Raw genomic sequence first — 67,966 nt, 5'->3', positions numbered from 1 at the left:
AATAATAATAAAAAACAAAATTTAAAAAAATAATAATAAGAGATGAGTGAAAGGAGTAAAGGAGACTATCATTTGTATAATATCAAAAGTTATGCACAGACCTCTAACAGATGTGCGGAGTGTTATTTAAAAGGGAAAATATAATTGAAAGTATAATTATGTATTATTAATCTATATATTAATATGATGTGATCGATTAAAAAGTAAATTTGATTAAAAATAATATTAATTTAAATTTTAAATATAAATAAATAAATATTAATATATAGATTAATGTTATGTAACAAAAATCAAGAAATAAAGATGTGCGGACAGTGAAAGAGCAGAGACGTGGACTAGACCTTAATTTTGCTTGGACGGGATTGAACCACGCAACCTGAAAGTTATGTCTGACAGTCTGTCCAAAACTCATTAGTCCTTTCTGTGAACCCGGCAACAAACAGGCATGTCCAATGGTCCATCCCTCACGTGAACACACCCAACGTCCTCGTGCTCTCCACGTGAACAAACATTGATTAAGGTCTAGTCCTTTTACTGGCCCACCCACCCTTTCCAAAAACAGCGTGTTTGATGTTTCCCCAATTTCACTTTATTTAACTTCTGTCCCGTCTCTCTCCATCTGTTGGACTCGTCGATATTCGATGATGGGACACGGCCCATTAATATGCCGAAGAGAGATGCTACACTTACTGAAAAAAATCTTTCGATTGGGTATCGAAAAGGTTATGGCTCCGCTTGATTATTAAGGTACGTAGGATGGGATGAGAAATTTTAAATAATAATAAATAAAATATTATTATAATATAATTTTTAAATATTAATTTTGAATTGAAATTTAAAAAATTAAATTATTTATTATATTTTATATTAAAATTTAAAAAATGTATAATAATAAAATAAGATAAAATTTTTAATTTTGATTAACCAAATAAAGTCTTAAATTCTCGTTTATATATTGGGTAGTAATAGGTATTTATTACTTATTTACTATTTATGTATATTTTAATTTTTTTTATTTTTTATTTCTTTTAAAGATTTTTTTAACATCTTTAATTATTAAGAAAAAATTAAAAAAAATATAACTTTACTACTATCTACTTTCTTAATTATTAAGTAAAATAAAAAATTATAAAAAAAATAAACAAAAAAAGAGTAATAAATAAGTAGTAATGGAACAATAATGCTATCATTTTCCTTATATAAATTATAAAGGCTAAGTTCTTGCTTTTATAATTTAGGTGAAATGATATAAAAAAATTTACTAAAAAATAAATAAAATATTATTATAATATAATTTTTTAATATTAATTTTATTTAAAAATTTAAAAAATAAATTATTTATTATATTTTATATAAAATTTTTAAAAATTAAAATGATGAAATGAAATGAAATAAGAGAATTTAAGTTTAAGTAAATAAACGAGGTCCAAGTCATTTTTCTATTTTTTTCTTTATTTTATTTACACATTTTTTAATCATTTTAAATATTTTTTAAAAAATAATAAAATTATTAAAATCATTAAAAAATATTTTTTTAATCATTACGTAAAAACGAAAAATAAAAACACAATTTGGTAAAAGTTTTCTATAGAAATCTTTGGTTGGAATAGTATTTCTCTTTGCCGAAAGAGTAGAGGAAGTGGTCCGAGAATCCATTTAAAAAGATTAAAAAAATTATTTTTATATTCTTAAAAATTATTAAAAAAATATTTCTCTAATCACTAGGTAAAACAAAAATAAAAGAAAAAAAAAACAAAAGGATTCAAAACACCTTGTATTTAGTTTTAACTCATAAATTTTGTTTTTTCTAATTATACTGTTAAAAAGTAAGACTTTTTATATAAATTTTAAATTCATATTTTTTACTTTAAAATTATTGTTCATTTTATAACATTCGTATTTTATTATAAAACAAAATTTTTATAATTAATGTGCATCTTAAACTATTGTTAGGTTTCCATGTGCTATATTAATATTCTTTAAGACTTGATCATGAAAATCGTACTACTCTTCCAATGAGACACTATTTATTGACTTTTAAAGGATTGCTTATTTTTAAAAATAATATATTCAATAATTAACGGAAAAATATCAGATTAACGCAATGATGTACTGCACAATACTCTTATCACTATTCCTTCACCTATTCGAGTTAATGATGTAGACGTTGAAACAAATCCACAATAATGATAGATAAGATGCTAGTCGGTAAAGAGTCAGACTGTCAGAGACATCAGATTGCTAGCTATAACTGTACTTTGATTTACCGAGACACACCTGCAGGTACTTATTTAACTTTGAAATATTCTTCGCCGAAGCCACTATTTGGGTGAAGCCACGGCACACATTACGTGTAGACCGGGTTCACTAAAGTTTACCTGAACCAGTTCAGAGCAGTCTCTCGTATCTCAGTGCCAAAAAAGCCCTCAGTCATTTTTCTACAATGGCGGAAGCCCTCGGTCATTTTTTTGATCTGCCGAAGTTTTTCTTTTTTATCCAGCCAAGTTTAGACAACCATCTTTGAAAAACTCACACTTCTATGCATGATCTGTAACATCTTCGTCTCCAGTTACATTTAGAGGCTTCCGCAGGTTTCTTTTCCATTTGACGTTCTTTCTTCTTTACTAGGCTTGGTTTAGCCACAATAAGTCTTTATTCGTTAGTTCAACCCCAAAAGTTTGTATTTTGCTTTTAAACTCTACTGGGCTTTTCCTTTTCTTGAGCTTCACCTTTTTTTTTTTTCGCAACCATGAATTTTGAAATTGGGTTTCAGTTGCTTGTGTTATTGTTTTCAATTTTTTCCATATTGATCTAGACAATAGTGTGCCAGTTTAGTTTATTAAGGTATTTTGGGTTTCTGGGTCATTGAACGATTGAAATTTCGATGAAATTTGGTTTAGCTTTTGGGTTTTTGATCTGGGTTTTGAGTGTGAGTATTGAAGTCTCGAGAATTGTTTCTGTATTTCTTTTATCTAATTTTAAAGGGAATCAACTTAATTGCAACCAAATCACTTTTATTCAAATATAAATTATTTTCCTTTTTATAAATCATTATTGTGATCCATTTGTACTGTGCTGCTTGCTATATTGTGTTTATGATTCCTGTGTCTGGATCGAATGGAACAACCTGTCATGTTCATTTTTCAGCTTCTGTGATAGCTGCTATGTACCCATTGCAGTTTTGTGGGAGGTCCCACTAGAATACTCGTCGTATGAAAATTGTATAAAGTTTAACGGAAGAAGCCACGTAGTGAGTGCAATGTGTGCACCACTACAGTGGCTTCTCCGTAGCAGAACTCTTTAACTTTTCTCATAAAAAATGAGGAATGAGTTTTTTTCTCAGAATTGAGTTTGAATATTATATTTACGAGTGCAATTACAATCCACACCTCTAACTACTACTTTTTTTTAGCTAAAAATAAAAAATAAACTATCACTTTTTTCAATTTACACGGTGTAGGGGATTTTTCTCGAGCCAAAGGTCCAGAAAAGCTTAAACATGGAAAGTTCGGCTTGATTGGGCGATCTTTAGACCCATTAAAGGCTCTTGGCTCATTAGAGGTCGGCCTATAATCATAATCATAAGAGAAGACTTCTCAAACACGAGGAAGGAAAAGATACATCACTTTGATATTTTCTTACGATACTTAATCTCAAATAATACTGTACATGCAAGTGGATAGAAAACGTAGAAAACTCTTAATCTCCTAATAAGTAAAGGAGGAACTTGATGGTGTGCAATTGGTACCTGCATGATAAAAAAAATAAAGAGTCATGTTATATTTATTGTGCCACTCTAAAAATTACACTGCATTAAAAGAATTTAACTAAATGAATTGTTGATAAGACATATCCTCCTAAATCCCTCACACAAGGTATAAGTGATTAATTTCTAGAAACTTAATATTAAAGTCAATCTTCAAGTACGAAGAATTCTCTCTATACTCTCTTCTCAATCGCACAAACTACTAAGAAGATAATAACAGCATCGGAAATTCTTTGACTTCCACCATATCAAGGATCTCGTATTTTCTTTATGTGTGTGTAGGCTCAAAATCAAAGACTTGAGTTGCTGGAACTTGGCCAAAGGTGTACCAAACATAATGTTAACCCATGGTAAACGGTAAAGATTGTCAATGTGCATCATTTGAGCAATTTTGCACGGTCGATTGAGCTATTATTGTTATGATTGTGTCGCCTGCCCGATATTTCATTAATTTTAATAGTACTTGTCTTAGTCAAGATGTAAATGATCAAAATTTGATAGGTTAAGACGCAGATTGACTATCACATGCAATAGTTTACGTGTAAAAAAGATGGTTGGAGTTCGAACGTATATAATGGATTTTGCCCTTCACTATAACGAAATGATTATTAGCATTTATAACAAATTTTTTGCGATAAAAATAGATTTATTTTAAAAGAAAATAATCATTTTATTAGTAAATAAACATCCTTTTCAATTTGAATGACATGATTAGGGGTGTAAGCCAATCGGTCTGGATTGACTAGGCCAGTCGGTTTTGATCCTAAAAAGTATGAACCGAATGGTATTCAGTCTGGTTCCGGAGTTTATAAGTTTTAGATCAGACCGAACTCCTATATATATATTAAAAATATTTTTAATAATTTAATATATTATTTTTATATAGTAATTATATAAGTTAATGATGTAATTTTCATATAATTTATTATCATCGATCATATAAATTTTTTTTTGATGATTTACTTATATAATCTATATTAATAATTCACTTAATTTTAATTTAATAATTTAAATAAATTTTATTATTAACTTATTTAGAAAAAAATATGAGAAAAATAAAAAAAATAATTGCACGGACCAACGGTACCTGATCGGAATGATAAGGGACTAGACCAAATCAATCCCTATGGATGTTTGGTCCAGTCCAAGGGTGATAGACTGAAATTTTTTTGAAAATTATAAACTGCCATAAATTAAGAAAGTCACTAATTATTAACATATTGAAAGTATGTAATCATATGTTGGGGTGTAAATCATATTAGTAGAATGCATAAGGAGTACGCAAAAATAACTATATGTAGTAGAACTCATACACCATACACATGTACTAATCAACGTATAACTTGACATTTTTACCCATCTATATCTTAATATTTAAATGTGTATGTGTTTAAATAGAATGATAAAAATGATAAATTATATATTAATTATGTGAAAGTGTGTAGCATAAAACTTCCTTATATCATTTTTCTATATCATTATATTATATGGATGCTAAAAAAATATTGAATCCACCTTAAAATTTAAAAAGGTCCAAGGGATAGAGTTCAAGGTCCCTCACAAATATCCCTAGTCAGAGGGAGGATAAATATCCACCATGGGGATTCTAATCCTGATTGATAAATTAGAGGGAATATATCCATGCATTTGGGGATTTTGTTGGAATGGATTGCAATTCAATATATTGTTTCTTTTGAGGTGGATCATCATCATGTTAGGTTTGTCGAGGAATATGTGGATCATATTATTGGCAACATGTAGGAGCAATTTTATCCTGCAATTCATTGTTCACAAATGGGAAAAAAAAATAATCCTAAGGTAGCAGATGCATGCATGTGATCAGAATGATTATAGAATAGACTCACTTGGTATATAGTTCTTAATTTTATGGGTATGGATGTGTCCTATTTGAGTCGTAACTCATGCTTAAGGTATTTAATTATGAGTTATAGACTCATTTGGTATAGCCCATGCATGTGAAGCTCGAACATCTTGACCATCATTAACAATATCATGTGCATTGATCATAGGAATTGAAGACACTAAAATGTGAATGGGAAATACGTATAAGGCTATATATATATATATATATATATGTATAGCCTATGGGGTGGTGCTATTGTGCCCGAGATCAAGAGTGATTGAAAGGGTTGATCGATAGTTGCTTTGTGTTTTTTCTTTGAACACAATAAAATAAAACACAAAACAACTATCCGTTAATCCTCTCGGCCGGTCGCTCTTGATCTCGGCATCTTAACATTTTATGGAATCGATTCTCAAGGTATCATCCTTTGAAAAATGACAAATATACAACGACCAGCCTCTTTAGATCTCTGACCATTTGGGTCATGCACCATACAGTGACCGTACAGGATGATGTCTCTTTAGATCTGTGGTAAAGCCTCTAGGAGTCCGAAAAGATGCCCTTTTTTTTTTTTTTTTTTTTTTTTTTATCTGTATCGAAGGTGGACCAGCTGCCTTTCTGTGTGTCATTTAGCCGGTGAGAACCAAATTAACGCGAGTAAATATAGATAATTCAAATGACTTGGAAATGTGATGGTACTGATTGTATGGTCGAGTAGATGGCATCGATATATCGGCATGCATCATCTAGCTTTTTAAACTGGCTCCTGAGGCGATGTCCCGTGCATCTCGGACAATCACAATCGTCACCCTCAAGTTGGACTAGATAATCCCATTGTCGCGAGGATTGTTCTGGTTCAATGGTTTTAGCTTGGAGTTTGTCCCGGATGGTTTCTCTCTTACTTCAACTCTTTGTAAGTCTTAATTAAGCTCTGTTTTGCTAGCTTTCTTCATGAGGGTAGGTAGCTGTGGTATATGTGGTCTCTATGCTTGCAAATTGTTTCTGTATAATTAGAGCTCTGCTTGGAGCAGAGCTGTGTTGCAAGGGTTATGCCCAATTTTGTATTGGGTTCTTTCAAATAAATTTTCCTTGCACAAAAATTTAAAAATATATATGTATTTGAAATTCAACGTACTGTGTTAAATAGAACATCACTTAAGACTAGCTAGCACTTGAATAACACTCGAAAAGACATTTGATGATTTTTTCAAAATGGCAATTATCCAAAAAAAAAAAAAAAATGAACGGAATTTAGAGATTGAGAGACAAGGATAGCAAAATATGCCGCATTGCCGCCAACATTCTAAGCATGATTAATTGTCGATCTTCATGCTTTAGTTGCCTAGTTATAGTCTAAAATTCTTACACGAATATTTGGATCCATACTTTTAACTGGCCTGTAAGATTTGGATCTTCAAGCTTTAGTTTCCTAGCCTAATTTGTACATCACTGTTACCATCACCTTCCTGCACTAGCTAGGCGGTGCAAATTACTTGTAAGTTCCCATCTTTCAGTATATACTTCAGGTCTGCATGCCATTAATATTTCTGGACTTCTTAAATCACGCAAACAGACGGAGCCATTTGCTCAAGGGCTGCACCATGGGCATGGAAGGTCACGGTTATATAGCCCCTCGAGGGATAAATATTGCATCTGAAGGCAATAGGGTTAATACTACTGACCAAGTTCGCGCGTGACTGCTCTCCTCTAAAGAAAGTTTGGATCAACATGGCACCCTTAAATGACCTGCATATAACTATATAAGGGTGCAGGATTCCGATCGATGCGACACTTGACCCTGGAGACAATACATGCCTAGGGAAGGAAGGAATTAACCTAGCTATTACTTGGCACCTACGTACTTTATATACATGAAAATAACTTCACACAGGTGTCTCTATTGTTCTTCAAATAATGGAAACCAATCATAGTGGGCCATGTGGGATACACATCTTCACATTTGTAAGATGCGCTGCAAATGGAAAAAAAGGATCATTGCTTTGTCGAAACCCACCTCCTTCTCCATCCTCTCTCTCTGAGCCCACTACTACTAACTAAAAACTTGTTTGATTTGTATTTTAAGAAAGCAAATGTGAGCTGAACAAGCAGCGCTTCGTTTTTAAAGGAATTCTCTCATTCCCACTCTATCGAAGCCACCAAAACACATTCCATCAAATCTCTCTCTCTCTCTCTCTCTCTCTCCCAATGAAAAATTCCCATAATTTTTTTTTTATTTGACAACAAACATGAACGGCGATTGTATTGCATATGGATAATCCACTATCAAGAGTTTCTGTTCTGGGGAATGAGAAACTTCGGTCACAAGGTCTTCTTTTTTTCCTGTAAGCGATACTTGAATCATGAATTTTCATCTGCACCTATGAAAAAAATGAAAACTATAAGTTTATGTGACAATGCTTCAAATTTATATAAGATTGTGTGGTTGATTAAAATTTTTACTTTTGTGCAAATCGTGTGGCTGGGTTTCTATACAGGGGCAAAGATGAATCTATAAGGATAAAGTTGCAGGTATTGAGGACCTCAATTGGTAAAGTTGCAGGTCTTCAGGCCGAGAGAGAGAGAGGGAGAGAGAGAGGTTAGGGGTTTATGTAAAGGGGAAGAGATAATTCTGTGAGGATAAAGTTAGAGGTCGATCTTGAGATCCTCGATCGATAAAGTTGCAGGTCTTCAAGCCAAGAGAGGGTAGGAGAGAGAGAGAGGTTAGGAATTTCGATTTCTTGAGAGAGAATGAGAGCAGAGATGGGGTCGGGGGGGTCTCGATTCAGGATCTCCTATTGCGTGTCTTGTGTTGGTTTTGCATGTACCCCTTACGTGGCGAGTCCCCATTGATCTCTGATATTTAGGCTTTGTAGGAGATAACTGTTCGAAGCATTTATGTATATATAATGATGCTCCACATACGAGAGTTCCTCAGGTACTCTCAATACTTCTCACTACTATTCATTACTTTATTATTACTTTTCACCTACTTTTATTACTATTCCTTACTTTTTACCTACTTTTTATTACTATTCATTACTTTATTATTACTTTTCACCTACTTTTTATTACTATTCACAACTTTCCTCAACACTTCTCAGCACCCAAACCCACATTTTATGAGCACAAACTACTTCTTGAATAAAATGAGACACTCAGCAACTCGTTATTCATACTAGCACGGGTACATAGCTAATATTGAAATGAAACGGTAAACTAGCTAGCAACACTTATATCATCACAAACAAGCAGTAAAAGAATAAAAAGACAATAAATGAAGAAAAACAATTCGATCTGTAGTCATTCATTGATGAAAGCCTTGAGGTGAGACATCATGTCATGGATTCGAGTTTGAGATAGCTGAGAGTTATGCAGAATTTGAAATGAATGCCCTACACCTTTGTACATCACTGTTTCCACCCTTTTCCCTGCGCTAATCAAGGCAGAGCAAAATTCCAAGTTCCTATCTTTCAGTATATCCATCTCTGATATGCATACCATTATGGTTGGTAGTCTTAAATCACGCAACTTGGCTGTGCCATTCGCCAGAGGGTTGCACCAAAGATGGTCACGTTTAGCTCCGAAAGGCAGAGATAAACGCCAATATGCATGAGAGACCGATGGGGTCAACGCCGAATTAGGTGGTTGATTGGTATACCTTTCGGACCAAGTTAATGCCTCTCCTCCAAAGAAAGGTTGGATCAAGATGATACCCTTGAGAGACAATGGCCTTATAATGGTGGATTCGGATGGGCCACGCGACCCTAGCCGTGTGGCGACATTGTAAGCAATATTGGCCCCTGAACTGTCACCGGCTAGGTACATATTAGAAAGATTGCAATGCTTCAGCCACCATTTGTCCTCGCTAGAACCATTTAGTAGAGCTTGCTGTTTCACCCACATAAGAGTGTTGAAGCCATCCTCATATGCAGCAGGCAGACGATTCTCGGGGGCTAAACGATAATTCACAGAGATAATGACACAATTTGCTTTAGAAGCAAGGTTGGACAGAAACTCATTGTAACAGCTCCAGGCAGCAGAGCCAATACAAAATCCACCTCCATGGAAGTAAACAAGCAATGGGAGCTTGCCAGGACAGCTCGGGACATATATGCGTGCCCACAAACTAGTGCACTTATCGACGACAACATCGTTTGCTGTCACTCCACGCTCTAATCCCATGGTGCACAGGACAATAGGGACAATTGGAGGCCTTTCGACGTGTCCATCTTTGAAGACTTTAATGAGACCTTCAATCTCTTCAATGACTCCATGCTGTTGATCATGGTTCCTGCCAACTTGGAGGTTAGACCTTGGATCAAGGGAAATGGAGGCCATTCTTTTAGTTGTCATAAGATGAGTGGAAGAGAATGGTCTTTGTGGTGTGAGCTGTGTCACTGCGTTCAAGGGTAATTATAAAAACTTCGAAGATTAGGCCAAGGAAGCTTCCCCATCTTTTTATCTGGTAAGTGGGCCATATATCGAGCTCGCAATAATATGCTAAAATGTGGATTCTCATGAGGTAAAGGCCACATTTCATTATACATCCTTCAGTTAAACACCCGTTGAAATTCATAATTGTAACATAATTCATCATGTGTACTGCATCCAACTTTAATTAGATATATATATACCAGCCACATATATTAGTAACTAGAACAATATCCCAATGTAAACTCAGCAGCAGTATTTGATCAACCACATGAGGACGGCTTATTTTCTAATCTTATCCCTAAAGGTGAACATAAAAGAGAGAACGAAGCATCTTTTTTTCAACTATATATGGTTAATTTAGAGTAAGAATTCCCCATGAAATGATGTAGATCAATGCAATTGTTAATAGACTGCTGCTAATTCCTTCTAAATATTCTTTTTCCTGTTTCTTCTAGAAGAGTCACTTATATAAGCTAAATGAGATCATACCAAGATCAACTTACTAGAATTTTGTTATGCCAAACAAATAATTCTAGGATAAATCTGGTATATATGGACGATTCGTACGTGGGGCTTGAGTGGATTACTGATTAAAAAAATTGAATGTTCTTCTCGTTTTAAGTACTTGCAAATGGGCAGTCAACTTTATTCTCCATATATCCCACTTTCTTCTCAATCCATGCTTTTTGACTAGTACTTATTTTCTAATTATTCCTCTTCCCCTTTATTTCCCGCGGGCACGCAAGCTAGGGACGTGGGTGGGGGGACGGGTTTTTATCAGTTTCCGTGGCATAATCTCTAGGAAATCAAGCTAAATTTCTCTCTCTTCTCTTAAGAAAGGAAACTGAAAGTTGAACCATATATATGAGGAGATACACGTAGAAGACGAAAAGCCAAGTTAAGATACGTACACATGAAAACGTACGTATAGTATATATATGTACTACGATTACATGATCAATATAATGCTGCGAAATATGAAGTTATGTATATATATAATATGAGTAATGCTATACACCACACTCTCATCCTATTTTCATCTTACTATATAAGATGTGGCACATTTATCACTATTGGATAATAAAAAAATATACAATAAATTATTATTCAATAGTAATAAATATGGTACATTTTAATTAATGGGATAAAAATGAGATGGTAATATGATGTATAAAATTTTACATATAATATATATTTATATATATATGTATCTGGCATGTATTTATTTGTGTGTGTGTGTATGTTTTACTAATAAATGACCCAGAAGTTAGAACCGGCGCCTTCAAGATTGGAAAATAAATTCTGAATTCCAAAGTCACCGTACTCTCATTTACATTTAAAGTGCTAATTTTTCATTCATTTTTTGCAAAAATTCACCGGGAAGCTTGCTACTGATATAAACAGAAGGGATATCATATTTTTACGAGTAATATTATACACCACACTACCATCTCATTTACATCCTATTATATATGATGTAGTGCATTTATCAACATTTGATAATAAAAAATAATGCAATAAATAATCATTTAATGGTAGTAAATATGTCACATCTTACTTAGTAGGATGTAAGTGGGATGAGAGTACTCTGATAATAGAACTTTCCTATTTTTACCATTTTCCTCACGTGGAAGATATGCCAAACTTGGTATTCCTACTTCTAAGCAATCTGTACACAGTAACTTCAGACATAAATTGATGGTACTTTAGCCACATATTGTCAAGTGATCATTAAACGGCCGTACGTGTATCTCCATGAAGATGAGATGTGTATATTTACATGTAGTTGCCGATATAATAATGTATTTCGGTGCCTTGCTTATTTGCTCAGTACTGAACAATGCACTTGACTACCGATACAATTAACTCAGGTAGCAACCCTGGACTACTAGGCGAACAATTTGATGAGTTAGCTTCATTGCCTATAACATAAACATGCATTGCTCTTAAAGTATACTACGTAGCTAGGTCCCAGGCATGTAGAAGATTTTATACCATAGATCTAATCTGACATGCAGGATTGCTTAAAACTCCAAGGTGTTGATCTCCCAGTCATCCAAGTACCTCAAACAATTCAGATTCTAGAGATCTCTCAGTGGGAACTATGACGTACGGTGAGAATTTATATTCTTTAATTTCAGCCTCAAACCCCACCAGAAATCAGTACTCATCCAAGCCCCATGGGTTTGCACATGATGATGTTGCATTCTTTATTCTTTATAATATTCCTTCCTTTCTTCCCCTCCTTTTTGGACCACCTCTATCCATACACTGAGGGAGAGAGTAACCCAAGAAAAAGATAGATCTAGTGGACGCACTGGATGATGAAATCTTAGATGATGAACTCGATCTAATTAGGGTAAATGAAGGGTGCAGAAGGGCACTTTTTCCTATTGATCAAAAGGTCGGTAACCATTGTAAACATGGCCAAATGCAGCTAATTAAGTTTGTTAAAGTGGCATGCAGCGTAGATGCAGAATTAATTTACTTGAACGTCATCTTTTGGTTCTATATCTCCAGAAAGCAGGAATATATCATTAGACGCGTGCAGCAAAGTTAGTCAAAGATGCGAGGTTGGAACATTAATAAGTGGCCGGAGTTCATATAGCAGCTAGTTTGCAGCTTCCGGATCTCCATAAAGCAGAGATATAACTTATTAGCAATATTTCTCTCTCTTTCTTCTAGAACCCCAATCGTCGCGGTTGTTCCTAAATTGTTACCTTGCCGCGGTCAACACTTGTCTAGCAATTGGTGATACGTCTGCCAGTACACCGACTTCCAGTTTAATTAAGGTGTTTGAACTTAATTTCTTGGACTCAATTCATAAATTTCTATAAGATATAACATCATTAAAAAGTGTATTAATATGCTAGACCACTTTTCCTATTTTAATTACTATCTTGTTACAGCTATAACTAGCCACCATACAATCATGGCAATAGTAATGTGAAATAATGGTATATATAACAAGTATTAATACCTATTTGAGACCACATATCAATATCAATATAAATGTCAATTAGGGTTGATAATTTTTTATGTGACCTGCAAAATATTTGACAATGAATTAGAGTCGAAGAATGTGATCTGTTTAACAGCTAGATGAATGAGTTAGGATTGACTCAGATATATATATATATATATATATAAAGCATCGGTCTACTCCATTGGTCTAGTTCATTGGTAATTGGAATAACATCTTCCATACATACATATATATATATATATATATATTATCCCAATTTACAGGAAAACATGAATTTATAATCCTATTATGATCACCAAAACCAATTGACTAATACCAACTCAGTCTCAAGCTAGATTTGACCTAGAGAGTATTATAAAGTACAAAGGACTCTCCTAAAAAATGACTCTTTTAGGGGAATATAAAATACAAAAAGTCTATTCGCACTTAGGAGGGGTAACCCCCGCGTACACGGGCCTCTACTTGGACAAATGACATGATGCGTTTCGTATACATGCTCTCGCTCCCATCCCTTCGTCACAGACACAAAGCGCGCAGCATCGTAAATTCGAATCTGCTTCCCCACAAGCACTCCTCTTTAGACAACCCACAAAGAGCTTCATTTCGGCTTTGTTTGAAGGGTGAATCAGCTTCCCACAGGCCACGAAAACATATTATGCTTCTTTTCTTATCAACTTCATCTTCTCATTTACTTCTTTTCAACTTTGTCTTCGCATTCGTCCAACCAAGTCGTGCCTCTCCCTACCGAATGATTTGCTTTTCCTGCAAAAGGAGTTGGAGATTGAAGTCTGGGAAATGGGCTTTTGCTGATGAAATATTGTAGGTGAGGCTGGGTGTGTTTGGGAGTAATTAAATTGGGCTGGGTTGGTTGTAATTGTTAGTATCCGAAAACATTTATATGGAAAGATGGTACTTCTTACTGCCACAAACTTTTTTTTGCTTAGTTTACTAATCAGATTTTCTCAATTGCTATGAGTTAGGAATCCAGAGTGGAGGTCTCCGCAAGCGGCTCTAATACCTCATCTCCATCTTCCAATGCACAGTTTGGAGATTAAAATTTGGTACACTATGAATAAATATTTCCTGCATGGGTGCAATTGTCATAGTAGATATCTAAATGGTAGCCATCTATTGTGGCATAACTTTTTAATGTCTAAGGTATGTGTGTGAGTGTGTATGATACACTTGTATTTTAAGAGAAAACACTTGGACTCACATTAACGCTTTGGGATTAGGTTGATCTCTGTTCATGTCAAAATGCAATGTAGAAAAAAAAAATGTAGCAGGATTTATTTTCATGCAATGATAAAATTGTTATCAGATGAGAATGATGATTAAAATGAATTATAATAGAAGTTGCAGAAGATCAGAAAGTTTAACTGATTCCAAATGGCAATAACTTTGAATAGTACCATTTACCCTGCTTATCCCCAGTTTATTGTTACAAGATGCTATGAACTGCTTTAACAGACTAATAAACTTGAATGGAGAATATGAGGATCGAGCTTTAAACCCATATCTCTTTCATGCTATGAGGATCTTTCTAGTGTTCACTTTCCATCAGAGGGCCCTACAAAAACTACTTTATAATGCTCCTCCCACAGCCTCTTTGTTGTATTCTCATCATGTTCATTTAATTGAGAAATCCTACAAACATTGCTGAGAAACCGTGTTGAAGCAATTTTACAAACAATACTCCACCGATTTCAGAGTTAAGAAGCAAACAATAACAAGTATCATTTTCGCACTTGGGAGCAAGTGTCTAGATAGGAAAGCTAGAATATTTGATGGCCAATAACAAGCCTTTGTCAATAAAGTGTATAAAATCAATCAACTGCCAACAGAAACATCTTATTCAGAACAGTAGCAAAGAGATAGAAAATAATGCAAAGAAATGTGAAAATCTAAACGAATTACCCACGACAATGACCACCAACGCAGCTTCGGCTACCTATAATGACGTCCACCGGCTTAGATTCGCTAGCTTTCTTCGGTTGGATTTGGATCGTGTTTTTTGAGCGACGGCACTCTCAAGCAGAAGCTTCTGTCCTGATTTTGCTTTCGTGGGTTTCATTTCAGCCTTTCCCTCTCATTTCGTGTTTTTTAATTTTTTTAATAATATATCGGTAGCCGATTCCCCCGTGTACCCAACCTCGTGTACTTGTAAAAGATGTACTTGTAAAAGAACTGTATATTCTCATTTGAGATCATATATCATTATCAATAGGGTTGATAATTTTTTATGTGACCTTCAAATCCAACATTAATAGATTAGAGTCAAAGAATCTAATCCGTTTAACTAGATGGATGAGTTACGATTAACTCATAATATATATATATATTTATATATTATCCAAATTTACACAAAAACATGATGAATTTCTAAATTTTGATCCTATTGACCAAAACCAATTTGCTATAGCATCATTTGTTTTCACAAATAAGATGAAATGAATTGATATAAAAGTTGAAATTGAATAAAATAATGTTAAAATATATGTTTTTAATATTATTTTTGTTTTGAAATTTAAAAAAATTGAATTATTTATTTTATTTTTTATATAAGAATTTAAAATTTTATAATAATTAAATAAGATAAATGAGAATGATTATGAAAACAAACGAATTGTCCTAATTTTGACTAAGAGAGTATTATAATGTATAAAGGACTATTTTAAAATGAAAAGTTCTTGCATGAGAGTTTGCACACCAAATTGCGCACCGATACTAACATGTAAGGCATCCATTTAATGAAATGGTGTAAATTAAAGATGTAAATAATTTTTATGAAATAGAAGACCTTTTCTTCTCTCCATTTTATTTTTTTATTTTTTTCAATTAAAAAAGTTACTTATACGCAATTTGGTGTAAAAATACTTATACCTAGCAATGCCCAATTCTTGGGTTGTTTCAGAGATGGGCCTAAAGGAGTCTGATCCTGGTGTAAGAATCCTCGTCTCAAGCCCAAATGATTTTTAGCTCCGTTTCGTATGTTTGCTTGCTGGCGTCCGTCTAGATTTCGATTTCGTATTTTGGAGGGCCTTCGAGAACAGCACCAAAACCCTCAACTCCTGCTTCTCTCCTCCTCCTCAGTCCCCTAGGCAAACTCAGTTCCTTCTCTTCGCAAACATTAGGAATACACCTCAAGCAGCCGAAAATGTCGCTGAGAGTGCTGAATCCAAACGCGGAGGTTCTAAACAAATCGGCGGCACTGCACATGAACATCAATGCCGCCAAAGGTTTGCAAGACGTCCTCAAGACCAACCTCGGCCCCAAGGGCACCATCAAGATGTACATCTTTTCTTCCTTTATAATGCTCTCTCTCTCTCTCTCTCTCTCTCTCTCTATATATATATATATATATTGGTTACTTTTACCGATCAAATATATATTCCCCGATTTTTCTCTCTGATTTTCTCATATTTTCTTTTCCAGGCTTGTTGGTGGGGCAGGCGACATCAAGCTCACTAAAGACGGCAACACTCTCTTGAAGGAAATGGTCAGTTCTCTCTTTTTCTCCTCCTATCTTTCTCGTAAGCCCTAGATCTTTAGGATTCTTTAGTTCACGGTACAATCTGTGCAGCACGTGGTAGAACCACTAAACTGTAGCGTTTATTGAATTTTTTAAAAATATATCTGAGTATTTATTTGAGTGCCATTTGCTTCATATACTGCCTCTACGTGCATAGAAAATATAATATATGTTAATTCCGAACTATTTTGAATTTCGATTCTGTAAAATCGAATTATCTAGGGTTAAGAACTATTTTTGGATCAAGAAGAATGTGGTGAACAGAGGATAGATGTGGTGAAGAAGGATATGCTTGTGTTATTATTACTATTTATTCTTTTTAAAGTAGTAGGATGTGATAAATAGGGAAAGACAGTATGATTTTAGATTGGGTATAAAGACGCAAGAGAATAAACGTGGCAGACTTTGATTAGTTGATGAGGACCTGTAGAGCTTGGCACAATTTAATGATTAAAGTTTGTTTTATTTTTTTTTTTATTGAGGACATTGGACTAATATAGAAAAATAATTACTTATTGAATGTTAGTGATCGCAGATTAATACTTCCTCCTGAACATTCAGATGCTCATGTTTAAAATTTATGCAGAAGTTCTGGGCAATGTATTAAACACTCTTATGTATTTTTCTAAAAAGTGCTTTCTTGTTTGATGTTTCATCAATGGTCACAGCAAATTCAAAGCCCTACAGCAATTATGATTGCTAGAACAGCTGTTGCCCAAGATGATATCAGTGGAGATGGCACAACTTCTACCGTGCTTTTTATTGGCGAGCTTATGAAACAATCAGAACGTTACATTGATGAAGGTGAGGATGCTAATCAAAGTAAAATTGTGAACTCAGTTGCAACAAATCATAGAAAATCCAAAACATAATTTATGGTTCTCTTTCACCTTGGGCTGTAATTGGGCCAAATTCAAGCGAGTAATGCCTTGTCAAACTTGATTTGATTATATTTAACTCGAGCTTGAGCTCAACTTGAGCTTTTCTGGGTTGCTTGAGCTCGATCCAAGTAGGATTCATGTTCAAACTTAGCTTGATTATGTTGTAACTATTCTTTGAAAGTAGGATGAATAATATAAACTAATAGTGTGTTTTTTAAAGGCTAACTGAAATTGCTATTTTGTTGAAGGATGGGATATCTACTTCAGCTCCCAATATTTACTCGACAGTTATTAAATAAATTGACAGCCTTGTTATGCTAGAAGCATCTTCAATTTGTATCACATTCCATATAGGTAGTCGGGATTTTACTAGCCCAAGTAAAATGAGTTAGTGTTGCCAGGTTTTCCCAAAAGAATTTTTCCTGTGAAGAAAGATGAGGAAAATTTTTTTATGTTTATGAGTTTTCTCGTTAAAGCAAGGCTGGAAAGAGGTTTTTTTTTTTTTTTTTTTTTTTGATTAAGTAATAAGAGGTTTTACTAAGGCAAGTAAATAGGCATTGCCCAAGTACACATGGGTTTACAAGCAAGATATTTTATTTTTTCTTGTCACTCCTTTATTATATACATTGTTGAGACATGCTTGTTCTAGGAATGCATCCCCGTGTATTGGTTGACGGTTTTGAGATTGCTAAAAGAGCAACCCTTCAATTTCTTGAGAAATTCAAGAATTCAGTTGTTATGGGCGATGAGCCTGACAAAGAGATTCTGAAAATGGTAGCAAGGACAACACTCAGAACTAAGGTAATTTGTTTTTTTTTTTTTTATAAGTAGAACTAAGGTAACTTGCAATGTCTCGTTTATTTTCTTTTTCCGTGTAAAAAAGATGAGGTATGCTTAGGATCTTGTATATACTTGAGCATGCATAGGCTATGTTATTTTATATGTCATGTATAATTGGGCTCTTGCCTATTCTTACGATAAATAAAATTTTGTTTACCTTTAAAAAAACAATGAAGTGGCATGGGTTTTACCTTAGCTTTGATTTCTTTCAGCTAAAATTTAAATGAAATAAATCGTTTGATCATTTTCACTGTTCATAAAATAGTATTTTGATCAAATGGCACCTCCTCCCCTCTTTATTTTTCCTAAAAAGAGGTGGAGGACAAAGCCATGGGTATTGTGCCACTCAAAACTATTGAGTTTGTATTAACCTACCTTTTTACAGGATTTTGACCATTTTTTCTGTCTACAGTTGTATGAAGCACTTGCAGACCAATTGACTGATATAGTTGTCAATGCGGTGAGTTTGAAGATGTTGAAATTTATTAATGTTGGAATGAGAGACTGATAATTATACTACATAACCTCTTCGTTTACTGGATCATGCAGTTAGCATTTTGTGCAAGACCTTTGCATTTCGGTGTGTAGTTAACTATTTGTATGTGACAGGTGCTTTGCATTCGCAAGCCTGAGGAAGCCATCGATCTGTTTATGGTGGAGATCATGCACATGCGTCATAAATTTGACGTTGACACGCGCTTGGTATGTTTATAAATTATAGTTGTTGGTCTGCTTTCTGGTCCCCTTCCAAGCAATATAAAATAGTTATGGACTTTTGTATTATATACTTACCGAAAAAGTTGTAACTCAAGGCATATGCAAGATCCTTGATTGCTTGGAATTCTTGCTTGTGTGATTGTTTTCAGCATCAATTGGGGGTTACCTGCTACCTTAGAAAAACCTTCATTTGTTTGTGACATTCTGTTTTATTTTTAGAGTCGGTGGGTTGGTAATTTTTTCTTTATATTTACATTTTTTAATGCACATTTATCTTTGGATTCACTTTTTATGGTCAAGAGTGTTGGTCACAATTGAAGAATGCGTTTTTAAGCATTCTACCTGGACTATCATTTGTGTTTGATGGGCAAGAATGTTGTTAGCATTTCTTTTAATAAATATAGGAGCTTAGGGAAGTATGTGATGGTGCATCTATTATGTTTGGTGGCTGAAGTCTTTTCTCACATTATTAGGAAGACACTTGGCAGTCGCAAGGCTTCCATTGATCTTTTACCATATAATCTATGAACGGTTTACCTATATAAAAAAAAAAATTACCAATGGTATCTTTATATGGTGTAAGCTTAACAATAGCTTCGTTTATATTATTCATGAGTTACATTTCAATATCATACAGGTTCTGGTCTCAAATCATGTTCTTTTGTAGGTTGAGGGTCTTGTCCTTGATCATGGCTCCAGACATCCTGATATGAAGCGACGAGCTGAGAATTGTTACATTTTGACATCTAATGTCTCTTTGGAGTATGATAAAAGGTGAGTATGGAGACGTATATTCAATTAAGGAAGGAAATCAGACTACATATGTTGAGGTTTTGGAGGATTTGGTTTTTTTATTTCAATGTTGTTAGTTTTTAGATTACTTATAAATGTTAATATGTAGGTGGGTATAGATTATCCAGAAGATAAAATAAGTTTAGGTAATTAACAAGTAGAAATAACTATGTCATGTCATCTTTCCTCCTTAGAAATAATATAATGTATATTACTCTCTAAAGAAAATATAATTGATAGATGCATATATTATTTTTCTTTTTGTTCTTGTTGATCAACAATTTGGTCGGGGTTATAGGGGTGTGTGTGTGTGTGTGTGTGTTTTTTTTTTTTCCTGCACAAGTAATAAGTTAACATCATTTGATATTATCAATATTTGTGTGTGGACACCCCCTTGTGTATCATGTGGTGTATTTGGTCGGAAAGAAATGCGCGCTGCTTTGAAGACAAGGAACGCACTATGACGGAGCAGAAGAACTTTTTTCTCCACACTTTACTGCTTTGGTTTTCCACTATTGTACTAAACGGGGACAATGTTCATGATTTCTTATCTTTAATTCATCGCTCATAGAATGTACTTGGGTGTCTTATGTATACTTCATGTGTACGTGGGCCATGCCTATGTTATTCTGATCAATAATATTTATCTTTTACATATAAAAAAAAAATATGAGTGGACACGTTGAAATAATAGTTTCCTCTCAGTGAAATAAATGCAGGCTTTTTCTACTCAAATGCAGAGCAGAGAGAGGCAATGGTTGCAGCCGAAAGGCGTCAGGTTGATGAAAGAGTTCAAAAAATCATTGACCTGAAAAATAAGGTTGTCACTTCAGGATGCTTTCAAATTTTTTTTTTTTTTTTTTTTTGGTGATAAGAATGCCTTTGAGGATATAAATGTGGGTACGTTGCATTTGCGGTTTATAACTTTTGTTTATGCAGGTTTGTGCTGGTAATGACTATAACTTTGTTGTCATTAATCAGAAGGGAATTGATCCCCCATCACTTGACCTTCTTGCAAGAGCAGGGGTAAGTCTTGACATGTTTATATTATTTTTCAGCATGTATTGATTGGTCTCTGTTATTGTCTAAATGTAGCCTATGCTTTAGTCATTATTACTTTTTGTTACCAAATGTAATCCTCAACGAGTGTTGGTGAAAAAAGGGGGAGACTTATTTTGAATTTGTTAAATGCACTGATTTTCTAGATAATTGCACTCCGAAGAGCGAAGAGGAGAAATATGGAACGGTTGGTTTTGGCCTGTGGAGGTGAGGCTGTAAATTCTGTAGATGATTTGACTCCTGACTGCCTTGGTTGGGCTGGACTGGTCTATGAACATATCCTTGGGGAGGAGAAGTATACCTTCGTTGAAAATGTGAAGAACCCTCTTTCGTGTACGATCTTAATAAAAGGTACTTGAACTATTTTTGTAACCACTTGACCTAGTGGCTGTAGTGACATGATTTTTTCTTAGCCTTTGCTATTCAGTTGTGATTTGATCCTCATCGCCTTCTATAATGGTCAGGGCCTAACGACCATACTATTGCCCAAATAAAGGATGCTGTTCGTGATGGCTTGAGGGCAGTGAAAAATACTATTGAAGACGAAGCTGTTGTCTTGGTGAGTCGCCTCTATAGAAGTTTCTTAGAATTTGCATGAAGAGTTGAACTTTCTATCATTTTTACGAATCTCCTGGATGGTGTTTACGTTAATGTCCATGATAAAAATAAATATCATTCTAGGTTATTTGTATCATGGACATTCCAGGATTGCATTTTATTAATTTCCTGGATAGTTATACCTGGGCTTTTGCCTATTCTTATGTTGAATGAAATTTTGTATACCGATAGAAAAAAAAAAAGGTTCCTGGATAGTTTTTATCTTAATGTCCATGCTAACTGCACAAAATGTTTATCTTAATTGCTTGTTAGGCACTGATTGACCTGTTAGTGTTAGGATTGGTCATTTTTTGCATATTCTTAACTTCTAAGGCTAACCTTTACGCCATCCTTACATTTTTGCTTGTCAAAAAATGTGTTTATATATTTGGCCGGTTTATATTTTAAGATGATTTAAGGTGTGTTTTTTGTCTTTTATTCAGGGTGCTGGAGCTTTTGAAGTCGCAGCCAGCCAATACCTTGTAAACAAAATAAAGAAGACTGTTCAAGGGGTAACAAAATGTCTCCAAAATGTTTTAAATCATAGAATTTCTTTCAAAACCTGTGGTTTACCTATGAAAAAAAATTTACTTCTAATCATATTTGGTTTTACAAACTTGGATCAGCGTGCCCAACTCGGCGTTCAAGCTTTTGCTGATGCTCTTCTTGTGGTTCCCAAGACACTTGCTGAGAACTCTGGGCTTGACACTCAAGATGTGATCATTGCTCTTACGGTATACCCACTTTGAAATTTATTATTTACGTTCTTTTTGTTCCCTTTATTAAAGAAGGGGAAAAGTGAAGAATAAGCATATTTGAGCATTGTAATGCCATCTGCATGTTCAGGGAGAGCACGAACATGGAAATATCGTGGGATTAAACCAGCACACGGGGGAGCCCATCGACCCCAAAATGGAGGGTATTTTTGATAACTACTCTGTGAAGCGCCAGATCATAAACTCAGGGTATGTGGGAATTATTATTGGGATTTTGCTGCTATAATTTTTAATTATTCTCTTTCGTCACCTCTTTTGTAATTATTAATTTTTAGTTAGTATGTTTTGGGCAGTAAATTTTTTGGGCAAATGGCCTTTACATTCAGTAATTTGACGAATTTCAATTTTTTTTTGGGGAAAAAGACAGTGCCTGAAGCCTTTAGGGATATGAACGAGTTTCTTGTTCATAGTTTGACCTAATGAGCTATATACCTTGAGAAGAACGGTAGCATTTTTCTCCATCAAAATCATTATCCACATATCAATGAAAGCATATTGGAAAATCTTTTTTTCCCCGAATTCTTTTTAAAATTTCAAGCTGTCAATCCGCCTTTGCCCATTGTTTTCTGCTGACATGAATAAATGTGATGCTGCTCTTCTGCTTGCAGGCCTGTAATCGCATCCCAGTTGCTACTGGTGGATGAAGTAATTCGTGCTGGACGTAATATGCGAAAGCCAAACTAGCTCGAGATATGCTTTGAGAATTTTGGAATTTGCTTGATGTAAAGGGAGGCTTTGATTTTTTTGAGGATCTTTATTAGCGAGTCTCAGTTTGCATCTGATGTGGGATTTTTTATTCGAGTGTGTACTTGGTGCCGTAATTATCACTTCGGAAAGTTTGGCTGTTGTAATGGATGCCTGTCACGAGTGATGCATTACGGGCATTTCTATCATCTATGACTTTTCATTATCTAGAATGGCACCACTTTCATTTGAACTCTTGATGCTTATATCGGTATACATGCTTGTTTGTGCCATCCATTAAAAAATATCGTCTGTTATTGTAAGATCTGAAAGGTTTATCAGAGAGATTGAGATTGAAGTCGACGGAAAGGCATTCAACATGAAAATCGACTTATTTCATTTATCGCTTATTACCATTTTATCTGTACATTAAGAATCACTGTGTAAATCAGTACTTAAAAATTTCACGATTTTATGGTTCAAGAGATGAAGTGAGCTTCTTTAAAAAGATGGTATTTTCGGTAGACTATATACTCCATAAAAGCAATCTGTGTTCGAGAGAAATGATCAAGGGTTCTAAAATGGAAAGAGCACTGTGGCTAGAGAGGGAAACAATCTAAGCGCTTTCATAAATGTGTATTTCGGGCATCAATGAGAGAAGTCTTAAGGTATTTGCTACCTTTTCCAATCTGTAGAAAGTCTTATAAGCAGCACCGTTTCCTAGTTGTAACTCGTAACTCGTAACTCGTAACTAAACATGAAGTTTTAATACCTCGTCCTTTCCGGCCAAGCGGCTTCAGCACAAAATTAAAACAAGCAACTAGTAAATATGTGAAACAAACCCCAGTTGCAGCAAAATATGCATCACCGCATTTGATAAAAATGGTGTAAAAAGTAATACCATTAAAAAGGCGTTATTGAAAAGAATGAGCTTAGAGTACTCCTGCAGATCCCTTGGCCTCCTGTTGGAGCGTGTATTCTCTCTTCATTTCTTCTAAAACGGCATCATTGGTGCTGCAAAATCTAAAGCTGTAAGATATTTGAAAATTTATGGTCATAAAGATCAAAGTACTTCGGACTTTTTCTTTCAAATCTCTATCCTTCAAATATTCTGAATCTTAATTCAATTCTTGCTATATACAAGAATTATCCAAACAACAACAAATGATTTCTGCATGAGCATACAGCAGCTTTCAGGTGTGAACTAAAAGCAAAGAAAAGCTGACTGGCATTTTAAATCTGAAGAATCTTTAGAATGGAACTTGTAAAAGTAACTATAACAGAGTGATACGCTTCCATGGGTCTACAACCAGTAGCTTTTGTCACTAAAAATAATTCTTTGATAAGATAAAATTTTATTGAAACAGTATACAGGCGTAAATCCAAGTACACAAGAAGTATATGAAAAACAGCATCTAGTTACAAGTTAAAGAGGTTTTGTCACTAAAAAACTGACGGCTTGAAAGCTCAACTAGGACGATTAGAACGTGAATGGAAGCCATAAATTAATCTACAGGTAGCATTGAATTTAGAATAAAGTGTCTATGAATATTAGAATATGAGCTTCTGGATTAGGTTTTGATTCATGCTAACAAATGCATTCAAGAGCCAGTTGCAACTAGTTGGCATTCACGTACCTGGCCAACTTCAAAAGCTAAATGGATGGGCAACAACACCACATCATAACAATCGTCATTTAACAAATATCAAAACTGAATTTTACTCATCAGACCTTTATTTATACTGACGTTTATGAAGAATTGGCCAGATGGAGAAAAAATAAAAAGATTAGAGAATATTGATTTTGAACTCATTAACTTTGACTGCGCATAGGAACCATCCTTATAAATGCACAAGCATATGTGGTGGTGGCTTGTCTGAACTTCCAAAAAAATGATTACAAATTGCAGCTTAAAAAGTGCAAAGTGGACCCTTTTTTTGGGCAAAACCGCTTTGCACCGGTCCGGCTGTTCCCGATGGATTACTAGCCTCTAATAATAATTTACCAAGTGAGCAATTCCACACAATTCACGTTAGGGTCATCACAGTCGAACGCCCTAGTCGAAATCCTCCTTGCAAAATAGATCTCTTCTTCAGATGCCTTAACCCAGTAGAATCTGTCGCGCCCACCATCTCCGTCACCTGAATGACAAATCTTCTTTACAAAGTAAGCATTAGATAGATGATAGATACCGTCCTTCTTGATACATACCATCATATTCCTTTCCTGATTTGAAACTCCAATCTCTCTGTCTCTCAACCCTCCCTCCACCTCCAGACCTGCAATCAACTTCTTTCCCCAAAACGCTACACCTTTTCTTCTCCCTCTCTCTCAAAATTTGGATCCAAACCATCACAGATCAAAATCAGTGTTTGCTTTTGTAGCCCTTTTATCTAGGTTGAGCGATTTGACCTGAATATGATCATAACTGTGTAAAAGTTTGTGTTCGGTTTCGTTAGATTATTGGGGAATTTTGATGGATAACAATAATTGGAGGCCCGCCCCAAATCAAGGCTCCTTAGGAGGAGCAGTAGGTAGCAGGAGAACCCACCATGGACACCGGCAATTTTGTTATTCGTCTTACCAAATTAAATAAAGAAAAAAAAAATGACAAAGGTTGGTAATCAGGTGTCATTAACGAGGATATAAATCATCATGTAGAACAAAGAATGCTATATTCGGTGTAATTTCTTTTCCTTGTTGGAGATGAGAGGGGGAGCAAGGGGCTGCAAGTTTGCAAAGGAGATGAGGGTCTGCAACAAGCTCTGGAAGGTGCTGCAAGTTATCTTTTTTTTTTTTTTTTTTTTTTATAAGTAAATAAATTATATTATCAAAGAATAGGCAACAGCCAGATACAATGTTTAGTTACCATAGCTAGGTATGAGCCATGGATATAAGAAAATCATGTAACTCTAAACCACTGAAATCGACCGCTATGGTCCAAGTACAAAAAGTTCTAAAAAGTAAAGCTTTCAATTCCTCCATCGATCTTTCTTTGTCCTCGAACGTTCCGTCCAACTGGCCAAAACCCCTACCACCATCTCCAACATAACCCAAGCCAAGTCCACTCTGCCAAGAGCCTCATTCCATAACCCTCTCGCTACCTCACAGTGTATTAGGAGATGGTTCACCGATTCACCCCCTTCCTACACATGCAACACCAATCTGCGATGATCATCCTACGCTTCCTCAAATTATCAGTTGTGAGAATCTTACCCAATGATGTTATCCACACAAAGAATGCTGCTTTGGGTGGCACCTTATGTCTCCATAGCTTTCAACATGGAAATTGGATAGGTGTCTCTTATGTAAGAGACTTATAAAAAGAGCGCACCGAAAAAGTGCCTTTAACTATAGGTATCCACCATAAATTATCCTGAGTTACCCAGTTCAGTAGAATACAAAAGACTGTAAAAGGCTTCAATACTGCTCATCCATCAGTCTTGTGCCGCCTACTGAAGTTGATGTTCCATTGGATTTGCCGCCTAATCTTTCCAATACATCTGCTACTGAAGTATCAATATCTCTTGCAACTTTGAATAAAGGAAAAAATTCCTTTAGAGCAACATGATCACATCAAGTGTCATACCAAAACTTAATACGAGTTCCTCTTCCTAAACGAAATCGGGTATAGCGAGTGAAGACCTCCCACTCTTTTCTTATATGTTTCCATAAACCCACTCCATACACTCCTCTCACTTCTTTTGTACACCAACCCCCCCATAGATCCCCATATTTGCTCTCGATTACCGTCTTCCACAGGGCTTCAGGTTCCTTATGGTACCTCCATAACCATTTACCTAGTAACGCCCGATTGAAAGTTCTCATATTTCTAATGCCCAAGCCCCCATACGAGATAGGCTACATACCTTTTCCCACTTAACAAGGTGAAATTTTTGTTCCTTGCCCAGTCCACCCCACAAGAAATCTCTTTGAAGTTTCTCCAATCGAAGTGCAACCTTTGCTGGAATAGGAAACGATGACAAAAAATAGGTGGGTAGATTAGAAAAAGTACTCATGATTAGTGTAATCCAACCACTTTTTGACAAGTATGATCTCTTCCATCCGGTTAGCCAGCGTTCCACTTTCTCAATAATTGAGTCCCATAATGGAGCCACTCTCAAGGCCGCCCCCAGCGGAAGTCCCAAATAGGTCACATTTGTGTTCCAATAGACCACTTATGTGCTACTAACTTATTGGTAGGCTGTTTTTAGGTAGAGCACAGACAAACCGGTTATAAGATTATCTCTTTTTTCGGGGTTCCCCGTCTATATTGTTTTCCTCTAAATAATTTCACCCAGCCACACACCAACCTATTGTTAGATCGCTTTCAAAACGGAAACACCAGTGTTAAAGTTTCCTGAGCATAAACAACCACTATGGTTATATTTCTTTTTCATCTAAAAGCTTTTGAGGAGGTTATGAAGTTGGAAAGTTCCAGTGTCATGTGCCAACAACCAAAATCACTTTTCTAGCATCCCACTATGTATGTAACACCCAGACCCACAATGTTTTTATTATTATTATTAGATATGTTTTGAGGTAGTAATTTGATTTTGAATAGGATTCATCTTGATAACTATAAGTCCCTTTTTATTCTCTATTTGATTTTCCTAATCAGAAAACTATTTATTCAAACAGTTCAAAATCTCTTATCCTTTCAGTTTTCCTTTCCTCATGGGAGTAGTTCTCCAAAGTTTAGTTGAATTCAAACTCTCAACTCTAGACCTTATCCAATTTATCCTCAAGACTCACGGCATCTCCCTCTCCCTCATCTATAAAAATCCCACGGGACCTTCAGTTTTAAACATAAGAAAATCCAATTGACACAAAGAGAAACTTACTTGCACAGCCCCCTCATTTTTCCAGCCACCGCCAACCATTTTCAGTCACGAGCTACGACGTGAGATTATGAAAGCAGCGCTAAGAGGTAATTAGTATGATCATATAATTGCATGTGTACTGTAAATTCTCTAATGGTATATGAAGATATGATATTTGTCTACGCTACGTTACGAGCTAAGTTAAGGTTAGATTTCTTTTATGATTTTTAATAAATTATGACATTATGCTTGTATGAATGAATTTGTTGTTTGATGGAGTGAATGACTCTAAATCAAATGGAAGTCATGAAATGTTCATGTAGTAATTTTAAGTCTAGTTTGCCATGTAATAAAATAGCCAGTTTATGTAGGCCATGTTCATGTAGTACCCAGATCATGTATGCCATGTTCATGTAGTGATTAAATCTTACATGCTATGTAATATCATGAGGTATTTAGATCAAGTATGTTAGGTAAAGTTCATATAGAACTCAGATCATGTATGCCATGGAATATTTATGTTTAGATCATATTATGCCATGTACAAAGATATGCCATGCTATGTATAAGAATATGTCATGTCATGATATGCCATTTGCAAGTATATGTCATGCTAGAAAAGTTCATGATATTAAATAAGATCTCTTGCATTAAGAAATATAAGATGTTTAAGGGTGACACGGACCTAAGCGTGTTCACCACAAACTATGTTAAGATGGTGCCACGGACCTAAGCATGGTTCACCATACGTTAAGTGAAACATGGACCTAAGCGTGTTTCACTTCAAGTTACGTTAAAGATGACACGGACCTAAATGTGTTCATCACAAGTTATGTTAAGGATGACACGGACCTAAGCATGTTTATCGCAAAATATGTTAAGGATGACACGGATTTAAGTGTGTTCATCACACGTTATGTTAAGGGTGACACGGACCTAAGCTTGTTTACCACAAGTTATGTTATACGTTACCATGGACTCAAGCGTGGTTTACCTTATGTAAAGTGAAACATGGACTCAAGCGTGTTTCACTCCATGTCATGACAAGTTATAGGGTGTCACGGACCCAAGCATGGTTCACTATATAATAAGTGAAAGACAAGATAAATAAGTAAATTATGCATTTACATTTATATGTTCGCCATGATCATGTATGTTTCCGCTCATGTTGATGATGAATAGACATGCTATGAGAATCTGTGAATGATAAATGTTTGTTTGAAGAGTCTTTCAAAAATTAAGTCTTGTTAAGTTATATTTTACGGTATGATATACTATTTACTGAGTATTCGACTCATTTTTATTTGTTTCTTTGTTTGTTTGTTCTCTTCTATGTTTAAATGTCACGGATGATGGTTGTAAGGGCGTAAAGCTGGAAGACCAAGAGTAGACTTAGTGCAAGGACTTAGTTCTTTTATGTTTTTATGATAAAAAGTCACGGGTAGGGTTAGTTTATGTTTTTATGTTACATTTTCAGTTTTAAGTTTTCAACTAAACAGTTATGTTCAGTTTAATTAATGTTTTCAATAAATGCAGTGTTCCAGGATATGAATCTCTTTACCGGGTAATATGTTATGTACGTTAGTAACATCTCTATCCTACCGAAACGGGGTGTTACAATGTACTCTTTTGATAAAATGGTATCTAGAAACACACTGGAATTTAGGCAATGGCAAGATAACCATACGTGTCACAAATGTAAGCCGTGTATAGCAGAATGGCCACAGAACAGGTCCAAAGGTAACTTTCGTGGTTATGAAATTCAACAAGGCATGCCAGCATTCACTGTCACATCTGGAGTCTCTCTTTTTTTTTCTTTTTCTTTTTTTAATCAAATGAGCAATCCACTGACCGAAGACAGCAATAATCACAAAACCTGAACTGGTCATGGTTCACACTTTACACACCCCTCACGATGTCATTAACTCAAGAGCGCCAACTCTAAGTGTTCACTTGCAGGTCTATAACGGGGCCCTAAGTTCACTATATTAAAACAAGTGAATCGAGGGAGAAAGACGTTTAAGTACATATTAATATATTTTATCAGTCCATTTTCGTTTTTCTTCTAACCAAAGGATAATAGCATAAATACCAAAAACTTGAAAGCAATGAAGTGAAATGGCGATACAAATAGCTTGTTTATGATATCCGAAATCTCACTCACTAATGATGGAGGCAGTCATTCAATTCTTTAGCTTGTTTCCGACACTGCCAAACAACAGATATCGTTCTTCCCACAGCGCATTGAGCATACTTCGAAGTGTATTGATCACACTCCTTAAGCGCCTTCGTCTTCATTTTGCTTCTTAAAGCTGATATGTTAGGTATAACAGACACTTATTAGCTCGTTAACACCTATATCATGACAACAAACAGTTCCAAACTGAAGTCTCTAGCAAACACAATAATCCGATAAACAATAAGAATTGCATAAAAAGACGTATTAGATATTCACCGTCAATTTTTCTTCAATAAAGCAAAAACCAGTAAACTCTGGATTTCACCTCGGTTTCCTTGATTATTTCATGGAACAGTTGTGCATAACAAAAGAACTGAATAATAGCAAATTTTACTTCAAAATTTTATTATTATTATTATTTTTTTTTTGCTCTTAAAGCTTTTACAGTTGTCAATGTAGGAAGAGAGTTCGCTGAGCATCCCTGAAGTCGGAGTAAGTGAAAACTGCAAGTACGGTTGTTTAGAACGGTGAGAGACTTGGAGAATCGCAAGTTCTGAAGTAATCTTTTCACCGTTCCATTTGTCTCCAAATCCAGATAATGCATTGAATTAATTTTCCTCGATAATATTTTCCTACATTATCTTTTCTCTCGGCATTCAAATGCCGGGTTTTTTTTTTTTTTTTGGGGGGGGGGGGGGGGTTTGATTTAGGGTTTTACGTGAAGAGAATTCATTACCTTCTTCTACTTTCTTCTTGACGTGATTCTCCCGTGCCTCCTGTACGATCCCCATTGAGGAAGAAAGCTTTCAAAGGTCCAGCTGCCAGCCTGCTCCGTTCCTCCGAGTCCTCTGGGTTTCTAATACCAGTGGCCTAGCCTGTTCATTTGCCATTACGAGTACAGAGCCTTTAATATACTCGCCATGTAAAGATGGCCGGGTCTTCGAGTTTTCAGTTCGACGGTGTAATGCAAGATCAGTGCGCCTTTTACTGGGCTGTAATATTGGGCCATATTGTGCTTAGTTTGGGCCAATAAATCATTTGTTAAAATACTTGGCACTGTACGGGTCCGTAATGTTCCGTCAACTGGACCATCTAATAAAACCCAAACTTGAAAAGCTTGGTACTTCGTAAATTCTGATCCGTTCTCAAAATCCACCAAAAAGTTAATTATTCGGCACAAGATCTTATTAATTAGATGCCTTCAGTGGGATATTCGAAAGCATTTATATTTCTACATGGGAAAAACAACATGATTGTAGCTAAAAATTTAAAAAAAAAGTCTTGGGCAGCTTGCTTGTCTGATCATGCCCAGTTTTGACTTTGGTACTGTAAACATGAGTAATGAGAATAATATATGTACAACTCATTATATAACTATATTTTAAAATGAGAATATTTATATAATTAATGTTATTTTTATAAAAATAACTTTAATATAAAATATATTTATATAAAAGATTATAAAAATCACTGTTTCTCTGCCATTTTAGTATAAAAAGATATGGACACATCAACCTGCTGGAAAAAGCAGTTACAATAGCTGGGAGCTGTATCATATTCAATGATACATGATTATTTAATAGTACATGTTGAGAGAGATAATCTAAATTTGAAAGAAAACTTGGTCTTTGAATATTTGCATAAAAATATATATTTTTTCATATTATTATCAGTATCATGTTTGTCTTTATGGGGTGCCTTCCACTAAATGCAGTTAACTGCCAACGTAATCATCACATTAATGCGATGGCATAACTCTGAACTTGACATGATTAATTGGAAAGAAACTCTTTAGTCTTTATGGTAACTTATAGGGTGGGCCAATTCCAAATCATCCACAACCCCTACACTTGCTTATAAGAAATAATAATAATATGAATATAAAATTTTTAACTCTATGTCATAATATTTTTCTAATTTATGTTCCTTTAACTTTATAATTTAAATTGAAATTTTATTCACTAGTCACGTCTAAATTATTAAGTTATTTTTTTTAATATATTTAGAAATAGAGTTTCGAGTCCTAGACTTCTATTTTAGAGACGGGAGATAATATCAATGCACATTCCTTTTACATATTATTAAGATAATAATTTACAGTCAAACGAAAAACAAATTCCCAAATGACATCATAAAACTATTAATAAACTTAAGTTATATGTCGCTACAAAACGCAGAGAAAAATAAGATGGAAAACGGCGTCCATACGGTGGTTGGTTTCAGACAGGGATGCATCGTCATCGCCTGCACTTGCCTTGCCACTTGCCAGCCTTCCGCTCCAACTTTCAAAATTAAGGACGCAAGTTGCAACGAAGACGTGGCACCATTGGTTGTCTGTTGACGGTCAACCTTAACGTGAGGACACACACACGAAGAAGCGCATGCTAGCTATCTCTCTGTAAAAAAAAAAAAAAAAAACTAAAAACTACCACGGATTCTCCGCTAGCGACCATATGTCGCGTTTTTATTGGACCACTCTTCCTCTCTCTCTCTCTCTCTCTCTCTGCGACCATTTTTAAGCACTACAACCTCTCCCTTCGTAGGCTTTCTCATCTCCATTTATTTATCTGATTTATCGCGCCGAGAAAGAGACTGAGAGGGTCTTCGTTGCAAACTCGAGAGGTACGTTCCCTCACGCTCTGATCGGTTTCTTTATCTGTGCAGGTTTAGGGTTTGGGTTAGATCTGGTGGACTTTTGTTTGTTTTGGTATGTAGGTGCCTCTTGTAGGTTGGTAATTCGAGATCTACTTTTCTTTTCCGCTCGATTTTTTGTTTGCTTTGGTTTCATTTGTCGTTAGGCTACTTTTGGTTGGATCTGTAAGATTTGAGCTTTTTTCGTGCTTGTGATTTTACCAGTGAATGGTCGTGATTTCTATTTGTGAATTGGTTCCCGAGGAAGGTGTAAGGAAAAAGGAAAAAAAGGGGATAAATCTCGGTTTGATTGATGTTTGATACAGGGAGTATGATCACCCTTACTGAAGTGAGCGTAACGTGACTGTTTGGAATAGTTGTGAGTTTCTCGTTCTTTGGAGAAGCATACTAATTTGGTTACCCTAGATGTGATCTGATCTGGTTGGGTGCCGAGGAAATTTGAGGCTGGGAAAGAAAATAAACGTTTTCTGGTAGGATTTGAAACGTTTAGGAAACACAGATTTGTTTAAACTGTTGGTAATGTAGAATGTCTCTTTTCTTTCTCGGATGATTCAGCAACCATACAGCGAGTAATTTATTATTTCTTCCCATTTTTATACGAATGGTATGGATTGCTATGCAATGTCCATTGACTAATGATTGAGAATCTTAAGGTTGGCTTTTCGGAGAACCCATAGTTATCCTCAACGTGCTCAATTTATGTCTGCAACTTAGGGTCGTGTTTAATTTTTCTTTACATAGGAACAGGTCTCATAATCTTCTCATTCCTCTATTTTATTTTGCTTCCCAATATCTTTTAGCCACCAGGAAGATATAGTCTTCTGTGAAGTAGTTATTAACTTATTAGTGTTTGATTTAGCCTTGTAATATCTAGGTCATGATGTTTTTACCTTCTAAGAAAATTATCAAGGTCATGATGTTAGTAAAGGTTATTTTGGATTGACTTGCAGACTAAAGCAATTGTTTGGTAGAGCAAAGATGTCACCAGCTGACTCTTCACGCGAGGATAATGTGTATATGGCCAAGTTGGCCGAGCAGGCCGAACGTTATGAAGAAATGGTTGAGTTCATGGAGAAAGTTGCAAAGACAGTAGACGTTGAAGAGTTGTCTGTGGAGGAAAGGAACCTTCTCTCTGTGGCTTACAAGAACGTGATTGGGGCCAGAAGGGCTTCATGGAGGATCATCTCCTCCATTGAGCAAAAGGAGGAAAGTAGGGGAAATGAAGACCATGTTGCAATCATTAAGGAATACAGGAGCAAGATTGAATCCGAGCTGAGCAAGATCTGTGATGGCATTTTGAGTCTTCTTGAGTCACATCTCATCCCATCGGCCTCATCTGCCGAGTCAAAGGTGTTTTATCTCAAGATGAAGGGTGATTACCACAGGTACCTGGCTGAGTTTAAGACTGGAGCTGAAAGGAAGGAAGCTGCTGAGAGCACCTTGTTGGCTTACAAGTCTGCGCAGGTAGGTTTTTTGCTGTTGGTAGGTTTGTTGGCTTACAAATCTACTCAGCTAGGTTTGTTAGCTTACCACAGGTACCTGGATGAGGCTCTTATATTCATTACTCATTTTCTAATTATTTTAGTATATAAGTGTATTTTGGTAATGATGATTTCTGAACCTTCTCCTGTCTTCGATGCAGGACATCGCACTTGCAGAGCTTGCTCCTACTCACCCAATAAGACTGGGTCTTGCACTTAACTTTTCTGTGTTCTATTATGAAATCCTTAACTCACCTGATCGTGCTTGCAATCTTGCAAAGCAGGTAATTTTTCTCAGCTGTATTTATTTTTTTTGTTTTGCAGTTGTTTGTTTTTGTATGTAAGTGTATGATTGCTTTTTCTAGATGCAGTAGCAATTTATTAGAATTGTTGGTCACTTTGGGTATAAGCTTCCAATACATATTTTAGCAGGTGATGGTGGAGCTCAATTATTTTGACCCTGATGTGGATTTGATCTTACTATTAGTAAAATATCCATTATCTTGATGGAATCCCATTGGTATAATTGACATGGTATCAGGTGGTTGGGACACATATGATACCTTGTTAAACCAATGGTTTCGTTGCAGTTACTCATCTGACTGTTCTTATTGCTTTATGTGGTCTAACTGTTCTGTTTGGTTTGAGTTTGCTTCTATCCAAAGCAATCTGGTAATAACCTTTTCAGATAAGGTTGTTCCACTTGTTCTTACGCCAAGTTTCTTTGTTGAAATGCAGACCTTGGATTTGAATTTTCCGTGTTTTTATTTTTTTGACAAAAGATAACATTTCATTTGAAATTATGGAATGTAATCCACAAATACAATAGGCTGAACTACAGCTGGTACATCCTCCTCAAAAACTTTTAACATCATTTAAATTTCAGCTAAGCTTGTTGATTTAACTATTTCCTTTCATAATATGTTAGTAGTTATATTTTGCACCCTTTTCCCCTTTGGTTGTTATTTAGGGTGTAAAAGATGGTAGCTAATAGCTATGCTTGGAACTTTTTTTTTTTTTTTTTTTCACATTTCATTGTGGATAACCTTTGATTTTCTCTAGATGATTTTGGATCTCCTCAGCATGCTGGTTGTCTGAACCTATTTGTATTGATTTTCTCTTTCCACTTGTTAGTCTTGACTCTTGCTTCGGTTCGGAACTTTCTATATAGGTTTTTTTAACAACTTTCTATTTAATTTTAAGTTGCATGGCATTTGTAAAATTTAGTTTTGGATGTGTGAAGTTTTGCCAAATCTTGACATGAAGGATTTAATCCAATCGCAAGGTTGGATGGCTACCAAATTGTTTTAATCTTTGCTTTTAAAAAATTTTCTCATTCTCTCCCCCTGATATTTGGCAGGCCTTTGATGAGGCTATATCCGAACTGGATACATTGGGTGAGGAGTCATACAAGGACAGTACATTAATCATGCAACTTCTCCGAGACAATCTGACTTTATGGACTTCTGACATCACGGTCTCTCTCTCTCTCTTTCTAATTGTGTGCTAGCATGCATACGTATTACGTGTTGCTCACCTTGTCTAAGAGTGGGTGTCTACATATCAAAAAACATTTATGTCCAAACCTGCCATGCCACCATCCTGAACATAAATTGGAAATCTATCATCTGTGATTGTTAGCAGCTTAAATTTTGTGCACTAAATTGGTACTTTTTCTGATTTGTTCTGAATTTTCCATTTGTGAAATGTAAGCTGGTCTGAGCATGGTTTAGTTTGTCTAAACCTCAATTGTACGGGGGTAAAACATATCAGTAGTAGATTTGACCAAGCTATGTTTCAACCAACACACCCTTTTTGAGACCCAGTCAACACGTTTACTGGTGGGCTACAGGTACCCAAGATGGAAATTTGTCCCCAACGTTATCGCTTTCAAAGTTGTTACTCAGTGCATTAGCTTCTAAGTGTCAAAACTGACTTAGATTTTTTAGTGATTCTGGTCACTGTACACATCGACCCAAGTCTTACTCTATCCATTAGGAGTGGTTGCTTGGGGTGCATACTTGCAACTGCATATTATTGTTTACTTTTTAAGTTTTCTTATTGGTTTTTCACTTTTCCTTGACGCATGTGGATTTTTTCAGGATGATACTGGGGACGAGATTAAGGAAGCATCTAAGCGTGAGTCAGGGGAGGGACAGCCGCCGCAGTGATAAGTTTTGATATGTACCCTGTACTTTGAATCTTGAGACCTTCTACCTAGATGGCATGTGGGTTGTAGTAGGATTTCGTAATCAACTGATGATCTTGAGTGCTTACAGCAGCACTCGGGATTGAATTGTTCCTGCAGATATGAATATGTGCTTTTATTTATTGATGGGAAGAATGTGGTTTGGTGTTTGAGTTATGTGGTAATGATTAAAGTGCTGAAATTGGTGCCTTTTTTAGTACCAGGTGCATGGCAATTTTGGTCTCATTGTTTTTACGTTCTGTTTTTGCCTAACTCGTTTATGCCCTTTTATTGGCTGGAATTATCCTTCATATCAAGATTTCAGCATAATTTCGGAAAGCGAAATCCAGATTTTACAAGAGCAATATTCAACTGAAAAAGGGCGATAAAGTTCAGAAAGGCTGAAGCTTTTCCCGGTGCTAGAAGTGAAACAGAATTTCGAAGGGCTTTTGACAGGCCATTGGTTGTTGAAAACTTTACCTTAATCGCCGTGTATTTATCAGAAATTCAGAATTTCGTTCTGTTTCTCACCAATTTGCTTAGAATCTGGAAATTGAGGGTTGTTGAGGCATCGACTGCTGCAAATAGCTAGCATGGATGCTCCAATTATTTGGCATCTCAGTTTGAGTTGTTATCCTTTAAAATAAAGCATATACGAAATCTGTCATCATACTTGCGAACTCCGTGAGAAAACTGAGAGAATCATATTCCATGATCCATCTTCGCTATGTTTGGAATTCTACTCCTGGCTTGAAATTGAATTCTGGTAGTTGGATGGATGCCTTCGTCATGCCGCCTAATATACAGTTTTCGTTTTGGAAACCAAACCAATATTTGATTGCCTCTGTTTGGAACGGAGGAAAATGGATTACGGAAAGTCGCACACGAAATTTTTAAGCCATTTTGCTTGCCCCATACGACATCGTTCCCTGGCCCCCACCTTTTTTCGCCCTTCCTCTACATGAATATATATTCTTCGTCGTCTTCCACTGGACTAGTGAAAGCATTTTCGAACGACTTGGGTTCGCTTTCCTCAAATCAGTAGAGCATCGGATGGTAGAAAGTGACTTTATATCTATCCCTGGAAGTAGATTAAAATAAAGAAAAGAAAAAGGATAAATATACAAATACGTACTCCCATGGCGTCCAATACTTCCGCTATCATCGCTTGGTGCGTACTTCTATCTCTCCATACAAGCAATAAGAATGAGTATGATCTTTGCTAATAAAGTAGAATGAACTATTCTTTTTCCACTTCTGTTTTTTGTTTTTGTTTTTTTTTTTTTAACTCAGGGGCTCAGGAGAGGATGGGCAATTGGGAATCGGGAATAACGAAGAGAGAGAATGGGTTTGCGCCATTAAAGCCCTAGACTCGCAGTCTGTCCGTTCCGTCGTCGCTGGCAGCCGCAACTCCCTCGCCATTTGCCACGACGGCAAGGTCCCTTCCTCTTACTCTATTGCTTATTCACGTTTTCTTATTTTTACTGCTGGGACTATTGTGTTATTAATTTCTTTTTTGGATGTCTGGTGATTGGGTGCTTGATAGTTGTTTACGTGGGGGTGGAACCAAAGAGGGACACTGGGACACCCACCAGAGACCAAAACTGAGAATATTCCCAGTCAGGTTAAGGCGCTTGCCAGTGTTAAAATCGTTCAGGTAATTGCTATATTTTGATAACTAATGCTTCTGTATATGGAAATGATTTTTTTCTTTTCGCCATTGTCTGATTTAGTGGTGTTCTTTTTATTTGTTTCAGGCGGCCATTGGTGGGTGGCACTGTTTGGCTGTTGATGATCAAGGCCGAGCTTATGCCTGGGGTATTGTAACTATGATTCCATTGTTGTTCGTCTGTTTACTGAGAGAGATTAGGAAAAAGACACCAAATCATTTTTCATTTATAATTTAGCAAAAGAAAAAAAGGTTCACTCCACTTAGCTGAGTGTTAAATTTAGATAATTTGAGTTCATGAATGTGGCATTTTGGAAACCTTCCTACTGCCCACGTGCATGGCTGCGTCCCTCGCTATTATTAATAAAAATCTTTAACTACTTGTCAGTAAAATTTGGAAAATTTTCCACCTAAAAAAAAAGGACATAATGTTGGTTTCCGCTTTGATGTGTGGGAAACCTAATGCAGGTGGGAATGAGTATGGGCAGTGTGGGGAAGAACCAGAGAGGAAAGATGACAGTGGTAGGCTGTTGAGAAGGGATATAATGATTCCTCAGCGCTGTGCACCAAAGTTTGTAGTTCGCCAGGTAATTTTACTCATGTTAATGCATGGTTATGGCACTATAAGTTATCACATAGAAGGAATCCTCTGGCTGTATTTCTTTTCTCGGAAACCTGTCCTTATATGCTTTTTAGTGCATGATCTCTACATTCCAACATTATAGATATTAATTTTGATGAACTTTATTTGAATCTCATGGCATGCAAATGAGCTTGTTCTTGTTTTCTGGGAAATGAATTCTCAGCACCATCCTTGCAGGCTGATAGCTTTAAAATATATGTTCTATAGCTAGGGCAATGACTGAAGAATTTAGAAGTCAGCTCCTTTAAATTTCTCCCATGTTGTAATTCAGGAAGGCAGTTAGACTAGAAGAGGATCATTATGCTTTATATTACTCTGTCTTTGGATGTCATTTTAACTCACAAAACAGAAGTGACACCAGTTTAAAACATAAGTTGGTGTAGCACTAGGGGTATCATTATGGAGTCTTCACGACCTGCTGTTAGTTGCTATACAAGCTTGCTAACACTTTAAACAAATTCAGTGGCTACTATTGATTTAGAGAATGAAGCAGATATTGGTTTCCACCATAACAGGGTCTTTTTCAAGGTTATCATGGTTTCTTAGTTAAGAATGTACTCTAAAATTTGCAAACTGTCAAGGCTACCTCTGCCTGGTTGGTTAGTTAATGAATTATTGGGGGTCATTAGTCCCAACTTTGTAGCTGTGGAGTTAGACTCTATTCCCCTTTTAAAGACACTAGAATTTCATATAGTGTCTCTGTTGCATTAAATTATTGTTTTCTATACACTTCCTTTTCACCTGCTATATTTTGTCCTATGATTCTTGGCTGTTCTCAATCTGTGCTTTAGACTTTGGAAATGTTATCTTGGGTCAGTTAAGGGCTGTTCTCATATTTTGCAAAGTTTTAAGTGTTTTGAAGCTGATTGTTACTTAAGATAGCTCTTCACTTACAATGACATTCATATATACATACATACATACATATATATAACATGCTCATCTATTCTGCATTCACTGACGGGCATGACATAGAAGTTTTTTTGTCTCCGCCTTTTCTCCCCAAGCATCTGCGTAGATGCAGATTGGCATGAGGGGCTTTATTTGTGTTTTGGAGATCTTATAATTTATTATCTCACAGGTAGCTGCTGGAGGTACTCACTCTGTGGTACTTACACGTGATGGGCATGTATGGACATGGGGTCAGCCATGGCCACCTGGAGACATGTATAATCCCCCTTCTGGTTAATTATATTATTCTATTTTAATACATCTGTTTTACCTAATTACTTAAATAGCATGGTTTGATATAACTTATGGAGTGTGCTGTACCCATACATATACCATGATAGTTTGCTGCCTGCTTTTAACTAAGTCATCTCTATTTTATTTTTACATATTATTTATACCATATGTCCAGAAAGCAGATCTCTGTTCCTGTTCGAGTTCTAGGTCTTGAAAATGTGAGGCTCATTGCAGTTGGGGCATTTCATAATTTGGCTCTCCAAGAGGATGGGACTTTATTGGCATGGGGTAATAATGAATATGGACAGCTTGGGACTGGAGACACCCAACCAAGATCACATCCTGTTGTTGTCCATGGGCTTTCTGGTCTTACTTTGGTTCGTAATTCAGTACTTGAAATCCTTATGTTTTACCTGTATCGTCATTATGTTGCTTCTTTCAAGTTTGTTATCTCTGACAATCCACAATTTCTAAAAAAAAAAAAACAAAACAAAACAAATTGTTCTGTTTGGTTGAAATGTGTGGAAAGCATGCTTAGGCACAGGGCAAAGGCCAGGGCAGTTATAAAGCCCTGGTTACTGTACTTCATCTAGTTGCAAGCTTTTGGGCTTTCAACAATAGCCCTAGTTCATGATTGAAACCTCGGCTTTCAAGGTGCAGTTCAAGTGTGCCTTGAGCCATGATACTCTCTCAAAGCAAGTGAAGAAAAAAGCCTCAAGAATCAAGTTGGTTTACTGTGTTATCTTTTTCATCCCTAGACAATCTTATTTTATTGGTGAAGTTATCTCACATTTAGGTGCCGTTTGGATAGTGAGTTTAAATGAGATGAGTTAAGATGAAAATTGAAAGTTCAATAAAATATTAATAGAATATTATTTTTTTAATGGGTTATGCGGAAATCAGTGGTAGATTTACTCGCATGTTGGACTAGACTTCATACTTGCTCTCAAGTGGCAGCTGCGTGGAAAATGATTCATTTGTGCATTATGTGGTGTATTTGGTTGGAAAGGAATGAGATGTGTTTTAATAATAGGGAGCGCAATGTAGAGAACTCTGGGAATTTTTTGTGTTCCTTGTTTAGTTGGTTTTCAGCTAGTGTACTTAATGGAGCGGCTGTCCATGAGTTTTTGTCCTCGTTTTTCTAGTATGAGAATGTATTTAGGCGTTTCTTTTGTATACATCTTGTGTACTTGGGCTTTGCCTTTTGCATTTATTGAATAAAATTTTTACTTATCAAAAACTATATATATATATTTAATATTATTATTATTTTGGGATTTGATAAGGTTGAATTGTTTATTATATTTTGTGTAGGAATTTAAAAAAGTTGTAATGATCAGATCAGATAAACTCTTAACCTAAATGGGGCCTTAATGATATCTCACAATGTCATTAATAAAATCTTATCTTATTAAAAGATAATATTGAACTCACAACCTCACCTTCCAACCATGTCTTCTTTTTCCCATCACTTATTGTGCCTGTTCTTAAAAGAACAGAATGTTTCTTATACAGGCAATGTCTTTTTTTTTGGTCCAACCATATTTGTTGAAAAACCCACTATAGTGGTGTTCGCAGAAACTTGGTTTCTTTGCAGAGTAATCATGTACAACTACTTAATGCATATGAATCTTTCAAACGATACTGAAGATTCAACTTACTTTTCTTCATAAATAAATCCTTTGTGGGAAGGTTTAGTTTCAGGAACAGTCAGTAACATATGCTACTTAACATCAAATAAAACTGCAAATCTGTTGGCTTCATTTACTTTCAGTTTTTTTTACAGGTTTTGGGATCTTGTGCCTGGTTTAGCTAGTCTGATAGTCACCTTACCTTTTTGCACCTTTAGGTTGATATTGCTGCTGGAGGTTGGCATTCTACTGCATTAACGGATGATGGAGAGGTTCTCTCTCTCTCTCTCTCTCTCTCTCTCTCTCTCTCTCTCTCTCTCTCTCTCTCTCTCTCTCTCTCTCCAAAGAGATTCTTTCTTGTGCATGTCTATTATGATTTGTGTGTAGTTTTTTTCACTTGTTCAGGTGTATTTTTAAACACGAAGGTTCTGAGATGTTGACATAAATAGGCATATAGTCGAAATACATGAGGCATATACAAGAGCAACACCTATACATTGATTGTTTAGAGATTCAAGAAAGTTGTGAATGTTCACGCCATTAAAGTGTTAAAGAAGTGCATTTTAAGCTCGTCCATTGTCCGTTTGCGATCCTCGAAACTTTTTCCATTCCTCTCCCTCCATCAACAGTACCACAGGCAATGTTTTACAACCAATTTTTTTCTTGTCATTTCTTATTAAAAAAAATATATCATATTTGCTTATTAATAAAAACTCATTTTGGTTGACTTTTCTGTAGGTAGGTCACTTTATCTTGATGTTTAAACTTTAAATGCCTTTTCATTCAAGAGGCCATGATTTTGGCTTTGTGGTGTTCTGCAAAATGCAAGAAGCGCCTTTGCTCTTTTGGTTGAAAATTATGTGCCAGGGGCTCTATCCTGGTTGGAAGAATATAGTTATAAACTTTTTATTGAGAGTGTTTTTCTATATATATAGAGTGCCAAAAATGGAAACTAGTATGACGCATTAAAGTGCTATGATTGCACTTTTTTCCTCTTATATCAATGTTTTATTATTAAATCTTTTATCACCATTCTGATCCTTACGCAATGACCTGCCTGAATGGACAACTGACTGGGCCATTGCCTACCGCCTGCTGGAAAAGGAGTTAATACATGACATTCCTTTCTAGGTGTATGGATGGGGAAGAGGTGAACATGGGAGGCTAGGATTTGGAGATAATGACAAGAGCAGTAAAATGGTGCCTCAGCGGGTTCATCTTCTGGCTGGAGAGGACATTGTTCAGGTACCGGTAAAGATTTTTTTTTTGCATAGATTTTTTTTGTAGATTGATTTTGTATATCGACCAATATCTATCAGTTTGCTTAATTGGATTGTGGGGTCTGCAATTGATGTCCAAATCAGTATCAGTTCATGAATGTGTCCGCACGATGATGGATGAATCGGACACAAAATCAATCCACCAGGTTTTTTAACTTGTCCAAATCAGTGTGGATTGCCAACGTAGTAATAAGGGAAGCAACATTGTAAATAACTTCTGGTGTTTCCCATAGCGGTCATCACCTGTAAAGGGATTTTCTGCCAACACAAATTACGGAAAAAGAAACGGTGTTTACGTGATTCCCCATGCATATTTAATTTGTAGCCTCTATGGATGTCCATGTTGCTTTCTCTTCGCTATCATTGCTGTAGTTTGAGATCTTCTGGTTTTGTTCAAATGGCGTCCAGGTGTCTTGTGGAGGCACGCACTCGGTTGCACTAACTCGTGATGGGCGCATGTTCTCGGTAAGTATTACGACTCTTTTACAGCAGCACCGTGGCTTTGGTTGAGATATTGAATGCAATGCATTCTCGGATCATTTATGGTCACTGGATGCTTGCTAGTTTCTAGTTATCGCGAGTCTTGCACCATATCCTCGCTGTTTTCCAATTCCTTTCAATTGGTCGACAGTTGGGAAGTATTACTCATGATGACTGGTCATGACTTTTGGCAGTTTGGTCGAGGTGACCATGGGCGTCTTGGATATGGTCGGAAAGTCACTACCGGTCAACCAATGGAAGTGCCCATAAACATTCCCCCTCCACAAAATGTTAGCGAGGGTGCAGCTGAGGGGAGTTGGATAGCTAAACTCGTTGCTTGTGGTGGACGCCACACCCTAGCTATTGTAGAATGGAAGACCAACGAGTCTAAACAGTAAGTGATAAATAATGCTACCGGATGTTTAGAAACAGAATAAGTCACTCAAAAACTTATCAACAAACCAATAAAGAAAGAACAATTTGATGAGATAAAATTGCCAAGCTTTTGGCTTAATGTTGTTTGTTTCTTTTGGTACCCCTTTTTTTCTTGTACTCCTCGTTGGGAAACCTTTTGGCAGCAATTGTTGGTACCCCACAAGTGGTTCTTTCCGGTTTCCTTGAGAAATCAATTATGCACAAAACATACAAAAAAGCATGGCGATTAGTTCTATTTGACTCGAGAGCTTTCGGAAAGGGAAAGAAAATGAAGACATGTTTGTTTCATATAAGCTCACTAACAGAATGTGCGTGCGAGAAGTTTCAGGTTTCAGGAGTGTCTGTCTTCTGGGGTTCATGACCCATGGCAATGCCACCACCATGGCCATTGCCGTCTCTACGATAACCTGGTCCATATGTACTGTTAAAAACCCCAGCATGCAGAAGCCCCACGTACAGCAACTGAATCAGCAGCGATATGAATAGAAAGAGCTCCAATGTTTTCTGCAAATCATCACGTTATGACGGCAGAATTTAGTTTGGTTATCATATAATCTGGCCTTTATTTTTTTGGGCATGGTGGTACGTCATATTCATTATTTTGATTAAATTAAAGCATGTCCAAGCAATTTACTAGAGATCATCCCTTACCAGGCGATTTCCTCTGTGTCCTCCCAAAATGATTTCCTTGCATGCCAGACTATATCAAGAAATTGCTTAGAAAACAAGATCAGCGTTTGAATTGGAGCATTAAACGAGATGCTGAATTTGAACAGGGATGATTGTGAGAAATAAGTACCCAAAAGCAAGAGCAGTAATAGCCCAGGAGATAGCTGCTAGAGAGCCTGCTGCAGCCAGACTATCACTCCGCCAAGCCCGAAGGTGCGCAAGCCCATGAAAAACAGAACAAGCCCCCACCACCCCCGCTAACAAAGCGAAGAACAACATAAAACTCGTTGCAGGATTCCCACCCAAATCTGTAAGGAAAATGATATATTTACTATTCCTTTACAATTCATTTACTACTCTTTTTGTATTTAATTTTTTTTTTAATTTTTTATTTTACTTAATAATTAAAGAAATGAGTATTAGTAAAATTATATATTTTTTTAATTTTTTTAATAATTAAGAATGTTAAAAAATTACTTAAAAGAAAATAAAATAAAAATAAAAAAATTTAAAATATACTTGAGTAGTAGATGAATGGTAATAGGATAGTAAGGCTATCACTATCCAATCTGTAAAGATATCAAAGAAAGAAGCTCGTATACAAATACTCGAGGGCTACCCAAACAACTGAGAGAGAGAGAGAGAGATACGGGGGTGATTCTGTTGACCATCGATGTATTTGTCGATGGACCATCCAGCCAGTCCAAGAACTACAAGATACACCACCAAGTTGACCGCCAAAAGAGGACCGAGCAGGTCTCTACCACGCCTTCGAGCAGCCATCTTGTATCAAACACGCATACAGAAAAGGTTTGTGGGTGGTTTTGAAGTTGATGAAAGGAAGGCTTTTGTCTAGATGGTTTTTGGTTCAGGACATTCAAAATGTATACATTTTAAAGAACCTTCATGAGCGGGGTATTATTTAGGGGCCCGTCTTTTGTGGGTACCTTCTGGTAAAAGCTATGAAATTTGAGTAGCTTCTGGTAGCCGCTATGGGACCCTCTTTGGTAACGGTGCACTTTCTAGGACGCGTGGAAGGACGTGTGTTCTTTTGGGTCGGGTGGCTTATCAATCCGAACGTCTTTCACTTCCTAACAATCTTTTGTTTTATTTTTAGATTTCGTTGAATAAGAAGAGATCATATATAAAGCGTATCTTCAAAACAAAATATACACGTATAGAAATTAGAATAAGACTAACGGAATCAAAATATTGATCTAACGGTGCGGCTAAAAGCTACAGCAGAGAATGGCGGTAATCAACAATTTTAGAACAATATTCCCGATCTCTGTATCGTTTTTTGTGTTGTTAACTCGTGGGAATCTTTAAACATCGACACATCATATAAAGGATATTGCATGGCTATTACGGTACTAAAGACATTACGAGTAGAGTTTTCCCTATATAAATTTGCTCATACAACAGTGAGCAGCAGAAACAAGTGATACGGATGGGATTTCAAGCTAAGAAAAGACACCTCGTGCATTGAAAATTTCACTGCTCTTATTGTTTGCAATTTCTACATCCTTTGGCAAAGGGAGGAGAGGGAAAATGAAAACAGGAAAAAAATATATTGCATCCTATTGATCTACATGTACATGTATTGTCTTGTTTCCCAGATAAGACTGCCCCCTTACACGCTACATGAATTTAGAACCAATACTAATATATTGCATCCTATTTCCACAACTGTGCAAAGTTGTCGGATGCTAGGGCGTTTAGAGGAGGTTCGATAAAGAAAAGTAAAGAGCTCAGAACAACAATGAAGATAGTGAAAAAAATAAGTGATTTACAAGGATCGGCATATCGTCTAACAAGTGTAATTCCCTCTTCTTGACCCGCTCTTGAAGATGCATCGTCTAGCTGAAGTGTTGGGCAAGTGAAAAAGCCATATGCTATACCAGTAAAAGCTGCTCCAAAATGTGTCCTGCAACATTTATGTACAACCAGATTCAATTTTCATAGCATCTCACTTTTATATTTTGTTCTTCTTTTAACTCTGACTACTAGACACCACAAAAATCTTTCACTGGACAGTATTTTCCCAAACTTGCCTTTGGATTACATACTTCTATAATTTCCATGCTAACCAAATTTCAAGATCATTATAGATGAATGAGATGTAATAGACACGAAATTCGAAGCACAGTCTTTAACACAGAGAAAACATGTAATCCAGAAGTGAGATTCTCATAAAATTAAAGCCTAAAAACATCCTCAATCCTTTGGTACGGCAGCAGTGGTGCTATTGGAGCTAGAGCTCATGGATGCAAATTTCTCCTCATCTACATTAACTAGCCTAAAAAATCTGTTCTTCAAGTAATTTAGCTAATTAAGATCATGAAGCAGAGACCTTACCAGTCATCAATTGGACCGAAATTACTTAATAAGAAGCCAAGAGCTGTAATAATTATTGCCTTCTGAAAAATACCAACTGAAACATCTTTTGCAATCACATCTTTGTTTTGGAGCTGATAAATGAGCCAAGCTCCTATTATGGCAAAAACTGGTCCCTGCATGTCAAATTGACTTAGTTAAATACATAAAGACGAAAAGAAAAGGTGATGAGAAAAGACACGGAAACTGATCTCAAGATAGGCAACCTTAAGGTGGACATAAAAGTTATATATTGTTGTTACATAAAGCAAATGTTGAAGGAGATTGTGCAGGATTTGGACCCAGCTATACCACAGGAGCAAGAATACAAGTTTTTTTTCCCCCTAAACTTGAGTGGTTTTGCAAAGGCAATACATTTATTAGGTTTCTGAAGTACTAATTAATTTGAAATTTACTTAGGCAAGAACTATATGGGTTTGGATATTTGACATGAAGCATCCTAGGTATTCAATTAATATCTCTGAATTGACGATCATACCAAGTTGAAATTTTGTTTATGTAAGATCTGTGATATGAATGATGTTTCATACAATCTACCATGAAGGAATAAACGTAAAGCATTATGGAATTACTTAAAGAAAGGAAAAGAAGTTTTAATGCTCTTACTGTCCCACCAACAGTCGGCTCTGGTGTGTGAAGAAAGCTCGTCAAGTTGCCAGAAATTCCTCCGAGGATATAGATCAAGAAAAATGTAAACGAACCATAGACTCTGCAAACCTGAGGCCCAAAAGTAAGAAGTCCCCAACATCCAAGAGCCATGTGAAGAGCTCCAGAGTGCTGCGCATACAAAACATTTTGAGAGAGGGGGCGAAAAAATGATTCCACCCTCCAAAATGTGTTAATGGCCAACCCCATAATGTATCATGTCCTCAAATTGAGCAGGCAGACTAGTTTTTAAAGTAAATGTTTAGAGTGATCATTTCAAGTGTGAAACAAAAGAAAATGCTAGAAACTAGAAAGCTATAGAATGGAAACACGAACCCAATCATCAATCTTGTACCAGAAACATTGGTGTCACCAGCCTCCACCATTCTCCAACCAAGATCAAATCATTTATCTTTGCCCCATATAATAATGGGAGAGAAAGAAGCTCTACTTCAGAGTTCCTTATCGGACTTGCCATCTCAAACAGAAAAACTGCAATATTTATAGAAACCAGCCCACCTCTGCATCCAAACAAAGAGTAAAGAAGCATTAGAGAATTTTGATACTTGTAGACATGATGAAATACAGAACATGAAATGAAAACTAACAGCTAGAAAAATTCATACTGTGTCAAACGTAAAACTTCATTACAACAGATCAGGATTTTACATTAAGTAGAGATTGGATGTTTCATCATCCTGTCGTATGTCTTGTGAACCTTCTGGACCGCTACTACCATATCTATTTCTTACTCTCTTGAAACTCTTCGGTTCCTCCTCATTGTCTGTTTTGGAATTATCACTGATAGAGAAGGGTTTTCCTACTTGATTGTCTTTGGCAGTATGCTCAACAAGAGTACTAAATGACTCATGATAATTTTCTGATTTTTCATCTGAAGGAAAGACAAAGCATACAAGATCAATTTTCCTACTAGATATAACCAGTCACAAGATACTTATATGATGGAAAGAATTAAGCATTGACAACTCATTAGATGAAGAAGCATTGTGGTTGATTCTAATCGTAGTATTATAATCACCTATCGTAAGTCTTCCTTATATTGCTTCAAAATGCCAAAAGTTTTTCTATTCTTCCGTAGCTGGTGAAGTTATCAAAGTTTCGTCCTTTCTGATAAAATCAGTAGGGTAAGAAGAAAACTGGCCAATTTAAGAAATTCTCTGATATACATCAAAATATCAAACGAAGTGGTCATATGAAAAGTCTTGTTGGCGTAGATCCCAAATATATCCTAAAAGATTGCTGGCACTTTGCATACACGGATGTTATCAAATAGCATGCAGGGATGTAGTCGGAAGGGCACTTTGACTCGGCCAATGTGGGACTTACACAACAAAGCTGAAGATAGGGTTCTATATTAAAGTGAGAAAATTGATGAGCAACACAGGTATTTTAGCAACAAATTACTCATAAAAAGGTCAACATTGAAAATTAGGCTTTTATAAGTCCTAGTTTTGAGTAACATCCAAAAAGAGTAGATTTGAGGTGCAATGATGGTAATAGTTTTGCATCTTGCCAATTTTCACCTTTTCTTCTATTTTTCCAATCATGCAACACAACGCATGTGGAAGATTAATATACAGCCCAAATGGGTGTTGAAAATGATAGTGGAAATGTTATGATACTTAAACATCTCTCTACTAAAACTGCTTAGCCTCTTTTTCAATATCGCAGAAGATTTATAGGTCACAAAGACCGGTAGTTTCTAGTTCACAATGCTAAACTGATGGACAAGCATAGGTCCTTGAAACCAATTCACTCACCAAAAAGGAAGGGAAAGTTCGGGATACTGATATATTACCTTTATTAAGTTTTCCCAGATAGTCATTGAGAGAACTCAACCCCGTCTTTGATCCGACACGACCATCTCCATTATGTATCTGCCTTGTCTTGTCTAAAGTAACTGAAGGAGATGATTTTGCATCATCTTGGAGTTTTCCAAAATAAGAATCTAATGATCTCAGCTGCTTCTCATTGTTAACAGATTCTGATGCATAACGAACAATGTAAAGCTTTTCTTGACGTGAATCATTGCCTGAAATGAATCTTAGATGGCTTTCTGTAAGATGTGCCATCTGAAGGACAGTTACTTCGGTCATGCTCCTGAAAAGTGTAGAAGTACTTCCATAAGGCAAATGTCTAGGGTTATTCGCTTTTCTTGTCTTGGTTCTCGTTATGGTATCAATAGTAAGATATGAGATGTGCCGTCTCTTGCATATTTCACTTGAAAGTGAAGCGAAGGACCTAGGACCATCTGCCAACGCCATACATCCATACATGAAGCCTCTTTGGTCTTTATAGGTCATTTTGGAGCATATTGGAACCACAGCCATGTAAACCTGAAAGAAGAATAGAACAGAGGAGGGTCAGCAATATCCATCTATGGAAAGGTTTCAACGTACATAAATTTGCATTCGATTTCACGACAATATCATAGATCTGAAAATACGAGCACAAAGGAAATGTAGACTCTTAAGATGCTGACTTTGTTTTTGTCTTTTATTACTTCGCACTGCCTGGAAATAATCTTTTCTGACCACAATATATACTACTTTTGTTCTCTAGGCGTTGAACTAGCGGAAAAGTACTTCAACTAGAAGAGAATAAGAAATATAGTTTTGAGCATTCATTCATTGCTGCGGGAAGGTCGGGTGAGTATCCAACATTAATGAAATATTATCCTGCTAGGCTGAGGCCATAGATTGAGGTTCTAAAGAAGCATCTCTGTCCCATTAGATGGCTTTATGTGATAGACCCATCTGGCATACTCTTCCTGCTTCGTGGAATTTAATTTCTAGTGATGGCTTCAAAGAAATATACAGGCTGCCTATCCCCACACCATTTAGTTAATAAGCACTTGAGTTTATATAGTTGAATTAACTAAATTACAGCACACACGTGGTATGGGCAGAAAATAGAGCATAAAACTAGAACATTTTTGTCTCTGAAAAGATACCTTTCAGCTTATTATCCTCCATAAAACCATAAAGAACACCTCTCCTAGTTCAAGATAAATCCAACCGGATGAACTACCTGGCCACATCACATCTGTACAGGCATTTTAAATTGACTATCCTCGATATCATACGAAAGCAAAACTTCAATTGAAAAAAATATACCCAGTTTTGCGAAACCACTATAAAAAAGCACAAGAAAAACCTTGAAGATGGACTAATCTAAAGAACCAGTATGTTTCAAGAATCCGTATTAAGCAAGTGCAACTCGGGCCACTAAAAACGTGGAATTTAGGAAGAAACGGTCATGTGGATAGTCACGCATTATTAGAAGACAGATATCTTTCCCCCACCCCACCCTCCCCCAAGGGACAAGCCAGGATTGAATACTTTTAAATCTGAAATAAATAGTTGAATTCAGATTTTTTAGGAATATCTTTAAAAAAGTGATAAAAATACATATAAATAAGAAAGAAAACAAATAAATTTCAAGTTTGTATTTTCTCATGAATACTGTTAATTTTACATCTAAAATTTTCATATATTGCAATTAAAAGGTGAGATTGAGTTATATAAACGACCTATATAGAAATTATAAGAAATATGTAATGTATATAAACTATAGACTAAATTTGTTCTATCACTTAATAATCATCATGTATTGCATTAACATATATTTAAAAAATATTAAGCAGCACAATTACATATTGCATAGCTATATATAAGTGATCGTAGGGACTTTTATTAAATATGTTTCACCCAAATAATTATAATCTTTAAAAAATAAATAATCTAATGTAAATATTATATTTTAATTTAATTTCTTGAAAAAATTGGTTACCATGATTTATCTTTTCAGAGGCTTGGCCCCCTCGGCCGCCTTGGCCTCCTTACTGCTCCCCAAAAGAAAAAAGAGAGAAGTAGAAGAAGGATAACATATCATCAAACATATTATCTTCATCATTGGACAGCCAAGGAGGTGTGGGTAAAGGGAAATATCGAAACGTTTAAATCTTAGTTCCTCCGTATATCCTCAAGAAAACAAAACAATTACTCTTAACTAAAACAGACATGCACTGAGTCGGTGTTTTTCAGAATCAATAAATGATCGAAGACAACGTAAACACACAGAAGATCCGTTTCGAAGTTGGAATCTATATCCTTCCCATCAACCTTCTAAGCAACCAACCAGACGATAGTTATATAGCTGAGTTTACAAAAACAGAAAGCTAGAAAAGGAAAACCAGAAAGATGAAGTTACAAATGCCATGAAGATCATAAATGTAGGCAGTTTATTACCGGAAGAGAAGACAAATTACACTTATCACTTCCCAGAAAATTGCAGAAGTTGTTTGGTAAGGTACTAGTACCTGGGTACTTTCTACTTTCATAGTCCCAATAATCCTGAAACTTTGGATTTTAAAGAACAACGCCAAGTGCTGAAACCCCAAAATATTCCCGGCTTATCTCTGTTGGCCCAATTAGATATCGCCACGCCTGTCTAGAAACTGCCGATAAGGATTTGCATGGACCCACTGGTTATTTCAATTTGTTGACAACTCTCGTTAAACGGACGCAGGTCCAACCGTCCAAGGGCTGTCGCGATCTGAGAAAATGGCTTCGAAAGATCTTCTTAAATTACCTTTCTTTTGAGGACCTTGAAGAGATTCGAATCCAGTCTCGCAATAGCCATCACGTGGGATGTTTTGGCCCATCCTGAAACCTAACGAATTACTGCCAGAAGAGCTGCATGGGTATGTATCTTTCTTTTCCCCTCGGCGCCGTGTCCATTATGTATAATGTTTATAAAGAGTACTTACCCATTAATTATCAGTATAATGATTATCATGGTCCATGCCGGCAGTGGATTTTCTAGTAAGCTTTGGATTCCCAAGCGACTTGGAGAGGCCTCTAGGGATGAAATCAGAATTGAGTATTGATATTTGCAGGCATTGCTGCATAGTTTATTTAAAAAATAAAAAATAAATATAAGATTTATAAGAAAAAAATATTTTTTAATAATAAAACATACCTTTTTTTTTTAAATAATTATGTGATCGTTATACAATTCATCGCTTTATCTAGCATTACGAAGTTTCAAGTTTAAATATAAAAAAATAAAAATAAAAGTATTTAACAAGCCAATTGATCTTAAATCTTTTTCAACAAAGATAATTAATTATCACATTCATTTTCAATATATATAGACTAATAAATCATTTATAAGAAATTCGTCATTTATTTTGTTTCAAAACTTTATATCGACAATATTAAAACTTGAAAAAGTTTATTTTACTTTTATTTCAAAACATAATCCTAACATTAACGTTTATGATTTGAAGTTCTTGACTTATTCATATTGTTTAATCTCAAAATTTAAAATAAAATGTAAAGAAAATGACCCATAAAAAGTTATATTTTGATATTTATAACTAATTTAAACATTCGTATGACATAATAAATCAAGCTAAAAAAAATTGAGTTTACGTAATGAAATCAATGAGCATGTATATGATGCATGGAGAGTAAAATATACTTAAGATAAGAAAAATGCACATCTAATATTATTTTATTTTTCATTTTAACATAGTTTCAAATTAAATTAATAAAAAAAAATATATATAGTTACAAGCATAGTTGTGCACTAATCTGTGCACCAATGTGATGTGATTGATCAAAGAAAAAGTCTTGTTGCAGGCCACTTGCGGACGGATTCGCGCACCAGGCTGACGTGGACATTAATGAAACGGTGAGTTTCATTCTAAGCGGGAAGATGAATTTGACAAACCGGCTGCAGTCCTTTCGATATTCACTTTTCTCACCTTTTTCTTTTTTCACTTCTCCTCTCACCTCTCAGCTCTCATCCCTGGTTTGACAAACTTCTCCTCTCACCTCTCAGCTCTCACTTCTCCTCTCACCTCTCACGCCGTGGGAGCAAAGGTCGAAAATCCTCCCCATCACTTCTCCTTTCGTTCGGAACCACTGCAGTAAGCCGGGGTGGCGCAGATCTGTGCAGTCGGGAATAAATATATCGGAAGAGGTCTCTCTCTCTCTCATGCTTAATCGATCTTCGATCGTTAACATAGGATATATATTGTTGTTTTGCTTAATCGATCTGTACTTGGCCTAGGGTTTTCTGTAGGACTTGGCCTAGGGTTTTAATTTTTTGGGGTTTTCTGTTGGACTTGGCCTAGGGTTTTATTTTTTTGGGGTTTTCTGTGTTTTTCTTGTTAGAAGCCCCTAATCTGTTCGAAGATGTTATTTAGGGTTGGTTTGAGTAAATTAACATGATTTGTATACATTTTATCGATCTGTACATGCTGTTGGACTTGGCGAAGGGTTATAATTTTTTGGGTTTTCTGTTTTTTTGTCTGTTAGAAGCCCCTAATCTGTTCGAAGATGTTATTTAGGTTGGCTGTGAGAAAATGAACATGATTTGTAATACATTTTCTCGATCTGTACATGTTGTTGGACTCGGCTTTGGGTTTTTTTATTTTTGGGTTTTCTGTGTGTTCCCTGTTAGAAGCCCCAAATCTGTTCCAATATTATATTTAGATTTGCTGTGAGAAAATTAACATCATTTTTAGTAGATAATCTGGATCTGTACATGGTGTTGGATTGTAATAGGCCACTATTTTTTTAATTTTATTTGGATTTGAGGAATTGTTAGAAGCCCCTAATCTGGTTTTAAGGATACCCATGGATTTGGATTTGTTTGGATTTGTTTGGATTTGTTTTTAGTCTTGTGAATTGAAAGCAACAAAAAGTAAGTCTGATTTCCAATATCCAAGCTCTGTATTTTCTGAATCCATCTGAAAACAAGGCTTGAGGCCATACAAATATGTTATAAACTTTCACCTTTGATGGTCCCATGTGTTTGGCCCTTCAATCTTTTTAATATGTCGTGACATCAATAATCTATACGCCCACCAATATCTTCGTTGTTCATTTTCTGTTTTTGCAATATTGTAGCTTAGACTGCCACTTCTTGCATTTTTATAAATAATCTGTGTAGTTTTAGCAAGAACATTTTTTTGTAACTTTTTTAATTTAGCTTGTTTACTTTTACTCTGTCTTTGATGTTAGAGATTTGCACTTCCTAAACATATATAACGGTTATTTCTTGATTTGTATACAATTATCTTCACAAATCCCGACTTGACTGGCAACTTTTTGTAAAGTATGTGCGCGCTGGGATGTGGACACCATCATATGTGATGAACTAGTTTATTTATGTTTAGAGTTCCATACTTTCTGCATATAGCAGTATGTGAAGTGAACTTAAGTTTTCATTTTTACAAGTTACTTTTGCAAAGTATGTGTGCGCTTGGATGTGGATACCATCATGGTAGATGAACCAACTTTTTTTTTTATCTCCTAGTAATTTGAAGTTCCTATTGATATCTATTAATGTACCAAAGTACACTTTGCTAAAGCATTAAACACACCTTTACACTTCACTTCAACCCAATGTGAAGCACAATATGTGTAACTCCTTTTGCACTTGATTTTTTAGGATTAAACTCAGCTCCCCTTCGGGTGGATTAAAAATAATATAATCTTTTTAAGGATTAAACCATCTAACGTTTTGGGTGATTAAACTCTCCTGTTTTAAAAAAAAAAAACTTGTAAACCCCAACAGCAAACAATGAATGAAAAACACTAATATTTTTTAGCAACAGCATACTCCATTGTTGATTGGGAACATGTTATCTGAGGGAGATAAGGTATCATCGTCAGTTTCTTCATCTTCTATTGTTAATCATACTTTGAGAATCAACCCAATTTGCAATTGTGGGTCACCTGCTTCACTTAGAACATCGAACACGCCAAGAAATCCGGGCCGATCATTCTTTGGGTGTTCAAAATACAATACCAAGGTACAAAAATTAATTATTGTATACTTATCCAGTACCAATTTCAGATTGACTACACCATCCTTCACATTCTCATATATGTTTGTTTGTTTGTTTATATAGGGATTACCACATTGCAACTTTTTCATATGGGCAGATAGTGGTAAGGAAATGGAGAATGACCTTATGAAAGTATTCATTGAGATTTTGATGAAGAAGGAAGAGCTCCAGAAAACACATGAAGAGTTGCAGAAAACACATGAAGAGGTTCGCCAATTATTGCAACTTTTTCGAAGAAGAGAGGAAGAGGTGCGAACAATGATGGAAGAGGTTCGACATTGTTCGGAAGAGGTTCGCCGTAGAGATGGCGAAATTGTCAAGCGGGAGGTGGAAGTCCGGCGTCAACGCACACATATTCGTATATGTGTGGCAGTTTCTATTTTACTTTATTTGTACTTTATACGATCGCTTTGAGTATTAATAGGCATTTAGTTGTGTTTTGTATAAATTTATTAGTGCAAGTTCAGAAGTTGGAACTTTTGGGACAACTCTTTTATGTTGGTATTTGTAATTTTTGTGTGGAAATTGAAGTGTATACATGCCTACAGGTCTGGCAACTTACTAGTAGAAATCTGGAACTTTTTTGGGGAAATCTGGACAGTTTGGAAGGTGCTTGAAATGTAGTTTATGCATGATAGACTTTTTTATTTGAGTAGTTCAGCTGGACCATGCAAATCCGAACACCTTACTTGTGCATGATAGCCTGTTTCCGTCATCATCTTCTTTGATGAGGCATAATAAAGAGGACTTTGTAACAAGTATATACTTGGCACTTTAGTGAAGGTTTTAGATCAAGAGGACTTCTGGGACAGATTAAGCGGATGATGATTTTTGGTGAAAATCAAGTATATACTTGCCTTCTAGGAGACACTCACTCGGCTACATACAACTTAAGTGGCATGGATGGTTGCCACTTTACGTAACTCATGATGAATATAAGCAAAATCTATATACAGTACATTATGATTGAAGATAAATTCCTTTAGTGTTTGTTTTACTCGGCAGGAAGCAGGGGAAGGTGCTGACCCCATCTATACCCCAAAAGCAACCCATAAAACAACACTTCCTTGCTCGGCACATGAACTTGGGTTCATCCACAACAAATATTTATATACGATTCAGGATTAGACTAAATCAGCAATTGTAAAACCTGTGAATCATCCACAACAAATATATATATACAGTAAATCTGAAATACACTCTCCCTACCAAATCAGCCCCTAATCTCCTTCCATATTATGCAGGAAAATAACGTCATTCACATGGGAAAAAGTTGGAACATACAACAATTACTTGAACCCCTGATCGACAATAAGCTCTTAAGTTCTCAAAAAAGTATTTACAACAAAGGTCCACCCTATGATAAATAATTACATAGCTATATGCCCAACAAAAAATAATTACAACTTCTCCACCCATCAAATGCCTAATTACAAAAACTAATTAGTAAATAAGTCAATACAAATGATTACAAAAATATTATATCCACCCATCAAAAAATTGCAACTCAAAAGCTGGATCAACGCACACAAGCTCGACTCCCCATCATTATTCCTATTAATCTTCCATGGCTTTGCACAAAATACTTCCCAATCATCAACATGATTAAACTGGAAAGTAAAAGCACCCAATACAAATGGATATGCCCAATCAATTTTCAATATATATGGTAAATTAAGATGTTTAAAGCAAAAAATGACATCAAAGTATCATGTGCCCAACAATATTAAACATTTAATGCCTACTAAAGTTAGTGCAAAATATGTGTATGCGATGGAAAGTGTATTTTAAGTTTAGCTAGCTGAAAATCCTCAAAATACCACTTCCTTCACATGCGGCTTATATATATATATATAATGCATGTACTCAATACTCCACCAAACATGCAAGTGTATTTTTTCCACAAGTAGATATCTTGAGCATCATGATTAAACATTCTATGTATGATAATAGATGCAAAATTGCCATACTTCCTTCATGATCAAGCTGGGTTCCATCCGGATGAAGTTGCATCTGTCACACGTATAATATAACGGTTAAAATTCATACCCAATACATCCTCTAAAAAAAGAATTCACCATGTGAAAACATTTTTCATTTAGTTTGAGATGACAAAAATCTAACTAAATCATCTTACACTTTCTTGCGTCTCATTCACCGCAAAGTCTAGCTCGGTGACACTAAAGTCCAACACTTCGGTAGTGTTTTGAGGAGGCTAATAATACAGCATGCAAAATATTAGTAAGAAGTAAAGTTTAACCATGAGAAATCTTTAAATACACAAATATGAAAAACCCAAATGAAACCTGAAATGTGACACTTTGTTGTGTCCCAACAACTGTGGAACCAAATAAATTCCTTCTAGTTCCCAGAACTTCGCCTTCTACTCCATGCGGCTACAAAGGAAGCAAATAAAAACCAATTTCTATTAAGTCATAAAGGCATAATAACAGTAAAACACACTTTCTTGAAGCAGTAAAATCTGGAAATTCCACCCTAGTCTGTAATTGAGTTAACCTGTTTACGTTTTCCTTTCTGAGTAGCCTTCTTTGTCGTGGGTTTAATATGTTCAATCATGGATTTTTTCCTGAGAGAAGGCGGTCTGCCTTTTCCTCTCACTACATGGGGACTCAATACATTCTTAGAAGTGGCAGTTGTGGTGGGCACGGCAGTTGTTGTAACATTCACCTTTGATGGCGGCTTGTTCGTGCGGTAGCCTAAGTTCATTGCATCTAACTTAGCTAGCATATCCTCAGTGTGCTCATCACATGAAGATGCATTTGTGGCTACTTCGTTGCATTTCTTGATGATATGTGAATATCTGCATACTTCAGGCCTCTCATCAACCCCATCGTAACTACTTCGTATAAGAGTGTAAGTTCTCTTTATGTCTTTCCGCCATCGATCTAGTATGTACTTTTCTGGCACCGAGCGGACTTTGTTAACTCTCATAATGCCCAATACATGCCTACACAATACCCCTCTCATCTCAAACAAGGCACATGAACACTTCACCTCACATTCAGCCTCATTAAAGTACACCGTGTGGGTAACCTCCTTGATGAAATCATCAACATTCACTTCATCTTCTACATTGTATGTTGCAATTACACCATCCTTCCTGTGTAGAGTTGGAAGAGTTGCAAGCATCCCTATTACTTCTTTTTGAACTTCTCTAAATTTATTGCAAGTGTATATGTCTTGAAAAGTCTTCTCAAGTGGAGAGGGGGAGACGACGGGAATTGTAACATTGAATGACTGGAAGTCCGCCGCACTTTCATTCTCAATCTTCTTCCTCAATGCATTATCGAACTGATCGACAAACTCTTTTAAGTTTGTCTTAGCATGAACATACCCGTCGAAAAACGCATTCATACTCTCGCTTCTTTGGGTTGTACTCATTCCAGCCCAGAAAACATCTTTCATGAATACCGGTGCCCAATACGTACACTCAGCATATAAACTTTTCAACCAAGCATTATCCTGCAAGTTGTACTTCGTAATTAACACTTCCCAAGACCCCTCAAACTCCTCAACTGTGTGAGAGTCATACACACAATTTAATAACCCAGTTTTCAACCCAGTTTTGAATTCACCATGTGAACCTAGCTTCTCAGGCAACTTTTTCAAAATGTGCCATAAGCAAAATCTGTGTCGACTGTTTGGAAAGACAAGGCTTATTGCATTTTTCATGGCTCTATCTTGGTCCGTGATAATAGCCTTGGGAGCTTCACCGTCCATACAATTACACCAGGTCTGAAATAACCATGTAAACGTTTCTGTATCCTCACTAGAAATTAATCCTGCGCCCAACAATATCGACTGTCCATGGTGGTTTACACCCACAAACGGTGCAAACGGCATCCCATATCTGTTTGTCAAATAGGTCGTGTCGAAAGTCACAACATCACCAAAATATTTGTAGGCTGCCCTACTTCGTGCATCCGCCCAGAATACATTCCTCAACCGCCCGTCATCATCCATATCCATTAGTGAAAAGAATCCGTCATTTTTGTATTGCATCCGCGCAAAATACTCACGGAGGGCTCCAGCACCACCTTTCCCAAGTCGAAGGTGGCGTGCCTTGTCAATATAATTCCGACAGTCCTTTTCATTGAATGGCAAGTTCTCAAACCCACCCGCTTCTTGCACAAGAGAGGCAAAACTCTTGTTCATTCTTATCCCAGCTTGATCATTTATGTCTAACACTCTCTTAACAGACTCGCTCACTTCTCTATTGCAGCGAAAAAATCTCGACTTTTGTGGACTTAAGCCGTGATTATGGGAATTATCTACACTGTTCACCTTTAACACACCTCTTTCTAACGTCACATTTATTCTTGCCTTACAGTCTGTCTTTGATGTCGGACGTGGCCTGGCAACATTAGACGTACGGTTCCGTGCCTTCCCACCCCTGGCACAACCCAATGTGACATATCTCAGGCTCCCATCCTCAAACCTATGGCTCCTCTGAGTCATTATCCCAAAACCGCATTGTTGCCCATATCTTTTATAATAAGACAATAAGTCCTCTTCAGATTTAAACACCATTCCCAATTTCTGCTCCTCAACAATATCGGCCCTTTCAGTTTGGGGCACATTATCATGTGGCCCAGACAGATCATCACTCCCCCCAATAACAGTATCCATACTTTTTCCAGTAGACTCAGGTGTGGGATCTTGGGTTTCATCAACATGGCTTGAACTTGCAGAGTGTAGACCACTCGAAGGGTTAAGATTCGACTCGCATGGGGGCAACGGGTTTCCCTGCAGTTTACACCCACAAAATGAAATAAATCAATTTCATACATGGTTAAAAATAAGTGCAAAATCTGCTTGGGTGAATTTATCACCTGACTAGTTTGTGTAGATGCACTGGCTTCAGGACGCTCGAAAAATGGGGGTAACCACGCATTTGGCATTGGTGGATGGCAACCATGCATATAGTTTGAAAAATCCGGGTAACATGGTATTGGTATCACCTACAGATTATGAAAAAAATGTGTATTAATATAGCTCACGTCATTTGGTTCTAAAGGTTTAATATTAGTACATAAATACATCGTCTCTTGGTTTAATTGAGATGTCACCTGGGTTGGTAGATTGGTTGATGGATTTGCAGTTGGAGACGTCGATCCCAGTGGATAGAATGGTATTGCTATCATCTGTGGAACAAAACCAGTCATGATAAAGTCACTTTCAGGAATTTAAGATAATTTGCTCAGTTCCATACCTGGGAGGGAGGATTTGTGGATGGATTTGTTGTGGAATCTGCTGTAGAACGTGTTATAGGATATGCATGGTCCTTCCCTTTCTCCATCTAAACAAAGCATTAGAAAATTCAAAAAATTTCTTCACTATAATTTTAATCAAAGGCAATAAAGTAATTACAATTCTTTTTAAAGCTGGCGACGTGTTCTCTGTTAAGTAAATTGGAATCAATCCTCCCTCCTTGGTTGTAATTATTTTAAGAGATATTAAAAAAAATAACTAAGTTTTAATTGTGTAAAGCCGGAAGAAAAATGCTAGTATGCTTTAACAAATGTTGCTAAAACATAACTGAATTACATGTATATCTAAGAAAGTTGATGAATTAAATGACATGCCTATACCCAAAAAAACAATTCTGGTACCTTAAGCATAACCATGTAATCATGTAGCAAAATAATAATATATATATTATTATATATTGCAGAAAATATACAAAGTTCTCATTTAAGCATTCATATAATATTCAGTACATTTTGTTCTCATTCTCTTAACAATAACATTAAACCAAACATATAGTTCACCATTTCATAAAACAAAGCATTAAGGGGTCCGTGAGGATAATTATTTTGACCGGTGGGAATAGTTCATGGTTAAGAATCCGTCTTCAGCTACAACCGAACATTAACATGCATGAACTTGGGAAGATAATAAATTAGAAAAGCGAAGGTTTTTACTAATTTTTATCTTACCATAAGCTAAAGTCTAAAAAATATTTGCCTTATTTAAATAAAAAAAAAATAAAAGTTTGTTTCACCATGTCTAGTTGTACTTCGTATAACTCTGTTTTCATACTCCATGTAACTCTGTTTTCAAAAGGCAAAGCCAAATCCTTCGTTATTACAACAACCAGTAACTAAATGCAGTTACAGTTTTCCTTAAATAAGCAAGTTTATACCTTTCCAGGAAGTGGTCGCGCAGAGGACCTGGTGAAGCAGTTGACGTCGTCGCGCAAACGAGGAAAGTTTTGCAGTGGAGGTGCTCGCGCAGAACAGCTGGTTGTGCAGTGGAGGTGGTCGCGCGGAGCTGGTTCGGCAGTGGAGGTGGTCGCGCGGAGCTGGTTGTGTAGTGGAGGTGGTCGCGCGCGAAGGGGGTGGTTCTGCAGTGGAGATGGTCGCTCGAAGGTGGTTCTCGCGCAGAGGAGGTGCTCGCGCGGAGGAGATGGTGCGGATGAGATCGTCGCACGCTGGAGATGAGGCTGCTCGGTCGGGGAGCTCAGGTCAGGGTCGCTCGGAGCAGCTTCAAGACGTCCTGGGAGGGAAAATGCCAGAACTAGCGTGCGGAATAAGTTTTCGTGGGATCGTCCGAATTTTTTTTTTTTCTCGACTGCCACGTCATCATTAGTGCGCGAATCCGTCCGCAAGTGGCCTGCATGTAGAACTACTCTTGATCAAAAAGTAGATTTTATTGAAAAAATTGTTAATTTAAATTTTAAGTATGAATAAATCAGTATTGGTACACAAATTAATGCGTAACTGTGCTTATATATAGTAAAACTCATAAAAAAATGTCAGAATTTTGGGGGCGGCTTGGTCTCCTCTAGATTCGTCCAGCCTCCAAGATAATTACCAAGTGCAGCAATCTAGATAGAAAAATGATAAACACACGATTCTTTCTATAATATATTTTATAATCATATTTTAAAATAAAAGAGATTATTATAAATTATCATATAAAAGTAACATAATTTTATAAAAATACCTTCATTTTAGATTATGTATTGTGAAAAATATTTTAAAAAGTATTGTGTATATATCATTACTCATTTGGATAATAACTCCTATATGTATATATTGGTACATTTGGCTGGGAAGAAATTATAGAAGTTTCGAGAATTACGAAAGAATAATGAATGGGCTTTAAAATCTTATTTTTTAAAAACTTGTACTTGGGGCCAAATTTTAAAGGCATATTATTAGGAAGGCAATTGGCAAAATTAAAAATTATTTTTAAAGTAATATTATATATCATCGTAATATGTACAAACATAGTATATTTTTTATTTACAAAAATGAGTTATATGATTAAAAAATTATTTTCTATGCAAGTTATAAATTTACATATTTTTTTCTCAAAATAAAACAATTATTTTTTATGCAAGATATAATTTTTTTAATAATATACTCTATTTTATTCAAAGAAAATGTATGAAATTTTGGCACTTTAAAACTTACATAAAAATGATAATAATTTTTTAGCAATAAACTTCATTTAAAAAAAAAAATAGAGTGCCCACCATTACTCGTTTTAGGAAACGCGCTATTCATTATCGTAAAATTTTTGGAGCTGAATCATACAAAGTGGTTCGGCTCCTAGTCAAGGACTCAAGAGTACGAGTTTGAATATGATTCCAAAGCTATTGAGATAGAGCAACGATTGTTACGATTCAACTACGACTCTGCTGATCTTTCTGTAGGACTTTATTTTCGAATGGAGCCTTATTGATCGGCACGTACGTTCGCCTCTATAAATACATACAAACCAATCCTTTTAGACTCATCAGTACTCTCTCTAAATCTTCTGCACTTCTTTTTTGTTTTCTGCGTTAATTATTATCGCTCTCGTGTGTTGTTCTTCCTCTTCATCTTTCTGGTACTTCGTAGTAGCTAGTGTTGTTTGCAATGGCTGGAGGTGGGTTCGATCGGCGAAATATTGGTAGTACTTTTAGGGACTATCCCGGAAAAATCACTCTCTATCATATTCGGGTAACTTGCCTTGTCGTCGCCTTGGGCTGCTGGTTTTTTGAATACGACCCAATTGGCATCTCAGGTAATGCACTCACCGATATGATTAATTCATTCATTTTAATTATAATGCTAATTGCGTTTGTATTTCATGTTTTGGATGATTTTTTGTTGTACGTACGCACGTAGATGCTGTGGCTTCATTGCCTCTCTTCTTGAAAACGCACGTTCCACCATTCGCTCTAACGGATGACTCGGCTCTGTTTATTTTTCGTCTATTCCTGGCGATGCGTGAGCTTCTGGGATTTTCCGGTATATTGTGGGTGGCCAATAAGCTGGGAGGGGAAATACTGTGTAACGCGCTCATAGGGAATTTTGTCTACGCGGCTGCATCTATTTTAAATTTTGCTGTCGCTAATTCCAATGTGTTTATGCGTCTCATCGGTCGGATGTGTTGGGCTATTGGCATGGGCGTAATGATACACACACATATTTACTTACCATTCGCAAGCGACCGCCCTCTTTCTAGTCGATATACAATGTAAAAGTTTTAGATTTTAAATATTTTTATTTTTTTATGAAATAATGCTATTATATTGGTTGGTTCATGTAAAATGAGTTATACGATAATTATATGAATCTCAAGATCAATTATATGAATCTACGTACTGCTATTTTTGTATCTCTTCTTGATGTTTATCGAAAAATTATATAAAATAAAAATTATAATCCTTATATTCAATGTCTAGTTTACTAGACTACTTATGTTTGTAACACTTGTATTTATATATTGTAAGTTGTATTTATATAGCGATGAAGAAAAAATAAAAAAAGAATTTCAAACTCAAGGCTTCATCCTTATCCATGTTAGATAATGTTAGAAATATTATAATCTCTATCAAAGTATTTGGACTTTATAATTATCTAGAGGGTTCTTTAATCTCATGGCTTTGTAATTTTCTTATAATTTAAAAATTATATTTTATATTAATTAAGTCATCAAAAATAATAAAAATGTAGCGATCAAAATCCAATGTCTTCTTCGGTTTTTTTATTGTTTAGTTTATACTCTATTTTAATTTATAGAGAATAAACTATGATAGGGTTATATAGAATATAGTCGCATTAAGATAAGAGTAGTGCTATATGTATGTATAGCTTTATGCGCAATTTTATAATTTTTTTTAATTTGAATTTCAAAATGTTCATATTTTTAATTGCTGACATGTCAGTATGTATGATTATGCACATAAAATTGAAAGTATAAATAATATTTTTCTTTAATGAAATCATCAAATAAAGTATATTAAAATGTGGAATGTCGTTTCAGGCTCATAAATACATTACGATTCATTAAACAGACAAACTTGCCATTTTTATTTACAAAAATGTTACATACAATCATTGAATTGTAAACGTCACGCAATCGCTTTGAAAAAGAGTGAGGTCCATGATTAAAAAGTTAGTTTTTTTTCATGTAGGTTCCATATTAATTCATTTTTTTCAAAGCGATTGCACGTCACTTGCACAACCACGACTGTAAATATCATTTCTCTTTTATTTAATTAACTCAATAACGTATTGGAATGTATCAACCTTTATGGATTACATTTTTTATTTCAATCAAGGTTTGAAAAACGGTCGATTCAGGCCGATTAAATTTGAATCGGTTGGAAATCAAACAAATTGTAGTGAATTTTTTTAATTGTTCAATAAATCATTTTAATTGACTGATTCATATTAAGTATATTCGATTTTAGACCATTTAAAATTTTATTTTTTTTAACAAATACGTATTTTTTTAAAATTTATTATACAAAAGCATCAAAGCATCAAAGCATATATTAACTTTTTCTATTATTATATTCAACAAGAATCCTAAAAAGATTGAAAGATAAACATGTGATTCTTTATTTTCTATAATTGAACAAAAAAATTAGGAGATAAATGTGTATTTATATTAAATTTGTGGTTGTACATAAGATATTAAGTAATGTTGCATACAGTTATGGAGTATGCAAGTACTACGCAATTGTTTTACAAAATAGTGAGGTCCACTATTAAAAAAATCAAATTTTTTTTCACATGAATTATATATTGATTCATTGTGTTTAAAGAAATTGCGAGATGTTTGTGCACTCAACGACTACAAATATTATTATTTTTAAATATTATATTTGCTATGTACTTATAATTAAATAGCCTTTATCTTCTTTAGAAAAATGTCGGCAATTGAAATTAAATGCATAAATTACATGTTTATCAAAACTCTAGATTCATACCATATATTTTTTATTCAAATTGGTCAATAAATTTATATTTAATACTCTTTTATATATGATATGCTCGAATTGCATTATATATGATTTTTAATACTTATAATTAATATTTAAATAACTTGTTCAAAACTGTCATGGATCATCTGATTATTGAGTAGCTTGATTTATTGAATTAATCTTTATTAGATTTTGATTTTTCGAACCTTAATTTTGTGAATCAAGTATGCACTATATGTATAAATATACGCATCCATGTGTAGCTATATAATTTGTGAACACCCCAGGACCGGTTTTAGAAACTCTAATGCCAACACTTTCCCTCTCAAATTCTCTCGTAAATTATCCCATCCTACTTCTCATTTCTTTTTCCCATTTTCTTTCTCTCCTATTTCCATCCCTCATTCTCTCCTATTCTCCCTATCATTCCGTCACTTATTTTTTTTTAATTTATTTATTTCATTCAAAGTTGAAAAGATAGATCAACAGTTTTCTAGCACCAATTGTGATACACAAGTAGCATAAAAATATTTTTTAGGCCAATTGTTAAGAAGATAGTGACAGTTCATTGGATCAAATCACTTAGATTTGACTATTATGACTGGTTTCGAACTCCATCAAAATAGCTTAAAATTATAATTAGTCATTTTCACATCTATCTTTTAGCTTTTATTGTTATTTCCTTTTGTTAGTTTAAAAAATATATATAAATTGTCTTTTAGATGTTTTGTTTGTAGAGGTTAAGTAGTCATCTTCTCTTATGGAAAGTGAAGTATAAATCTCTATTTTAGGTAGAGTGTTTTCTCTTAGATGATTTGTATGTAGAGAGCTACAACAGTAATCAAAACCATATCAATTACAAATGAATTTGTGTATTGATAAAGCTTTAAATACAATAATTAAATTGTGATTTGAGAATTTTTCTATATGTATGATTTGTCATGTATGTAACTTTTTTATAATGAATGAATAATGTTAAATTCTCAATAAATAAAAAAAGTAAAAAAAAGCCATATAATTTGCATTATTTGTGTCGCCGACTCACCATCTCGACCTTTTATGTCAAAGAAGTTAGATTCTCAGGCATGGATTAACATTAACTTTATTTTCAAACAAATATAAAATAAAAAAATATCTTAGCCACTGGTATGTAAAAACACACGAATTTATCCACGCAACCAATTATGGAATTGCAATTTATCCTTTACAACAAAATTGTCCGATAAATAAACGCGAAACAATTTAATTTGGCGCTCACGAGCCCCCAAAAATCCCAAATTCCAGGAATTCGTTTTCCCGCCGGAGAACAAAGTGGGAAAATCGAAAGGAAACTAAAAAAATTCAAAGAAAGGTCTAAAGCGCGCGCATGCCTCTCTCTCCCTGCTCGCACTGTCATCCTTTCTTTAGTATCTTAAGACAAACACGGAATTGAAAACACTTGTGGAAAAACAGTTTCCGGTAATGGCCGTTGCATCTGAAAGCAAAGCCTCGCATAAGAAGGAGAAGATCGAGGAGACGAAGAAGAGGAGGCGTGTCATCGAGGACGGCGCCAACGACGATGATGGAAACAAAGCAAAGCGAGCCAAGTGTCCCGGAGTTCGCGTTGTCGGAAATCGAATATACGATTCCGAGAATGGAAAGAGCTGTCACCAGGTAATTCATTAATCTTCGATTTCAAGTTTTCCCCTCTCTCTTCTGTTTACATGACGAGAAACTGAATCTGATTTGAAATTTCATGGTAAATAACTGCATTGCGAGGCCTAGGTTTCAGAATGCGTTTTATGTGTGATTAGTTTTCAAGATTCATTTCTCTTATCAGCAGCCAAATGCAGGGGCTAATGGCAATTTAAGTTGCTGGCCTTTTGGTTTGCTCTACTTTACTGATTGTTTTCATTCTTATGTTGAAGTGTCGTCAAAAAACATTGGATTTCTCGGCGTCGTGTAAGAACATGAAAGTGAACAAGCTCTGTGCCATAAACTTCTGCCACAAATGTCTACTGAACAGGTTATATTTCATAATAAGCGTATTATTCTTGTTCTTCCTCTACTCAAAGTTAATAATACGAAATCCAGTACTAGGGGTCATACATCTGCTATCGGCCATTACATTTGGTTTAATGTTGATCTAGATATGGAGAGAAAGCAGAAGAGGTGGAAATGTTGGCTGACTGGAAATGTCCCAAGTGCAGAGGCATTTGCAATTGCAGTTTCTGCATGCAAGTGTTAAATTCTGTGAGCTAATATGTTACTGTATTTGTCACTTCTATGATTTCAGTGGTCTGAAAAATAATGATTTTTCTAGGAAGAAGAAAGGTCACAAACCCACCGGCCAACTAGTGCAAACAGCCAGGAGTGCTGGTTACTCATCTGTTTCAGAAATGCTAAATGTGAAAGATTCTGACAAATTGGACGATGAAAAGGTTGTTGAAAATGTTGGTGTATCACCAAATGAGCCGGTTGCTTTAAACAATGTTTGTTAGTGTTTTTCCAGGTACTGTGTGACAGTGTAACAACATTCTACTTTTTGACGTATTTGACTGATTGGGCATATTCACAGGAACCTG

The 67,966-nt window shown here is 35.7% G+C and overlaps 11 protein-coding genes across 20 annotated transcripts in view; 6 read left to right on the top strand and 5 right to left on the bottom strand.

The window, feature by feature from the left end:
- Window positions 1-8,845: 8,845 nt before the first annotated feature.
- LOC122305832 (probable carboxylesterase 17) lies at window positions 8,846-9,983 on the bottom strand. Its single transcript, XM_043118360.1, has one exon. It carries the CDS (start codon window positions 9,981-9,983, stop codon window positions 8,931-8,933), a length of 1,053 nt encoding a protein of 350 aa, XP_042974294.1. The 3' UTR covers window positions 8,846-8,930.
- Window positions 9,984-16,066: 6,083 nt separating this feature from the next.
- Window positions 16,067-23,181, top strand: LOC122302804 (T-complex protein 1 subunit zeta 1-like). The gene is made up of 15 exons (XM_043114229.1): window positions 16,067-16,341; window positions 16,486-16,549; window positions 17,251-17,386; window positions 18,113-18,264; window positions 18,716-18,763; window positions 18,913-19,005; window positions 19,688-19,794; window positions 20,518-20,632; window positions 20,752-20,838; window positions 21,018-21,222; window positions 21,336-21,430; window positions 21,912-21,980; window positions 22,095-22,202; window positions 22,315-22,433; window positions 22,853-23,181. The coding sequence occupies exons 1-15, from the start codon at window positions 16,208-16,210 to the stop codon at window positions 22,926-22,928; spliced, it is 1,608 nt and encodes a 535-aa protein (XP_042970163.1). The 5' UTR covers window positions 16,067-16,207; the 3' UTR covers window positions 22,929-23,181.
- Window positions 23,182-23,528: 347 nt separating this feature from the next.
- LOC122302805 (uncharacterized protein DDB_G0275933-like) lies at window positions 23,529-30,854 on the bottom strand. 2 transcript variants are annotated; one of them, XM_043114231.1, is made up of 4 exons: window positions 30,668-30,854; window positions 29,917-30,064; window positions 23,830-23,942; window positions 23,529-23,722 (listed from the first exon to the last, which is right to left on the bottom strand). In XM_043114231.1, exons 1-3 carry the CDS (start codon window positions 30,720-30,722, stop codon window positions 23,861-23,863), a joined length of 285 nt encoding a protein of 94 aa, XP_042970165.1. In that variant the 5' UTR covers window positions 30,723-30,854; the 3' UTR covers window positions 23,529-23,722; window positions 23,830-23,860. The 2 variants fall into 2 exon arrangements, with proteins under 2 accessions (XP_042970165.1, XP_042970164.1); XM_043114230.1 differs by having other exon boundaries at window positions 23,529-23,942.
- Window positions 30,855-32,393: 1,539 nt separating this feature from the next.
- Window positions 32,394-36,469, top strand: LOC122302802 (14-3-3-like protein A). Of its 3 annotated transcripts, none has more exons than XM_043114225.1 (5): window positions 32,394-32,553; window positions 33,534-34,047; window positions 34,226-34,348; window positions 35,425-35,541; window positions 36,167-36,469. In XM_043114225.1, the coding sequence occupies exons 2-5, from the start codon at window positions 33,562-33,564 to the stop codon at window positions 36,233-36,235; spliced, it is 795 nt and encodes a 264-aa protein (XP_042970159.1). In that variant the 5' UTR covers window positions 32,394-32,553; window positions 33,534-33,561; the 3' UTR covers window positions 36,236-36,469. The 3 variants fall into 3 exon arrangements, with proteins under 3 accessions (XP_042970159.1, XP_042970161.1, XP_042970160.1); XM_043114227.1 differs by having other exon boundaries at window positions 32,447-32,638; XM_043114226.1 differs by having other exon boundaries at window positions 32,500-32,659.
- Window positions 36,470-36,945: 476 nt separating this feature from the next.
- Window positions 36,946-43,634, top strand: LOC122302801 (ultraviolet-B receptor UVR8-like). Its single transcript, XM_043114223.1, has 11 exons — window positions 36,946-37,423; window positions 37,546-37,690; window positions 37,799-37,909; window positions 38,010-38,070; window positions 38,390-38,508; window positions 39,646-39,731; window positions 39,925-40,126; window positions 41,599-41,652; window positions 42,512-42,625; window positions 43,069-43,125; window positions 43,335-43,634. The coding sequence occupies exons 1-11, from the start codon at window positions 37,392-37,394 to the stop codon at window positions 43,536-43,538; spliced, it is 1,185 nt and encodes a 394-aa protein (XP_042970157.1). The 5' UTR covers window positions 36,946-37,391; the 3' UTR covers window positions 43,539-43,634.
- Window positions 43,562-45,221, bottom strand: LOC122302803 (membrane protein PM19L-like). The gene is made up of 5 exons (XM_043114228.1): window positions 44,895-45,221; window positions 44,375-44,552; window positions 44,227-44,275; window positions 43,879-44,079; window positions 43,562-43,756 (listed from the first exon to the last, which is right to left on the bottom strand). Exons 1-4 carry the CDS (start codon window positions 45,025-45,027, stop codon window positions 43,900-43,902), a joined length of 540 nt encoding a protein of 179 aa, XP_042970162.1. The 5' UTR covers window positions 45,028-45,221; the 3' UTR covers window positions 43,562-43,756; window positions 43,879-43,899.
- A 508-nt stretch (window positions 45,222-45,729) lies between these two features.
- On the bottom strand, window positions 45,730-51,890 carry LOC122302799 (RHOMBOID-like protein 9, chloroplastic). 5 transcript variants are annotated; one of them, XM_043114222.1, is made up of 8 exons: window positions 51,558-51,614; window positions 50,261-50,352; window positions 49,106-49,643; window positions 47,956-48,178; window positions 47,642-47,807; window positions 47,248-47,418; window positions 46,603-46,757; window positions 45,730-46,171 (listed from the first exon to the last, which is right to left on the bottom strand). In XM_043114222.1, the coding sequence occupies exons 3-8, from the start codon at window positions 49,635-49,637 to the stop codon at window positions 45,922-45,924; spliced, it is 1,497 nt and encodes a 498-aa protein (XP_042970156.1). In that variant the 5' UTR covers window positions 49,638-49,643; window positions 50,261-50,352; window positions 51,558-51,614; the 3' UTR covers window positions 45,730-45,921. The 5 variants fall into 5 exon arrangements, with proteins under 5 accessions (XP_042970156.1, XP_042970153.1, XP_042970155.1 ...); XM_043114219.1 differs by lacking the exons at window positions 50,261-50,352; window positions 51,558-51,614 and adding an exon at window positions 51,629-51,890; XM_043114221.1 differs by lacking the exon at window positions 50,261-50,352 and having other exon boundaries at window positions 51,558-51,684.
- A 1,262-nt stretch (window positions 51,891-53,152) lies between these two features.
- On the top strand, window positions 53,153-55,725 carry LOC122303964. Its single transcript, XM_043115969.1, has 3 exons — window positions 53,153-53,298; window positions 54,941-55,138; window positions 55,238-55,725. Exons 2-3 carry the CDS (start codon window positions 54,965-54,967, stop codon window positions 55,586-55,588), a joined length of 525 nt encoding a protein of 174 aa, XP_042971903.1. The 5' UTR covers window positions 53,153-53,298; window positions 54,941-54,964; the 3' UTR covers window positions 55,589-55,725.
- Window positions 55,726-57,040: 1,315 nt separating this feature from the next.
- On the bottom strand, window positions 57,041-60,494 carry LOC122302422 (protein FAR1-RELATED SEQUENCE 5-like). Its single transcript, XM_043113677.1, has 7 exons — window positions 60,408-60,494; window positions 60,265-60,339; window positions 60,028-60,156; window positions 57,692-59,941; window positions 57,481-57,570; window positions 57,312-57,389; window positions 57,041-57,187 (listed from the first exon to the last, which is right to left on the bottom strand). The coding sequence occupies exons 1-7, from the start codon at window positions 60,492-60,494 to the stop codon at window positions 57,041-57,043; spliced, it is 2,856 nt and encodes a 951-aa protein (XP_042969611.1).
- A 2,246-nt stretch (window positions 60,495-62,740) lies between these two features.
- On the top strand, window positions 62,741-63,780 carry LOC122302794 (sugar transport protein MST3-like). The gene is made up of 2 exons (XM_043114215.1): window positions 62,741-63,211; window positions 63,316-63,780. Exons 1-2 carry the CDS (start codon window positions 63,064-63,066, stop codon window positions 63,669-63,671), a joined length of 504 nt encoding a protein of 167 aa, XP_042970149.1. The 5' UTR covers window positions 62,741-63,063; the 3' UTR covers window positions 63,672-63,780.
- Window positions 63,781-66,701: 2,921 nt separating this feature from the next.
- The window catches only part of LOC122302784, a 5,750-nt gene continuing 4,485 nt past the window's right edge, over window positions 66,702-67,966 (top strand). Inside the window, exons 1-5 of one of the 3 annotated variants that reach the window (XM_043114203.1) lie at window positions 66,702-67,055; window positions 67,310-67,407; window positions 67,532-67,618; window positions 67,705-67,822; window positions 67,960-67,966. The exon at window positions 67,960-67,966 is cut by the window's right edge and continues 566 nt beyond it. In XM_043114203.1, the coding sequence (XP_042970137.1) occupies window positions 66,864-67,055; window positions 67,310-67,407; window positions 67,532-67,618; window positions 67,705-67,822; window positions 67,960-67,966 (502 nt within the window). In that variant the 5' untranslated portion in view covers window positions 66,702-66,863. The remainder of the gene's footprint in view (window positions 67,056-67,309; window positions 67,408-67,531; window positions 67,619-67,704; window positions 67,823-67,959) is intronic. The other 2 variants (XM_043114200.1, XM_043114202.1) reach the window with 2 other exon arrangements.

Source organism: Carya illinoinensis, chromosome 3 (assembly GCF_018687715.1).
Source record: "Carya illinoinensis cultivar Pawnee chromosome 3, C.illinoinensisPawnee_v1, whole genome shotgun sequence".
NCBI classification, from domain to species: Eukaryota; Viridiplantae; Streptophyta; class Magnoliopsida; order Fagales; family Juglandaceae; genus Carya; species Carya illinoinensis.
Note: the sequence above shows the minus strand (reverse complement) of the source record. Positions and strands in the feature narration are given on the sequence as shown.

Bases quoted from the DNA above. Each gene is read 5' to 3' on its own strand.
- LOC122302422 (XM_043113677.1), bottom strand. From the start codon at position 60,494: ATGGAGAAAGGGAAGGACCATGCATATCCTATAACACGTTCTACAGCA. The intron at 60,340-60,407 runs GTATGGAACTGA...TTTGTTCCACAG, and splicing joins CCACAAATCCTCCCTCCCAG to ATGATAGCAATACCATTCTA. The intron at 57,390-57,480 runs GTTTCATTTGGG...CTGTATTATTAG, and splicing joins AACAAAGTGTCACATTTCAG to CCTCCTCAAAACACTACCGA.
- LOC122302804 (XM_043114229.1), top strand. From the start codon at position 16,208: ATGTCGCTGAGAGTGCTGAATCCAAACGCGGAGGTTCTAAACAAATCG. The intron at 19,795-20,517 runs GTGAGTATGGAG...GTTTCCTCTCAG, and splicing joins TCTTTGGAGTATGATAAAAG to TGAAATAAATGCAGGCTTTT. The intron at 21,223-21,335 runs GTACTTGAACTA...TATAATGGTCAG, and splicing joins GTGTACGATCTTAATAAAAG to GGCCTAACGACCATACTATT.
- LOC122302801 (XM_043114223.1), top strand. From the start codon at position 37,392: ATGGCGTCCAATACTTCCGCTATCATCGCTTG. The intron at 37,691-37,798 runs GTCCCTTCCTCT...GGTGCTTGATAG, and splicing joins CCATTTGCCACGACGGCAAG to TTGTTTACGTGGGGGTGGAA. The intron at 38,509-39,645 runs GTAATTTTACTC...ATTATCTCACAG, and splicing joins CAAAGTTTGTAGTTCGCCAG to GTAGCTGCTGGAGGTACTCA.
- LOC122303964 (XM_043115969.1), top strand. From the start codon at position 54,965: ATGTTATCTGAGGGAGATAAGGTATCATCGTCAGTTTCTTCATCTTCT. The intron at 55,139-55,237 runs GTACAAAAATTA...TTGTTTATATAG, and splicing joins GTTCAAAATACAATACCAAG to GGATTACCACATTGCAACTT.
- LOC122305832 (XM_043118360.1), bottom strand. From the start codon at position 9,983: ATGACAACTAAAAGAATGGCCTCCATTTCCCTTGATCCAAGGTCTAAC.
- LOC122302802 (XM_043114225.1), top strand. From the start codon at position 33,562: ATGTCACCAGCTGACTCTTCACGCGAGGATAATGTGTATATGGCCAAG. The intron at 34,048-34,225 runs GTAGGTTTTTTG...TCTTCGATGCAG, and splicing joins TGGCTTACAAGTCTGCGCAG to GACATCGCACTTGCAGAGCT. The intron at 35,542-36,166 runs GTCTCTCTCTCT...GGATTTTTTCAG, and splicing joins TATGGACTTCTGACATCACG to GATGATACTGGGGACGAGAT.
- LOC122302805 (XM_043114230.1), bottom strand. From the start codon at position 30,722: ATGGGGATCGTACAGGAGGCACGGGAGAATCACGTCAAGAAGAAAGTA. The intron at 30,065-30,667 runs GTAATGAATTCT...CTAACATATCAG, and splicing joins CAAGAAGAAAGTAGAAGAAG to CTTTAAGAAGCAAAATGAAG. The intron at 23,943-29,916 runs GTGAGTGAGATT...TAGATTTTGCAG, and splicing joins AATGACTGCCTCCATCATTA to CACCAATGATGCCGTTTTAG.
- LOC122302799 (XM_043114218.1), bottom strand. From the start codon at position 51,649: ATGAAAGTAGAAAGTACCCAGGTACTAGTACCTTACCAAACAACTTCT. The intron at 47,419-47,641 runs GTACAAGATTGA...TTGTATGCGCAG, and splicing joins TGGTGACACCAATGTTTCTG to CACTCTGGAGCTCTTCACAT. The intron at 46,758-47,247 runs GTAAGAGCATTA...TTTGACATGCAG, and splicing joins AGCCGACTGTTGGTGGGACA to GGACCAGTTTTTGCCATAAT.
- LOC122302794 (XM_043114215.1), top strand. From the start codon at position 63,064: ATGGCTGGAGGTGGGTTCGATCGGCGAAATATTGGTAGTACTTTTAGG. The intron at 63,212-63,315 runs GTAATGCACTCA...GTACGCACGTAG, and splicing joins CGACCCAATTGGCATCTCAG to ATGCTGTGGCTTCATTGCCT.
- LOC122302803 (XM_043114228.1), bottom strand. From the start codon at position 45,027: ATGGCTGCTCGAAGGCGTGGTAGAGACCTGCTCGGTCCTCTTTTGGCG. The intron at 44,553-44,894 runs GTATCTCTCTCT...TTTTCCTTACAG, and splicing joins TGGTCAACAGAATCACCCCC to ATTTGGGTGGGAATCCTGCA. The intron at 44,276-44,374 runs GTACTTATTTCT...TTCTTGATATAG, and splicing joins ATTACTGCTCTTGCTTTTGG to TCTGGCATGCAAGGAAATCA.